This window comes from Patagioenas fasciata, chromosome 23, assembly GCF_037038585.1.
Source record: "Patagioenas fasciata isolate bPatFas1 chromosome 23, bPatFas1.hap1, whole genome shotgun sequence".
In the NCBI taxonomy this organism is placed as follows: Eukaryota; Metazoa; Chordata; class Aves; order Columbiformes; family Columbidae; genus Patagioenas; species Patagioenas fasciata.
This window is the reverse complement of record NC_092542.1, coordinates 3,100,120-3,155,648: the sequence shown is the minus strand read 5'-3', so window position 1 is coordinate 3,155,648 and position 55,529 is coordinate 3,100,120. Positions and strand designations below refer to the sequence as shown.

Below are 55,529 nucleotides of genomic sequence, written 5' to 3'. Positions count from 1 at the left end.
AGACTCTGCCATAACATAACACCACACTGGCTGGAAGCAACATTTTGATTAAACCTGGACAATTTCACCTGGTTGCTCGTTCTGAACACGAAGGAGTGTCCGCAGAGCCCTCTGGTGGCAGCACCACCCGGGAGCACAGAAAACTGCTCTTTCACCAGGTCACTGTTTCGCAGCTTCTGAAAACAACAAATGCTAAGGTGACAAAATTGCTCTTCCCTCCCCAAATCCGAGGTTAGCAGGGCCTTTGCTAGCCTAGCTAGGTGATCAAAAGCTTCATGGTTTTCTATTTTAGTAGGTGAGCAGTTCTCCAAGCAAAATATACTGTTTACCCTATTGCCAGCTGCATAGTGGGAGCAGCAAAATACACCAATACACTAACCTAATTGTCTTGCCCAGCTCATTAAGGACTCTGTTAACATGGGACTCCAGCTGGGTGTGTTGACTGGGCAGCCTGACCGTGCTCCAAGCTGCACGAGAAGCCTGTTTGCAAGAGGTTACTGCTCCAGAAATTTATGCCACCTGCTTCTGCATTAGCTAGAAACTTATTCTTGGAGCACAGTCCAGCCCGGTTTATATGTGTGGGCCAGAGGACGTTGTATACATTAACTGGAGCAATGCATACGCTAAATTTGCACGTTTTTTCTTAGCCTGAGACAGCCATCTACCTTCTAGGCTCAAGGATGCTTGTCGGTGCCCAGCAGAGAGCAGTGTAAGAGCAGCGTTGGAGGCACAGCCACCTCGGAGCAGGGAACAGTCGGGCACATAGAACGACAGGTTTTGTGGTTGTGCTCTGAGCGTATCAAAGCACCAGCAGAGTGGGCCAGATCTGGGAAAGCACTATGTTCCCGACACTGTTTTCATAGCATGTCGAGTATTTCTAGGGAATTTCATGAGGATAAATGTGCACAGAAACATTGTGACCTCCACAGATCAGACACCACAGGAGCCACATCAGGGGAAGTTCCTAAATTACTCCCTTCCCAGTACAGCATGAACCCAACCAGGAAAGGGTTGAGCTGGCTATTCTTGGGACTTGTTTTGTCTGGTGGCTTTATACAAACTGGAGCAAGGACTCACCAACTTATTCCACATCATTAGCAGCTGGCAGCTTCCCAACCATTACCAGCGTAGTCTGGATTTCACCCAGCAGCTTCGAGATGAAAGACATTGCAGCACCACTGCACTCACTGTTTCAGGTCCCAGTCCAGCTCCCACTGAAGCCAGTTACTCTTTTTCCACCCAGTGCAGCTGGAGCTGGGTCTGACGTTTCTGTAGCAGCTCTGTCTCAAGTCCTCAGCTAGCTGAACTATTGGTGAAATAGTCCAACACAACAGATTGATGCCTGCAACTCAGCTGTTTTCTGGCGTTCAAATTAAAGCCAGCAACACAGCCAAGCAAGAGCATGAGGAATTAGGTTTCTTTCCTGAAAACACTGAAAGTCTGAACTTAGGGCAGCCGTAGCACCTGATGAAAGGAATCTAGAAACCTGCATTAAGTGGATGTCTGTGAGGAGGGTGGTATGTGTGAAGCTCTGTTCTCTTTTCCAAAGTGCATCCCTTCCAAGAGCACCACTAAAGAAATCTCTCTGGCCACTGTTCCTAACATCTCGTCATTGCTAAAATAGGCTTCGTTCCACTTTCAGGGCCAAGACACCAAGAAGCAGCTACCATGTTAAATACCGTGTCAAGCAACCGCTGTAGGGCTGACCCAGCCGCAGGCTGTCAGCACAGGAACAAGAAGAGCATTCAAGGGAAAGAGAAACTGAATAAAATTAAAACTGGCAAACGAAAACATTTTTTTTCACACTAACATGGAACTGGACTCAGGAACTTGTGGTAAGAGGATGCCACTGAGGCCAGAATTTACAGTCTTTCATTTTTTTTCTCTAGAAGAATAGGGGATGCAATTAGTTGGAATAAGTGACTGAGAGTCCCGAGAGACCTTAGTTATTGGGAGACTGGGAAAACATCTACATGCAGCCCAGCTCCATACTGACCGAGAGATCCACCAGCCATTGACTGGGGGAAGAGGGAAGACCTGCTCTGCCTCTGCTGTGAACATCAGAGAATCCTGGTCGCTTTGCGCTGTGGGCAAGAATGACCTGAAGCATCACTGAAGTGCCATGGGTGAGCAGAGTTCCTCCACCCTCGGCAGTTCAGTGCAAATATATCCGACATAGCCCAATATAGGCAGGAAGAATCCTGATTTCTGGAGAATGAAAAGGGAAGCAATGGAAAAGAGTAGCAGCATCCCTCTCCGAGAACCCGCTTCCCTCCATCCCCACAGCAAGCTTCTCTGCGGGCAAGACTGGGATTAATATGGAACACATGGGAGGAGAGTCTGTGATTCAAGGCCCCAGGGTGAGTTGCTGGAGCGCTGAGGAGCTACCTGGACCCTGTTCAGGAGTGAGCTCAGGGACCGAACATCCCGTGAACGGGGAGTGCGCTGGGTGGGGAACTTCAAAGGTAGAGGCTCCAGTTTGGTGCTTCCCACCCTCCCAGGGCAACACTCCAGCCTGAGAGGAACATTCCAGCTCCAGCGCAACAAAGCAGGAGAGTCACTAACCATGCCCTGCATCTTCCACGCAACCTCTCCTTCCCTCCCTACACAAATCAAGTGGGGAAAACTTCCGAAGTGACAGTGATCTGAATAGCTTTGTTTCCTGTGTTTGTGTTTCTCTGCAGTTGAACTAGCAACATAGCGGTAAGAATGAAATGAAATATGGTTCGTCTCAACAATACTTCTCACCTCCCTGGATCTGCACATCATCACTTGGTTCAATCTTTCCCTTAAAAATAGACAGTGGCTTTTTAAAAGAGGAAAATATTAATTTAAGTAAGGGTAGAATGAACAGAAGAGATGAGCTCAGTAACCAAGTGCTCTGCTGTTTTATTAGCTAACATCAGTATAAAGTGCTTAGCAATATGGCTGCCCATCCCATCAGATTTATTGCCTTCCACATGTGCTTTTTTATTATCATTAGCTTAGCTTTAAACAATCCTTTCCTGTCTCTTGATTTTTGCTGTCCTCGCTCCAGAATTAAGTAACAACGTTGTAACCGAGCATTTTCCATGCCTTACCATACAAGATTAATTGGGTTATTTCAGGATTACTTCCTTTACCTCACCCCTGACATCCTGATTCTGCCATGAAGTCTGTGCACAGACCCCCTGAAATTAATGAGGCTGTAGCTGCAACATTGAAGCTCTGGGTGACCTCCAGATTTATTATCTCAGTAAACCTTTCTGTCCAACATGTCTTTAAAAATACTCGGTCTAATAGCCCAAGATTAGGATTAAGTTTTATAGAAACAAGAGCAATAATTGCTACAATTTGAACATATCTTTTCCGGGGTTTGTTTCTTATTCAGTGGATGCATTTCCTCCTGAAATGTGTCTCACTGACACTCTTTTTACTTTAAAGGAGTTCTTTTACTTCTCCTCAGTTGTGTGTATGTGCGTTTTAATCGCAACCATGGCTATTTTATTGCTCTTATAGTGTGACTTTGTCTTTTTGTCTCTGCAATTTTATTGTGGGGCTAGGCTGATTTTCCTTAATGACAAATGGTTTCATGAATGCTCTGTGGCTTCCCACTCTCTTCCCAACCTGTGTGCTTTTGCAGGAGGATGGTTATTTATAAAGAAAATGATGCACGCTGTTATTACAACCCCAGAGCTGTTGGAAGAGCTGGTGAACCAGCACAGACTGAAGTGCCGATAGCACAGAGACGTCACCTGGCTCCGTGTCTCATTTCTCATAAGCTAGAATAAATGGCATGGTAATAAAAGCGGTGGGATAGCCATTGACCACAGGCTTTGTGTAGGTAGATTTATGCTGTGACTGCAGGGCCTGGGTCTCGCCTGCTCTGCTTCTCTGCTGCATGTGAATAAGGAAAGAGCAAGAGAAGGAGAGAGGAAATGAACACAACAGAGAACTTGAAATAAAAGTGTTTTATATCATCTCCTATAAAACAACCAATAAATCCCTGCCCTTCTGCTCCACCCCTCACATGTTTTTCATTTTGCTGGCTGGCTGAAAAACAGAGAAGTGTAGGGTACAGAGCACATATTTGGGGTGGGAGAGGCTCCCCCCTTCCCTGCACACTTCCTACTCACACCTTGTCCCTGTGCCTACAGCTCAGCATTCTCTTCTGGTGAGTAATCAAAACACGGATGGATTCCGCATCTGTCCACCATTTGCATAGCTCCAGTTCCCCCAGTCAGGGCTCTCTGTCCCTCCAGCAGCAGCCCCAGCTGTGCCCAGCGCAGGGGGGGACGCGCTCACTTGGGCAGAGCTGGTGAGGAAAGGCAAAGGATGAGAGTTCAGAGGGAAGGGGAGGTAGCACAAGCAGATTTTAAAAGTAAGTTAGGCACTGCATTCAAGGCAAACAGCAGCCTGTTGATATATCCCACCCTAAGGGGACTGAAAAAGTGACCTCATGCTGCTTGTCAAATACAATCCCATCCCTCCCATGACTACCTAATGCTACAGCTCCATCTGTCTGGAACCGAGTTCCCACTGCACCAGGGCCAGCTTTGCCATAGAGACACAACAGTGCTAGTAATTCTTCATGACTGTGTATTATACAACCTAGCCTGGTCAAGGCATTTTCCAGTAAATCTAGGAGCAGCGAGCAAATACTAAATCCTGCGCTGTAACGTGTACGTGATGCAGAACGTTTATGTGCTTAGGTACAAGCTTATGTCGCGTTATACACACTGTGCAAAACCCCTTAACTCATCTTGATATTGCTGTTGTGCCTAAAGACCTCATCATGGACCTGGATCCTCAGTGCGCTCAGTGCTGTGCAACCAGACGAACAGGAGGATCTCTGCCCCAGTTTTGTTGTTCAGCCTGTGCGTAATGCCCTTAGGTAACACAATGAAGACAGGCAGGGCAAATTGCAGCAACCATCCCAGCAGCAGTTGGTGTGTCCTGTGCATCCGATGAGCGACGCAAGAACTGACCGCAGATTATTGCTTCAGTGGGGAGGGCAGAGCTCCAGAAAGTCTTGGTCCCTCTTACCCAGGAGCACAGGCACAGAAGGAAGAACATCTACCACTTTCTTCACAGGGTGCTGCTCTTTCCTCAGAGACCATAAGGAGTGTGCCAAGAGGCTGTGCTGCCTCAGGGATCCTTGGGAAACAGTTGTGTGTAAATCTTTCCCCTTGGATGTGTTTCACAGAGCCATCCAGAGCCACAGACGACACAGAGGGGTGGCAGGTGGCTGGATGTGGTGATGCAGGAGCCCACCTGAAAGCACCAGGGCACTGCAGTGCCCCTGGGAACAGTTTGTCAAGAGTTCTGAGCACAGATTGAGCTTCAGCCAATTTGGCTTGGACAAGTAGCTTCTCACTGAGGATTTTACAGGGCTCCCTGGAGCCACGGGCAGTGGCAGCCCCCTCCTCATCGCCCTGACGCTAAGTTATTTTACAATTATTATCTGAAGTCAGTGTTTAGCTGTTGCCCAGGTAACAGCTCAAACACGCCTCACCTCCTGGCCTCCTGGCAGCTCCGCGTGGCTGCCGGAGAGCTGGGAAGCAGACTCAGTGCCAGGCGCTGAGGAAATGAGCTCTGCAGCCTCCCCAGGACATCCCAGCGTGCTGGAGAGCTTGGAGGAGAAACATCCCCAGCCAGATTCCTGGGCAGGCACCTCATTCAGCACACAGCGTCCCATCCGCCCCTTGGTTTCTCCAAACACGTGCAAACCCGTGTGGCAAACGCAGTCCAGCTCACACCGCTCCCATAGGTACCGCTCCCCTGCCTGCACAGGCAGCCCCACGACATATCCCCTAGAAATATGCGTCCTCTGACACACACCGAGTACTTACAGCCAAACACATGGTCCTGCAGTGTGCATTCTGTCCTCCTGAGCCACAGCCTGAGCTGAGATACGTGAAGTCAACACACACAGCCTTTCAGTCCATGCAAGGGGTTAAGGAGCTGGAATGAAGGCCACAATATGTCAAGAGTGCTCTAAGCCTCCAAACAAAACCCAGAAGTGAGAAGGAGTTCATGTAGCCTCCCTTACATAGATACAGACAATCGGGCCTCAAGTGGTTCACTGTCCTCAGGCAAAATACACATTATCACTCACATGTTGCATGGGGAAATACATCAGCTCTGCTTGTGACTCCGTATTTACCAGCAGAGATTCCTGCTGCGGTGATATCAGCATGGCTTCAACAGGCAGCTAATGCTTACTTGCTCTTCGTTTCCAGCTCAATCTCACAGCAATTTGCTTCCCTCTCTCCCTGGTATCTCAATCTGCCCTGCCCAGCCTGAGCTTGGATCTGCCCAGGCTGGCGAAGGTGAGTCTGTGATGTTTCGGGCCTCTTGCACTCAATGGTGCATTGAAGCACATCAGGAAAGGGTAAGGTCAGGTATTTCCTTTGGGCTGGGTGCCCAGCAGCTTTGGAGCAGGGGAGGAAGGGAGTTTCCAAGGTCCCTTCAGAAAGTGGGGCCAGTGCTCCTCTGGCATGGTAGGAGGAGAGAAATCTCTTGCCAAGTCTCCTCTGGACCCCTGATCAAACACTTTGGGGCACCCTCTTTGTACTACTAGATGGAACTGCTCCTCTCGTGAAATTGGGTACCCAATGCCAAGTTTAGATACAGTCTAGACGCAGTAGCGTATTTATAACCTTGGCACATGACGTGGTAGGCAGTGGGGTATAAACAACATTCAAAAATGATGAGGCGCAAAGTTATTTATACATCAGGGTGCTGAGTGTAGGGGACCACAGCCCCAAGGGCAGAGGCCACAACTTACTGGGCATAGGAAAAGCTGCCGCATCAGTGGAGGTTTTGAAAATGGAGCACAACAGGAGTTAAGATCACTGTCTAGTCCCCTGTCTGAGCTCCAGAGAGACACCGAACTGACCGCATCTCATGGGTAATTCTGAACCGCAGCAGGTTTTTCTTCAATAATCAACTTGTTTTTACCACTTGCCACAAGAGATGAAGAGTGAGGAACAGCTGGAATGGCTCTGCCATTGCCTGAGACATAGGCAAATCTTCATTCAATCACAACACCAAAAACGTCCATATTCAGCAGGTAATATTTACAATGAAACTCTAACAACAGTTGAACACCAGAATGGGAGCAACTCTCTCACAAGTCTAAGAACTGACTAATTCATGACAGTAACAGAAGTCAGCATCTTAGATGTGACAGAAGATGAGTACAGTGAGCCTGCAGGCTGCTCAGGTTGTGAGGGAATAAGGCATTACTGGATATACAATCTCAGCAGATCCTTGTGATTAATTCAGTTTGATGTGCTATAGATACATACACTGCCATCAAGGTTTGGGTGGCATCGTCCTGAGTTAACACTGTCGGCTGAAGATCCAGTTGAGGAAACAAAAGAGTTACAGAAGATGTGTTCCAGAATCTTAGCCTGTTTATGGATGGAGAGTTATTGTCTACGGACATTGGGCTGAAATGGGACAGAAGCACAAAATGTTATTGTATTTGCCCAGGAGTCTGAACTTCCAGCCAGCTCTCTGGCTTCCTTGTGGCAACTCACAAGATGATTTTGATTCCATCGTGGCCTGGGTGCAGGATTGGGTCATTACCTGCTTACACCTCTCAGCAGACAGCAGCTCCCTGGTCTGTTATTGCAGCGTGGCTGTTATCGTCCCAAGCTCTCCCAACACAGACACCCAGGCAGTGACGGGATCAGTCAACCATAACAGGGTGAAGGAAGTCTCCATGTCAAATCTTCCTTCAGGGAAAGGAGTGTCACGTCAAGCACTGGACATGACTACTCTTCCCTCTCCTTTCTTCATCTTGCTACAAAGGGTTTTAGGTTACTGCCTCCAGGTGCAGAGAACCAGTTCTGCAGGTGATGGGGGGGAGCACAGGGGAAGAGTGAGGTTGGACAATAAAGTAAGGTTGGTGGCAATAAATACCCATCTGTGTCCTCTGTGTGACTTGCATGTCATGAAACACCTCAACCTTCCACCCGGAAAGAAACTTTTACAGACATGATTAGCTTTAATAACAGCTTGCACAAACACAGTACTTTCTCCTGAGAATCCCACGCACTGTGCAAATATCTGTCCCGCGAACCTCTGCCCAGAACACAGAGATGTCACTGTCACTCATAGGTAGAGGTGGATTATCAAAGCAGAAAGTACACTGCTCAAATGTTAGCTCATCCTAGAAGTCAGAGAAAGGTCAGGGTCGAATCCTCCAGTGCTTTCACTAGGAAAATATCCCTCCACCCTAGTGGGTTTTTAAGGAGGTTTTTTTCCTAATCCACAAGATTGGCCTTACTCAGTCTCTCTCTGTGCTCTACAACTCTTAGATAAACTGTGGTGCAAACTTCTCCCACTTAGAGCTGTAGGTTTGTATGTCACCTTTTGCAAGGGTTGGAAACAAGAGACCATCTTGCACTGTGTGCAACGGGAAGAGTTTCAGCAAAACACGATTCTCTCACGCTGCCAGAATAAGAACTTGCCATTTCCCCATGCTGAGTCCCACTTCGCACTGGTGCGGATCCCAGGGCTCTTTCCTTTCAAGTATCTGCTTCCTTTTCTGCAAAGTGAAGGGGGATATCAGCAGAGACTGATTTTGGAGTTTTTGGAGGGAGAGGGACAGCCAACACAGTCCAGAGACACTTGCAGATCTTGGCAGCTTTCTGAAGGGAGGCTTCATTATCAGTAATTAGTGCTATGATTTGTCAGAATGGCCTCTTGCCCATCTGACCTGTGAAAAATTGTGTCAGGCCAGGCACCTGAGCTGGACTGAGGCAGAGAAGGCAGCGGAACCGCTGCCCATCTCGGTGGGCCCAGTCCCTCATCTGACAGCCATAAACGCAGCTGTGAGGGGGACGTGTCAGGCGGGGGTGCTGAATCACCTCACCCACAGCCAGCGTTGACGGGTCATTCTGCGTGGAGTGGGGAGCTACACCACCATCCTTCCCGGCAGCTCGCTCACTGCCCCCTCCCAGCCGCAGAGACTCTCCCTTCTGCCGAAAAAACGCTTGCACCTCCTCAGGCTGCTACTGAGCACATGGTCCAAACACCTTCTGAATACCCCACAAGCTACACCCCATCTGCACTTTCACACGTGAAGGTGAGAAAAATATCATCTCTTTTATCTGAGCTGACCATCTGGGTAGCACAGACCCTTTTGGTTTTGACTTCTAGCATAATATTAACAAAGGTGTTAAGACTCTGCAGGTATGAAAAATAGGAAGGAGAAATGTGTGAGAGAAAGAACAAGGTAGGGAGACATTACAAAGATCAACCTGTCTCGTGCCTCCTCCTCTTCCTCCCCTCTCCCTTTTCTGTCCTTCTCAAGCAGCTGTCGGGCATTATTTGGTTTGTGCTGGACTGAGATGATGCTGCCAGGTCAGCAGGATATATTGTCCATTTAGACACAAGGAGTACTATTTAGTCTAGAGACTCTCAAAGGAAATATCTATTTGCACGTGAAAAATCTCTGGAATTCCATTTGCTCTCTCCTGTGTCCCTGTATCTCTGCAACCTCCAAAACGCAGTTGCTGCTTTCTCCGTTCTCTGCTGGCCCTGAACTTCAGCTGCTCTTTGTTCAGCTGAGCTCACTGTGAGTTTTTGCCTGCACCAGGCATGTTAAAGAGCAGGCTGGAAGTTTTTCTTATATCCCCAACAGATTTGCTCGGAGGTGATTTGCAAATGACTGGTTGAGAGTTTTCAAGCTTCTTTGGAAAGGAGATTTTGTGCTGCTCATCCAGGCCAGTATTGACCTTCTAGTGGAAGTTGCTGACACAGCATGGGGCCACAAGGCTGTAGAAACAGCCAGTGGATAGATGGGGGTGTGAGAGGAGGGATGTGTTGATGTTCTCTCAGTTTGAATTATGGAAATAAATTCACTTCTGGGTTGTCTACCTGTATTCCACTCTTGCTCTGTGTTCATCTCCTTCATTGCAAAAATAGCCTAAAACTATCTAAGGGAACGAACTGGACTGCAGTACCACTGCAATGGTCCTGGCCTGTGTTTGCTGCTCCCAGTCCCCAGCACTCGTCCTGGTGAGCAGATGAACCAAAACGTGAATCCGCAAGGAACGAGTAGGTTTATCCCGCTGTTCCTTCCCACTCCCCCAGCAGCAGGACAGCAACTGGCTTCAAGGCTTTAAAGATAATAGGAGTGACAAAAGTATCCGGCCCCTTTGTGTGGGGAGATGGATGGGGGACAGTCCTAGCAGCTGCAGCAAGAGCACGATGCCAAGTTCAGCTGGATTTCACAGAGCTCTGTGCTAAGCTCTACAGTCTCCATTCAGCTGTCCCTGCAGCTGTGTTTAGGTTTCTCTCATTCCCATCCAGGAATATCAATGACACAACCAGCTCTCTCTGGGCTGTTTTAAGTCCTTTTACCATGTACTGTGATGATCCACCCCAGCGTGGAGGATAATTAGCTGTCCTCCCTCCAGGGCCATCGCTCACCGGCACCAACCCCTTGGCTCCCGTGGCAGCCCCAGATGCCTAAAGCCGAAGGAGCGGCCCTGGCTTGCCTAAGAGCATCAGAGCCAGAACCTGGTTGTGTCCATGCACGCTCTCCCTTCATCCCCTCCCAAAGCCTCCAAACTTCCCCAGGCTTACTGCTGGAGATCTGTATCATTGTATTCCCTGTCTTATTATTAAGATTTATCTTTTAATTAGCTTAATGAGATCACTGTAGTGACGCACTTGCCCAGTGATGCCATCACCCTCAGTGCAGCTTCCAAGGCTTTTTTGAGTCACCCTCCTGCCGCACAAGCGGAGCTGTTTGGCTGACTAATAACACCTTCCCCTCCCGGAGCAGCAGACACGCAGGGGCTCACGTGCGCTCGTCTGGTCCTGGCACTGCCCAAGCCCGGTGGATCTGCAGCACCTCTTACCCACTCTGGGCTGGCAAAGCTCGACCAGGTTCATTCCTTCAGTCCCTGGCTGTAGTTCTAACCTGTCGTTCCCCATCTTTACCCTTATGATCAGGCCAAGTGCTTCTCCTATTTGAACAGGAGTCCGTGCTGATTTTAAAGACAATTACTTCCCCCTACTCTCTAAGTCTGGCAGAAGTGAGCAGGACTCTCCAGTTTCTCTGGTACCCCAGTGATGCCATCTTCTTCTCACCACTGGATCAGTCTGCATCCTTGTGATTACTCCCAACCTGCCTTCTTCTTACAGCTTGATTGCTGCCAGCTCTGGTCAAATTCAAACAGAGCCTAAACAATGCATTAAGCATAGAAATTATTTAATGTAAAGGCATTAGTTTCTTAACATGCCCATTTAATTAATAGTAGAGCACAGAAATAAAAAGGACAAAAGGGGAAAAAAAAAATTTCAATTCAAGCTTCAATCTTTTCCTGACTCAAAATGTAACAAATTTGGCTCTACTGGGCATTGTGATTCTCACTGCATTTCACACCGTGCCTGCCAGATAGCAGATTTCTCACCTCTGCGTGCTACAGTCCTGACAGCTGGGCAGGCTCCTCATTGACTGTTACCATCAGTAGATCATACACACACACACAAGGAAGACAGAGCTAATTCTGCTTTACACAACCATCTTTTGTCTCCTAAAAATTTTTCTAGGAAGATTCCATCTAAGCTTCGTACATTTCTCATTTTCGGTGCTGGTTATCTGGCATCATAGATAAACAGACAGTAAATTACACTGAACAGCAAGAACACCTTTTTACGCAATGGGCAAACTATCTATTTAGCCAGCTCTTGTGAACTTCAAACCACAGATGGTGATGACACACAACAGAACAGCAATGTCCCGATGAGACACGTGCTGGCTGCCTTCTCACCTTATGTGCTGCTCCAGCCTCACCAGGGAGTGCATCCCAAAAGGGGTAGTGTCATGGATCTGTGTGCTTCTGTTAAAAGCCATGACAGCTTGTATTTAATTCCTTTGATCTACACAGTCCGTGGGTAGCACAAGGGCCCTCTTTCTGATTCCGAGTACATGAATTCTGCTGAACCATGGCCTTACTCACAGAGAGTTCTTGGCAATTCACTTATTCCTGTTGCAAAAACACCACTTCTGACTTGGTTTCTCCCCTTGCTTGGTGCGCAGACACTGACCGTGGCCTCGTGATAAGGGAATCATTGTTGAGAAGTTATAAATAGCGATCAGACAGGGGTCACCAAGTCTGCGTTACTCACAGCAAACGTGTCAGCCAAAGTTCTTCCGTCAGGAAACTGCATTTCCCACCCTTGGTCTGCCTCACTCTCTCCTCCCTTCCTAGAGGTGTCTGCACCACAGGGTATTAACTCATATCTCTCCCAGCTCTTTTCCTCTCCATTCCCTTTCTTCTCTTCAGCGCGGCGGGGAGAGGTAACAGTGCTGCTCCCAAAGACAAAGCTGAGATTACAGAGAAATTAACATTTCACTATTGTCTTTTATAGAGACCCAGAGGCGGGTCAAAGAGAGGACAGGGCTCTTTTTTTATCCTCAAGTATCCATACTAGCTATTCTCAGAAGTTACGGAGCAGGACACTCATTGCATGAGTTCCTAATATAGTAAATTACATGGTCACGGGGCCATTTTAAAACACACCCTTGTGTCCACATGTCTAATGGTAAAGGTCTTCACTCTGTGGAAACTCTTCATACTAGAACTTGAACTGACTCAAGAGACCATTTATTTTGTGAGACTGCCCTTTAAGCAAAACACAAAGAAAAAAAGGGGGAAAAAACCCCCAAACTCTGAGCACTATTCACATTTATTGATGCCTTCAGTAAACTGCTTCCTGTGCAGACAGAGCAACATAAAAACAAGGCAACACCCAAACCCAGGAGCCCCATGTCCCTGTGAAGAGGCTCTGGGCTGGAATTCAAGAGACTGTGGCTCAATTCCTAATGCCACAGTGGCCTTGTGACTGGCACTCAATCAATCAATTGGTTGACCCGTGCCTCAGTTTCCCTACTTCTGTAACAGGCAGTGATACAGACATCCTGTGGGTCTGCTCCTGAACACTGCTAAGTGTTCGATATCCCTGCTAGTGGGCAGCCTAATCCAGTCTCAGCGTGGTCCCCGATTCTAATGCATTTACTAGACTTCGTTCTTTCTAAAAGAGCATGTACTTCAAACACTTCTGAGAATAAAAGGCAAAAATATATATATACTAATAAGTAAACAAACCACAGCTCCATCAGCCAGGAAGAAACGAATACAAATCCAGACAAAGACAGCGATTTGGCTAGGTGACATCCTGCCAGACAAACTGCTGCCTGCCCGAGAAGGATCTCGTGAATGGAGCCGCTTCTGTGTCTTCAAGCGAGGGTGTGTTCAATTTGGGGAGCAGAGGAAGGTGGAAACTGCACAGACAAGAACTCCGTTAGCTGGGGAGAAGGAGAAAGGCCACGTAAAGATGACTTTAACAAGGCCGTGCCAGGAGTCAGCCCTTTTTCAACAGCAGCCTCATGAAGACGCGGCGGAGGTTGTGCCCACCATAGCATCTGTCCCCTCTGGCACCGCGAGGTGTGTGGTTCCAAACCCTGTCTGTCTCTCAGTCCTACTGAGCAGCAGCAAAAGCCAACAGAGAGAGAAAGAAAAAGACACCACCTAAACCCACATCTCTTCAAAGGAAGTCAAAGGCCAGATGTTCCCTGCTTCTCGTCCGCTGCTGCCACCGTTGCCGTCGCCTGTGGTTGTGGTGAGTCTGTCTGGAGCTCAGAGGTGACAGACTGAAACTGGCTTTGCTGGGAACCCCCCCAGCTCTGTGGTTGATCATCTGCAGCAGCACCTGACAGCCCACGGCCTCGCAAACCAGGGTTTGTCTCCAAGCGCGAGGTTTGTTTCTGCTGGCTCACGTTGCTGTATTTCAGTAAAGGCATTCCTCCCTCCATAGCGAAGATACATCAGCCTGACATTATTCAAAAAGTGTGCATTAGAGTATTTTTAAAAGAAATATGGCACAAAACAGTTGCTATATTGCATCTAAAGCTTTGATATTACAACTCCTTCTATGATAGGGTCATTCTATGCTTTATGCAAGAGTGAAGATTAACCCTATAATCAAAATTAACCATTTTCGGGAGGAAAACGCTGGCAGAAATATCTGCTACAATTACAGTTCACACAATCAACTGCTTTCTGCCTCTGGAATTACAGACATTCTTCCTTGAGAACACTGATGATAGGATTTTTAAAATGACTAGATAGACACTCAATGGGTTTAAAGAATCCTTCTGGAGAGAAACCGAAACCAATCCCCACACCCTCCACAGCAACCTCCTTTCTGTCTTGGTTTGCTGTACACAAACATTCTCACTCCGTTCTGTGCTGCAGGTGAATGAAAGAACCACATTTCAGTAAAAGACAAGACAAGTGCGTATGTTTTCTTGTAGCATAGATGAATGAGGAGGTATTTCTCCCAACAGTTGGTGCAACGTCCTGTGCTAGGGAGCACTCCAGAAGCTGGCGGGATGTAGAGAGCCAGGCGTAAAACATTAGTGTATGTTTAGTAAACACCATTCTGTAGGATCATGCTTCTTCATATTGCTTTTCTGGCACTGGCTGCCTATGAATCAAACACAAGAAATAAATAAGTACAGTTGCTTCTACTACAGGAAATACATTGTAAGCAGGCAAAGCACAGAAAGCAAAGCAGACCAGCTGCATGGCATATTTTGGCCACCACTGAATAGCTGGAGTGTATAAGATGGTCCAGCACATATACACATTGCTAACAACTGCTCACAGGTCTCTGAGATCAGAGCACAGCCGGTAATCCAGAACAGCTTGGAGAGGCTGGATGAGACCGCAGTGAAGTGGAACTAGAAGCAGGACACAAACAATTTATCTAAAATATTGTCAAGGCCCTGATAAATCATATTCGTTCTTAGCCTGCATGTAGAAAACTTGAGATATACAGAGGGCAGCAATAACAGTCTTAGTGAAAATATGTGCAATGCCTGGAGGTATAAGAGCACTATAGAATATTATGGCAGTATTTCTCTTTGCAGACCAGGGCCTCAGGGACCTCATGGCTGTTATTTCCTTCCCTTACGTAGGGCATTCTCTCTGTCTTTTATTTAATTGCGGTGTAATCCTGATTAGTTACAGCCTGTTTCTTGCCATGTGTGCAGCCCCACTTGTCTGCCACGGTGCTCTGAAGCGGAGCCAGAGCGGGAGGAGTGACCCAGCGCACTGTCTGCTTCCCGCTCCGGCAGAAGGGCTCTGCTCCCGCCGGGGGCTCCGGGGCGGCTGCAGGAGGATCTCGTCCTCCCCACATGGGAGGGAAGCAGAGGAGTGCAGACCTGCACGGGGAGGAAGAGTATGGAGCGGGAAAGAACAGCACCAAAGAGCAAAACCCAGTGGGCAGAGCAGCAAGAAAAGTGAATCCAGCCACTGGTATAAATCGCTTTAGAAAGGCTGAGATGAACCAGCCTGAGGGTCTGGATCAATTCCATCTGTGGCATCAATCCACTGATGTCAGCAGACAGACATCCTGTGCAGTTGGATTCGATCACTTTGATGGGGCAAACTTTGTTCCTTTCAGAAGTACCTTCATCTGGCACAGCACAGTCCATGGGCTTGGACCTGCGCTGTGATTCTGTCTGCTGCCCACGTCCAGGCTCATTACTTAAGTACAATGCACAAAGCACGATTTGTTCACGCATCACACCTTATACCCGCTCCTACAGCTGGGCACAGGTGAGCGTAAGAGATTACTGAAGTCAGGGTCATCCATTATGCTAATTTCCACCAACATTTTAAATCACACCAGTGGATAAGACATAAGTAAATGTAATATATAGCCTCTTCTGCTGTCTTTATTTTCCTAGGGATCAATAGGCATGCACAGGGAACGGCAACAGAGACCCTGGCTCAAGAAAATGTGCATTTTCTCCAGTGTCACCTCTGCTCTTGGAAGGGCCCTTTTTGCATAAATGTAGAACAGCAGCTGCTACAGGGCTCCCAAGACAACACATCTCCATTGAGCTTCCTGCACATTCAGCTTCCTTCCAGCAACCTTGACCTCTACCCCTTCCTGTGGTTGTGTGTTGTACCTTATACCAGTTTGTCTGTGTGTCCTTAGGAAACTGATTTGCTAATTAAACATGACATTTTAAACCCATGAAGTCTGCTTAACCAGCATGAACTATTCTGCTTTCAAGTGGTTTTGGCTGCAAGTCACAATCATTAGGGGGATTTTCCATGCTTGTCCTTCCCTTTTTAAGCAAAGCTGATTTTTCTGCCTCTGATGCTTAGCTTGGGTGGCATTTGGCCACTGGCTATGTGCAGGAATCGTATGTACATCCAGTGATCTTAACCTGGCAGAAAGGAGCAAGGAGCAAATGCAGGGGTTTGAACCCTGCTGATTCTCCCCATCATTCAGCTCACTTCCCTGGTGGTTCATCTATACCAAAAAGGAGCCAGTTATACTTCTGTAATCACCAGGAAGGAACCGATAGCTTCATACCAGTGCAAATGAGAGCAGCACCGCATTCAAAATCTCCCTAGATAGTGCCTTAGATTATAGTCCTCTAACATGTTGAATCATGTATCCTTATAGTCACAAGAAAAGCAGCCAAATTCTTTGGGGTCTGTGTCTTTCGCAAACTTCCTACTCTGGCTGACTTGTGACCTGACTTGTCCCACACACAGCAAACCGGCTGTGCAGGGAAAAAACTCATCACGGACCTTTCCTCTTGCAGTGACAAATCCTGGCCAATTCCATGCCACTGGGAAGCAAAGAGTAACCCGAGGAGCCACTGCATGCAAGTAGTATTGTCACTTTTCACTGCCATCTACCTGGGGCAGAGTTGACACCCTAATATCTGGGACATGTATAGACTGAAATATTTTGCCTGGCCCAAAACCACCTAAGGAGCTAAGGCAAAAGCTCACTCTGCAGACAGGCCTCCCCAGCTTCATATCGCTTGTATCCAGGACTGACATGGAGTTTACTGATGATGAGACATCATCAGCCATTGCAATCAGCCATCACCACAACCAGTCCAGTCCTCCCACCCCTACCCAGATGTGCACATTGGGAAGAACATCCCCACCATGAACAAAAGCTGAATCAACCTGAGCAGGTTAAAGCACCAAGAAGGGAAGACAGCCCAGGTCAGGGTGGAGCTGAGACACTGTGTGTGCCCAGGAAAATCTTTTAGCTTCCCCATGCCTCAGTTTCCCCAGCTGCGAAATAGAGATGACAGCCCTTCCCTCCTACACAGGGGCATTGTGAGGCCGAGCCCATTAACATTTGCCAAGCTGCTTCAGAACCCTCTAACGGAAGTTGCTGCACAGCATGAGCACAAAGTTGTTGTTTTTTGGGGCTGTTTTTTTTTGGAAACACTAAAGAGATGAGCAATTGAAAGAGTAAGCAACATAGTTCACTGCCTCTTTAGAAATGCCTGGTGAAATCCCAGCCAGCAAGGGAAAAGGGTTTGCAAGAGAGATGAGAAGCGTGCTGACGCCAAGCCCAGTGAGAGAGTTCTGGCACAAGGAAGACGAAAGCATCCATCCCTTCTCACACTGGTCTGGTGAGGAGAAAAAGAACAGAGAAATAGGGAAAAAGAAGAAAAAAGAATGGAGGAAGAAAAGAGAGAGAAAGAAAGAGGGAGGGAACAGCAATCCAACATGGTTGGAATAACTCTGCTCACTGTAGCCTGTCCAACAACAGCCCTGGCGGATCATAAAACAGCCTCTCACATCCATGTGGTTTTTGCTGCTAGGAGACAAGGTACAAAACACACAACCTCACGCCAGGCTCTATAAAATCTTATATTCCCCTTCAGACCCAGAGTTCATCTGAAGAATTTGCATCACCTAATTAGAACCAAGCCAAGTGAAAAAAAATAAAAAAAAATAAAAAAAGGAAAAATAAAAAGCCCCTCTACATTCTCTGTCCCATTTTTGTGATTTCAGTTACCATCAAATTTGAAAAGTACCTTTCTGACCTCTTCCCAGGAGGGTTTCCATGCAGGAGCTTTGCTGGCAGGTCTCAGCTACGGAGCACATTTGGAGGCTGAAGTCGCTTCCTTGCAGTGGTGCTCAGAGGCAGGTGTACCTGGAGACAGGTGTACCTGGAGACAGGTGTACCTGGAGACAGGTGCACCCCAAACTCTGGAGACAGGTGTACCTGGAGACAGATGTACCTGGAGACAGGTGTACTCCAAACTCCTGGAGACAGGTGTACCTGGAGACAGATGTACCTGGAGACAGGTGTACCCCAAACTCCTGGAGACAGGTGTACCCAGAGACAGGTGTACCCAGAGACAGGTGCACCTGGAGACAGGTGTACCCCAAACTCCTGGAGACAGGTGTACCTGGAGACAGATGTACCTGGAGACAGGTGCACCTGGAGACAGGTGTACCCCAAACTCCTGCTGCCGCCGTGAGAATCGCTGGCTGCTCTCGTGAAGCACAGGACCTCGGCTGCTGTTGGCATTTGCAGGGTTGCTCTTCTGCAAAAAGAACGAGAAGCCAATCTCTGCTGTTACAGGCAGCATGATGATTTTTCTCTCTTATTTTCATTCTTTTTAAATCTTTATTTCTTTTTTTAGCTGTAAATCAGGATAAAGCATGCTGTGGCATGTGCTTAGGGTAGTGTAGCCCCTCCCTGTAACAAAGACCCTCACAACCTCCCTCAGGAACTTTACTGCCATGAATTTCCTTTGCGTGTGAAAGCACAGTCCCTGATACTCCGAATTTACTGTGCAGCTTTATCTACACATCCTCTTGCTGATCCTGCCCAGGGCCTCCTGTGGCTGCAGGGCACCACGCGTACGAAATGTCACGGCAATTCCGTGACTGGCTTGAGAAAACGAAGGCTTGGCAAGGGCGTGCTGAGCGGCACAGCCGGGTCACGGCCGCCCTCTGTCCCTCCTTGCACAATACCAACACAAGTTGAAATCTCCCAGCAGCGGCAGCCCAGTTGTTCCCTGCTATGTGGGACCTACAATGGTACACGAACACTGTGTGGGCAGCGGCAGATTTGCGGTGTGGATGCCATAAGGTTAAACACAATATCAGGACCCTTCTCAGAACTTGCCAGGCCAGAGCGAAGAGCAGAGCCTGAGCTTGCTTCTCCCCCATCTGCTCACACTTTATTGCTTCAGCTAGGATTTCGGCTGCGAGCAGGGGACATGCTGTAACTGTGGGTTCAGAGCACATTTTGATTACAGATGCTGTGAGCAATGCTCATTCCTAGCGGGTGCATCACGGCTATGGCTTCCGGAGAACGCAGCCAGTAGAACAGCAACAGCTCCCTGACAGGGAGCGCCGCATCCGCCGCAGCCTGTGCGCTCCAGAGGATGCAGCTGTATCCTCCACACCAGCCCTGCGCTTGCATTTTCCTTCACCAGGACTCAAGCAAGTGCTGCAACTCTTCTCCTTGCAGCCCCAGCGATAATTGACCTCCTAAGTGCACCTGCTCTGCACAAAGCGCTCAGGGGGTGGGTGAAAGGGAACTAAGTGTGTCTGCCCTCATGTAGCCACCATATCTATCAAAATCCTTGGGCTGTCTGCAGGAGGAGGCAGCTGGTTTAGAAGAGGAGTTACTATAACATAGCCTCTCCACCCTCACAATCGCTCAGCACCCATAGAGACACCAGCAAGGACCAAGCCCAGAGGCACCGATGTCAAGGAGCCCTGATGGACATCACATGCATCACTGTGCCACGTGAGAGGAAAAAGTCATCTCGGGGAGGGAGAGAAGAAAGAAACCCAGGACCCTGAGGATCACACACTTGGAGGATGAGAGGGGAAAGAGGTCAGTTCCTGACAAGCAGCTCGAAACAAACCCATTGTTCTGAGTGAGGCTCTGCCGTCCATTTTTCACCAGGTGTTACCTGGAAAATCCATCTGCCCGTTGCCCCTCCCTTCGCCGTTCCTCTGCCCCGGCCGCTAGCAAAATGGGGAAATTCAGGAGACAGCTGTAATGGCACCAGCTTCCTGGCCAGTCTGGCCTCACCTTCCTAGAGGAAGACGAACAGATGTGACCTGGTGCCTGGGGGAGGAAGCGTGCCCGGGCTGAGCTGGAGAGCCCTGGGGGACAGCTCTGCACCAGGCAGCCCTCACACAGGCTCTCTTTTTGGCAGAAGCACCACATCCCACGGTAGGACACTTATATTTCATTACTTCTGTGTTTTTTCCTGGCCTATATATATCTGCTCTGTGGGTTCACCAGCCAGACGGTGCCCTGTAGTAATGCACGCTGGTTTAGAAACCACACCAGCCCATAGAAATGCTGCTGTCTTTCCAACCTCTGTATTTTTTCCACTACCTGCTGTCACCATCTGGGAAGGCTAAAAGGGACCATTTCCTAGAAGAAAGAAAAACAAAAAACCCCAAAACAACCCAACAACAAAAAAAACAAACAACAAAACCAAACAGACCTTCCAGAGCTTTCTCTGTATGTGAGAAAGTAAGTCCAAATCTTTTCCCTGCCCCAACTCCAGCAACACCAGTGAAAAAAGCCCCTTCTGAATCTTCTCGCATATATTCCAGAGCTTATCCATAAGACGTTTCAGTCCAGAACAAAGCTCTAGTCCTGGGTGTTGCATCCTAATGAAGACCATAGCCTAGTAAAATGGTGCTAAAACACAGCTCTCTGTCATGTCCATCACTGCATTTGCATCACAGCACCACTTCCCCGAGTGGTGCCGGAGTAGGTTCCATGGGCACACATGGAGTACGTAAGATCCTCAAGATCCTAGTGCCAAGAAATGACCCTGCAGAGGGCAGTGGGGCATATGAAAAGAAAACATCACGCTCCCCAAAACGCTCTTGTGGGGAGCACCACAGAGAAGAAAGGAACTTCTTGTGATGGTTGAGTTGTGGTTGCTCTGGCTCAGAGCCAGCGTGGAATACCCCAAGCCTTTGGAGAACCCATGGAAAGGAAACACTGAGGAAGCTGCAGGTCCTCATGAAGAGTCAACTAAAAACGAAGGGCAGGTGTTATAAACATGGTGTGTGTACTCTAGTGAAAGACACTTCCTGCTGGGTTTTGGCATTGTGTCTAACACTGCTGGCCAGGAAGGCTGGCTGGGAGCAGGAATCTGGGGATTTCTTAAAAATGACAGTATTGGAAAAATGTTGACATTTCCCACAAAATGAGAGTTCCGAATTTCTTTTTGGTCAGGAACTGTCAAACTGTATGGTTTTGCTTCTTTTGAAGTAATAACCAGGTTCAATACAATTGTATGAGCATATTCCTTCTAATGGTTAAAAGGTAACATGAAAATGTTAACCCTGTTTTGCCCTGCAGTGCATGGCTGTACTTGCCAAGAGAAAAGCAAGCCACCAAAAGCTTTTCAAGCTTTGTCATTTTCCTTCTTTTTTCCGCACTAATCTCCCTTGGAGGACGTTGGCTTTGAACTGGTGGTGACAACAGGCGAAGTTAACTCCAGTGCTCTTCGCCGAGGTCACCTATGTGAGCGATTCAATTGCAGCAGGTGCTACAACCTGAACGTAGCACGTTCCTGAGCTGAGGCCAAAGGAAGGCAAATGCTGAGATCACTGGATCAAGCGTTGTCATGATCTCAATAGGATTTAGCATAAGCCCATTCCTAATGACAACTGTTACTAAAATCATAAGGCAAGTCCTTGTTTTTCTGATATCTGGGCACCGTTGTAAGCCATTCATCCCTTGTTGATGTGAGTGCACAGGTCCTTAACTATAGCCTTGCTCTGTTGCCAAGCAGCCAGAGAAGATAATTGTTTAATGTTGAACAGCTGAAAATGAACATGTACATGTGTTTGTAAAAGATATATCACATACATATAGGTTTTCTTGCCAGGAATCTGGGTTTGCTATATGAAACAAAGTATTATACCTTAATTTCCCACACTTTCTCTTTTTCCTTGTTCTGGCGAACAGTCCAGGACTCTTTGGTCCTACTCACCTCTTGTCAGAGGCTCTGAGGGTTTAGATCAGTCATTTCATTTGTTCTCTTCCAGTTTTTCTGCTCTTAGTAACCATCTTGTGAGACTGGGCAGTAAATCTGGAGAATAATTCTTTACTGTACTGCAACCTGCTCTGAAAAATCCCAGTGAAAGAAGCTGCTGGCAATTTCAGCAGGATGAATAAAGGGAGCAAGGTGCAAGCCAGGTGCATGGAAAAGGCTGACCAAAAGAAGCCATGGGAGGCATAAAACCCTTTCCAGCGCTTCTCTGTGAATCTGAGGAGATGTGCAATGTAATCATGAGTTCCAGCCCCTGGTTCCTTATCTGGAAACTATTTACATTTCTCAGACATCAGGCATCCCCTGGCACGGCCCCAGCCAGCTCCAGTCCCTCCAAGAGACTGCAAGGGAGGTGAGAAGGGTGCTGTGAGCTCTTCACACGCCAGCCCCTGCTGCCGCCTCTGACCGGGAGATATTCGACAAGAACAAAAACAACCACCCTCAAGACTCTTTTTATTTATGACCATGTCCACGGCCATTCTTTGTCTAGACAACTGGTATTAGTATCTGCAGCTGTCTTGGAATCTGAAATTTACATGGGGAATAAAAGCCCTGGATTAAACAGTTCATAAAAATAATCTGGGAAGTGACACAGCCCAAGAAGAGCAGAGGTACCAAGATGTAGAGCCCGCATCTTTGTTTAGCTTGGCTGTAGAGATGTTTTCTCAGAAAACAAAGCAACACAACTTCCCTCTCCCAGCCGCCCCCTCAAAACCATTTGGCTTCAGGAGAGCGCCTCCTTTTGCTTCCTCCCCTCCCACCTTTGTTCGGCTGCTTTAAACGTATCCCCCAACAAGGAAGTGTCCAAACAAACTGGTCACCCAATTGAAAAGTGTGACTGAAGGGCAGCTCTTACCCTTCCAGGAAAATCCTTGGAACTGGGAGCTGCCATATTTCAGTGTATAAAAAGCATTCGATGGAGTCACCCTATAATTTTACACAGCAGCTGCCAAACTTTAAAGACAAGCTACGCTAAGGTACGAGACCTTCCCCTTTTAGAAGCAGCCACTGGCTCCTTGCTGAAAGTTCATATTAAGTGAAGCACTAGATGTAATGCATAACCGCTTGGTCAGTGGAGCGCTCCAGTGCCCAGGCACAGGGACAGCGCAATCAATAAGGCAAGAGCTGCAGGAGAACACAGCAAAGTCATGTTGGCCATGGACCATCTTCGTGCAGTGTTGGCAGGAGCAAGAACTGGGCTAAGGATGATGGGCAGAAGTTCTGAGCAGCCTGAAAATAATTTGCCTGGGATGTCTATGAGGAGAGAAGCAACCCTGGGTTTTGTGATCCTCACATTGCTAGAACCTTCTATTTTACTTTGCTAGTGTCTAAGGCGGGTTATTCTCACGAGGCCATTCTGGCAGCCCCCAAACATGAATACAGAGCACGGGCCACATTTAGTGAAACTACCAATTACAGTCAGTAGTCTCATTTGAAAATAGAGCCTTCATATACAGCCTTGTGCAAATCACCTCTGTTGCCTGTGTTCTACAATTCAGCTATTAAACATGTTAGTTATGAAACTATTCCCTCTTTGTCTACTTTATTTAGAGGCAGATAACGTCTTTTACAGTGCAACGAGCACAAAAGACACAGAATAACGATCTGCTCCCTTTCTTCTTGCACACTCTCTGCAATCTCGGAAGCATCTGCTGCATCCCTGGGAGCGCCACTGCTGTGATGAGCAGCTGAGTTTTGGCTGCTGTGGCAAGACTCAGTTCACTGGACCGTGGTCATGACCCAAGGTGGCCAAACTTGCCACAGTATAGAGACACTGCTAACGAGTTCAGAGCCTGAAAAGATAAGTTCCAAAGAGAAAAAGGATGTTTTCTTTTCCGCTGGACAAAACACAACTTTTCTGGCAGGCACAAGTAGGACAGTCTGTCCACTTTGGCAATACCCTGCACTCCTGGACGTACACAAGTGTGTTTTTACATGCAACCCCGTTTGATTACACAATCTCTCTCCAAGAGCTTTTGGCAAGAAAGATATCTGAGAGACTTCGGAAATTGAGAGCAGTCTGCAGCGTGCTGCTTCTCTCACTATTTCTAGCATCATCTGGACCAGCTGATGACTGGGAAAACAACCAAAGAAAACCACCCTAACTGTTGATCAGGTACCCAGGATGCTATTTTGCAGGTTCAGCCTCAGTCACCAGTTTGTACCTACCAACCTTTATCAAGCAGTTGGGTCCATGATCAGAACAATGAACCAGCTCCTGGGCTGCATCTTTTCCTGCTCTTTGCTTTCCCAATAATGCTTCTGAACCTTTGGCAAACGCATCTGGTAAGAGATTAACACGCCAAAGGCTTTTCGTGAGCAACAATCTTCTTGCACCCTGGCTTCTTCTGAAGTTGGATCTTCTCTTTCAGTGTTCATCCCTTCCTGAAAACACCATTTAACACCCATCTGGAGTGACAGTAGTTAATATTGGTGCCTGATTCTCCTAGACTCCCAGTTAAACACTCTGGGAAACGCATCATAGCTTGTCTTGGCATCCTCATGCTTGTGTAGCTTTGCAGGTATTCTACCTGTATGACCATAATATTATTTGATTTGCATTTGCTGTTTGCAGAGAAACACACATGCCTTGTGCTTACTGAAATGTACTGTAGTTGGGATTAGTGCCAGTGCCAGGCAACATCAAAAGAGGAAAATGACTTTATTCTAGCAAAGCTCATGGTTAGTCTTGATTATGAAGTTTGAAGCACAGTTAGCAACCACAAACAAACCCTGCCTGCTCATTCTTCTAGGTTTTCCTTTACAAAACCAATTAAAAGCTTCATTTCTAGCATTCTGTAACCTAATTTTCATTGCTGTACTTTCCTACGGTGCAGCAGGTTTTCAGTCCGTTTCCATTTAACAGCATTTCAGAGATCACGAGTGATACATCAGTACAGCTTACTGCTTCAAGGGTTCACTGTGCCAATGTTGTTATCAAACACCACAGCCAACAACTTCCGAAAACCTGAAATCTGTGCGCTGCCTGTACGAGGTCAGAACGAAAACCATCAAAATGTCAACCTCAGCGATCACATTTCCGCACTTGTCTGCTTGATTCACTGTCTTCCCCTGGGTTTCCATATAGCTCATTAAACAAAACAACCCCAAACTCAGCCTTTATAGAAATAAGAAGTTTGACATGATTAAGTGGCTTTGCTGGTAATGTGTGCAACCCACCCAGGTGTCTAGACACTTTGAAAAATACGGATCGTGTTTTGGAGTAACAGCTGTTACTCCTCAAGTCTCTGTTGGACCTCAAATTAAGTAGGAACAGACCCCACCGATACGAGGTGGTCCCCTTCCAAAGGAAACATCCAGCGTGCTGCAGGAAATTAAGTTACTGATTCAGTAGGTGCCACTCACCTTTCAGATGGATGGACCACTTGCACAACCTGCGAGGAAGTTCTGCACTCCCAAAAGTAGAGAAGAGAGAAGGCTGAGAGCAAAGAGTTCAGAGCCTCAGTTGTGGGAAACCCTCTGTATTTTTTCATAAAAGGAAAAGAAAAAGCCCCACAGCACCTGTGTCCTGGCCAGATGCCAGTTCAAGCAGGTGTTTCTTGCCTGTCCATGTACCCTTTATAATAAGAAGCTGGCGAGCATGTTTGCTTAAGCAGGTTTTAGACAGTAACATTTTGTTAGGCCCTCCTAAATAATAGTTAGTGGCTTAACAAGAGGCTGTGGGAGGGAACAATGACAGACTCTGCCAGGAATGGGCATTTATGGGCCTCCTCAGGGCAAACAAGGTGCTATCCATGTTATCCAGAAGTAGCATCTGTCCCTTGGCCTGTGTCCCCCACATCACCAGAGCTTCCCTGGGCCATCGGCTGTTGAGAGCAGAGCAGTCACACAGCATGTTAGAGCAAAACGCAATGCCAGATGCCTAAGAAGTGTGGATCCAAGCATCATTATGAAAAAAATACAAGTCTGAGCTAAGTACAATACTGCAGATTGAACCCATTTAGCAAGGACTCTGCTTTAAGATGCTGTATTTGTACAGATGCCGTTCTTAGGATGCTGTGTTTATAGAGAAGTGTTTTTGCAGGAGCACAAGCAGTGCAGAAGCACAGAAAGCCAAGGACATTTGCCTCTAAACCTGTAGCATATCAGACTTCTACTCAAACAACGTGACTGGCTGGGAAGCTGCTGGAAATGGACAAACAAAGGAAACGTTGAGGTATCCCCGTGCAGCAGGTACATCATTCCATGAGGTTAACTTTGCCTCAGTTCCGAAAAACACACAGAGGTCTTTGCCCTGCTTCATTGTATTCGAGAATTTATTGCCCATCTTACTTCTAGGGAGCAACAAAAGATTTATAACTCAGCTAAGTTACAGCCAAAGAGGCTGCCCAAGCCGTGAACTGTGGGTGTTCAGCTAAGGTTATTTAGCCAGGCCTAAATTCAGGCCCTAAGTGCTTTTGTAAGACTGTAAATCACCTTAACATTTATGCACTGCGGCAACACGCGAGCAGAGGAATGCGGCTGGTCTGTGCTGGTCCCAGAAAAGGTCCCAGATGAGGCCAGCAGATCGGGTGGCAGACGTGCAACACCCAGACTTCGAGTAAAATACTCAGATTTGTATCTCCCTTGTCCTACGTGCGTTTGCGACCAGGGCAAAGGGGCAGGAAAGCAGCAGAGGTGCCACAGGAGCAGAACGCACAAGGGCGGCCCGAGCGCCCGATGGGACGAGCATTGCTAAGCAGTAAGCAAACCATAAAACACAAGTCAGACAAAACATCTGGCAGCTGCTTCAAATAGTTTTCTGTCTGAAGGGCAGACAAGCCTGCAATAATTTCAAATCAAAACATGTGCAAGGACAGGATCAGTGCTACAATGTGTTTTGTGCAAGCATTGAATGAGCTTTCTTCCCTTCGGCACTGTATTGTATGCCAAGAAAGGCTGTGCTTTGGGTTAGGTTTTTAATTTTAATTAACTTTACTAAATAAATCACTCTGTATTTCCTTCTCCAGTCAAATACAACTTAGTCTTTGGCATAAGATCAACAGCATTAGCTCTGCATAGGAAGCACATGGGAGAGAAGAAGTGGAGCACGCTAGGAAATGTTTCTCATAATCGTCCTACCTTATGCAGGAGAGATGTTGTGACGGCCAAAGTTCTTAAAAGTGTGATGCATATCCTTCTAAGTTTGCGCATCCCAGGGAAAGGGAACATTTGCCTTGTGCTGGTTCTGGCCATGGATTTGACAGGTACAGACTGGTGTCCGGGCTCCAACGGGGAGGCCGTTTGAGTTCAGAGACATAAATTATCCGTTTTTCCTGTCTCGAAATTGTCCCAGCTCTGACCAAGATCCACAGGAGGGGTGCAGGAGTGTAACCTGCACCCCAGACTTTCCCTTTGAAAATGATTGTGACAGGGCTGCTGAAACAGCACAACACGCTTACCAGCTACTGAACTCCACTGGAAACTTCTCCCCTTGCACCCTCTTCTAGACTCAAATCACTTCCACCAAAGCCTCAAACAAGAGCTGCCCCCCTGCTCATCTGGAGCACTGGGATGCCAGATCCTCTGGAGAACCAGCACACAACATCTATCTCACCAGCAAGGCAGCAGCAGGCAAACTATCAAGGCCAGAAGGCTCCTATAAAACACAGGAACAGCTCCATGTGCACAACGTGATTAGTCAGCAGGAAGGCTGGAAGATGAGAGAAGCTGGCCAGGGTAACAGGGTTGGTGTTCAAGGAGGCTCTGATACAAGCAGAACTCTTAGTTTTCAGTGCTATTCCAAAAGCAGCAGGCCTGCCAGTGCTTGGACACAGGCAAGAGCAGGGGAGGGAGCGAGAGCCACTGATTCATTAGGATTTGCTAATCTGTGATATCATTTGTTGATTCCAGCAGGTCCAAGCCCCATCTCATGACTTCCTCCACTGTTGCCATGGCACCGTACATAAACACTGCAAACTTCCAGCCCTGAGCAGGTCATTTGTTTCAAATATTCCATGCAGCTGGAACACAAGCCTGTTTGGGTGTCTGGAGCTGAGCATGAACTAATTTCTCAGTCTTCTGCACCCGCATGAGTTTATGCATCCTCCCCAGGCTGCTGCTCTCCCAGAACCCCTCCAGCAAAAAGGACCCACTGAAAGGTAAGGGACACTGGCTTTGTTCACATACAGGCAGAGAATAAGCGTTTCACTGAAGTCCTCCACTCCCTGCAGCAAAACAAAGTGAACATTATTGAATGTGCTGGATATTTGGGCAGTTGTCTTCTACATGTGGGGAAAAAAAACCTGAAGAAGATTAAAACATCCAAAATGGAAAAAGATGCTTGCTCTGACTGGAGACAAAAAACAAAAACCCACTTGGTTTTATGCTCTCCTCACCCAGAACCCTTACCATGTATAATACAAGACAGACTCTCCCAACACTCAGCTTAACCGGCCACAGCATCTGTAATGAACTGTGCTGTTCTACTGGCTGCAGATCCCTTTAGCCCTCACCATTTCATTTTGCTTTCTTCTATCCACCATCTCCCTTCCTAAGAAAAAGGACAGTCAAGCAGCAATATCAAATACTAGGTTAGTGGCTTGTTTGCATACGAGCTGCTTTTCTGGAAGAAAAAGCTGTCTGCTGTAATCCAGTGAAACTTGCACACCTGCACAATGCATCGAGTTTGACAAGATAACCCAAGTCCTGCTTGAATCTATTAGAAGAAAAGAGTATGGTGTAATAATTCAGTTGTAAACCACGTTAAATTAGCAAACAAAGGCTACCCCACCCTGTCACCCTGTATCAATAGCTGCAGCTTGTCCCCCACCTGCACACACCTTTTAGATCCCAGCTTTAAATTCTTATTCTTCCAAGCAGAGATGAGGCCACAACAGCCCTCGCTTTACCTGTTTGGTCTTGGCTTCTCTCATGTAGAAGCAAGATATAAAGAACTCCGATCACTCCATGCAAATAAAAACCAGCATCAAGCAATATTTATTAAAGTTTATTAGGTTACTGAGTATTATCTACAGTCATAAAATAGAAAGTGAGAATTTAAACCTGTACAAAGCAATGTACTGGTGAAGTGAGACGAGATGGAAACGAGGGAGCGCAAAGGGCATTGGAAGTAGGGAGAACACAGCTGCTTCCCTGCAGTGCTGGAAGACACTGGTTCCAACTGAAGGCAACCAAGCAGGGCTCCATACACACTGAATTTCCTTGTGTCCCACCCTGTAACAGAAACTAGTAAAAACCCCTATATTAAAAAAAATCATACAATATTAGATTAAAAAAGGTGCACATCGCACCCCACCCAGTCTTGGCACCAATTCTGTGCTTTACAAAATATACTATGCAAGTAGTTTATTTAAAAAAAGGTACCCTACAGCAGCTGTTTAAAACATATTCTTATACATACACCACAAACATATATATTAACATTTTCAACAACTAAACTCATTTGTACCTACATGGAACTGAAGGGATAACTCAAGAGCAAAACAAACCAACCACACAAACATTTTTCAAGACAAAGAAATGTGCAAAATAACCCCAGAAAGGCAGCATAGTAACCTGCGGGCAGGTCAAGAGAGCAGCTCCTGCTAGTAAAGGAGTGTCATCCTCTTTACGTGGCTACTGAGGTGATAATTGATTTGGGATATGCTGATTTTGCCTGAATTGCTCGTCCTGTTTATTGCAGTTCTCTCCTGCCCCCAGCTCTGGAAAGGTTCATTTTCTTCTCGAAGATCACCCCACTGATCTCTAAGTCTCACAAGTTGCATTCCACAGCAATCACCTTCTGGATTTCTCAGGCGCTGATGGTGCTTCTGCAGCCACACTGCTCCCACCTCCTCTGGGACAACCTCCACCCCCACGCAAGGAAGAGAGAACTATTCCTGCTGCATAGTTAAGTGGAGATTACACTGACAGTCTATGACAGAACACAGCCTGGGTTTGATGACTTTAAGCAGCTTATCTAAGAGAATTCCCTGGCAGAGCAATCAGAGAAGCACATTACTGTGTTCCTCTAAAGCCTTAGTATGGAACAGGCTATACAGAGAGCAGACCTAAACCAGCAGGACCTACAGCTGTGTAACAAGTCTCAGCTCATACAGCCCATCTTGCCCTATTGCACAAGAAGTTTGTCCCTTCCCTGTCCCCACATCAGCGAGGAAGCCCTGATCCTGGACTAAAACCTGTAGTTCTACGCCAAGCAGGCAGGTGAAGGCACGGTATGACTGCTCAATCAACTGAGTCCAACCCATTGAGAAGAGGCGGAACAGAGAATGGAGCCAGAGTACTGAGGAAGCAATGGTGATAAACAAGAAAGCGGGATTCACTGTCCAGGAAATCACATCAGAACATTGTGAGAAGTCCTGGCAGAGACACAAACATCAGCAACATAATGACTTCCTCCACATTAAGAAGTGTCCCCATGGAAGGCTTCTCTGTTTTCATGTTTCAGGGTTTGGGGGTGGTGTTGGTTTTTTTTGGTTTTTAAAAACTCAGCAATTAATTCTTCTGGTATTCCAGACTCTTCCCAACTCTGCTGGCCATTCCATGCCTTTCTATTGTAGGACCTGGTCTTAACATTTCCACTCCTAACGCCTTCCCTTCTCCCAAATTCTGGCCTTCCCTTGAGCTGGTGCAGAAAAATCATTCACTCCTAGGCTCTACAACCCAAAGGAGAAGCAGGGAAGCACAGAGCTTCTGTAAATTTGCAAGTGTGCTGTAAGTGACTTCCAAAGAACAAAACAGCTGTGAAACAAGGGTTCCTTGAGAGCTTGCCGGCAAGGGCACACGGAGACTTAAGCAGTGGCAGGAATACTTTGGCCGAGGAGTTCCAACAGCAGTGATGACAGGAGTGTGGAGAACCCATCGCCCAGGAGGCAGCTCCAATGCTTTCCCTTGGTTCCGACTCTCCGTCCATGAGCACAAGGGTCATTGGTAGAGCAGGTAACTCTTGAGGGAGGCCGGCAGCGGCAGCGCGGGGATCTCGCTCAGTCTTTCCTTGCCCAGAGCAAGCCTCACAGCTCGCCGGCACAAGTCCATCAGAGGCAGTGGTTCCGCTGGGAAAAAAAAGACCCAAGACATTAACAATCCCAACCCACAGGTTACACATTGATTTTTCTAGTTCTAAAAAATCTTGCCGAAAACACTGAGCAAGACAAAGCAAACGCTTGGCATGTTTGCAGGAGCCAAGCCATTCAACATCCACACATCAGCAACTTCAGCTCCTCAAATACACAGGCAGAACATGATATTTCTGTCGCGGTTATTTAAGCCATATATGTGTGTAAACAAAGAAAATCCCCTAATGGAAGTTTCCCCCTCTTCAACACCATTCAAGTCAGAACATCTTGCCTGTGTCTCTTATTGCAGTATGCAAGCAAAGCTCTGAAAAAGATTCACTGAAATAAAGACTGCAGCAAACAGTTGGATGGCATCATGTGGTATGGGTACCCAGAAAATACTGTGGTTTGTTTCTTATAGAGTAGGATAACAGCTGCCAACCGCTTCATTTGTACTACATATTTCCCATGAAAAACAAAGCCACCTGTCAGAGCTTCACATCACATCTTGTATTGTGACATTTCCCATTAGAGGATTCCCTCCTGTATCATAAGCTTGGGAGAGACAGAAGCCTTCAGCTATCATTTTTGCATCCTGTGCTTAGAAACACTGCACAAGATATTACCAGTTTTTCAGGAATGGCGTATGGGGCCCTTTGATGCTGAAGAGTCATTCACAACATGCAGGGGACTGAGGTCAAAGCCAGAGTTAACACATCACAGCTGCACAGGAAGACACCGATTAGTTTCTCAGAGCTTCTATTGCTGAATCTGTCAGAGTTCACCTTCACACAGCAAGCCGTGCGAGCCTAAGGGGTTTCTCCTCCTGAGAGCTAACACAAAGACATCCCAAATTAAGCAAATAACTGGACATCCTTCTAACAGCCCGAGGGCTCAGCATGCACCATTAGAAAGCTTCCTCTACAGACATCTTGGGCTGAACACAGACACCTAAAATCATCCACAGGAATGGAAAAGTTTGGCTGTGAAGCTCCAGTTTTCAGGAACCTTGATAGGTGCCAACAGCTCGAGCTTCCACTACTACAAGCCAAATTAATCTGACTGTTCATGCAGCTGCCTTAGAGCTGAGAGACAAGGAAAGCTTCGTTTGTCTAAGCATGGCCGTGTTGCTGCGTTTTTTACCATTATTAATTCCATTAATAAGATGGCTAGGAGTCCCTTCCAGGATCAAAGGTAGCAGCTGCCATTAAACACTCCAACAGAACAGTGTGGTCAGCAGCCTCTGATCAGGCCACTCCTGATTCCACTTTGGAAAAAGCAAACAGTCCTACTGCTCCACGGAGAAAACACTTCCAATGAAAAGTGGAGAAAGCTCACTTTGGTCTAGTTTTTGGCAAAGAGTCCGTGAGAAGGAGAGTTTGTTAGCAAGGAGAGACTTGGTAACAAAGTCAGGAAATACACACTTGAGCTGGTCTGTCTCCTCGAGTTCGCAGCCAGAGCTGAACTCGCGCCCGCTTCCCGCCTCTCCCTCCCTGCTCTGGATCACAAGCCATCACCTGCTCCGGGGAAGCTGCAGCAGAATGGTTTCTCTAGCAGCTCTCCAAAGTTCTCCCACTGCTTCAAGCATCAATTATTCCCACAGACTCACACCTCTATACGAACACCGGGTGAGGAGCAAACAGATCCGTCAGGGCAGCGCTGTTGCTTCCCAAGCCCCACCATTCACCACACACGTTCTGTGCCATAAGAGAGGCCGCGGCCGCGCTCAGCCCAAGGCACTGCTGGTGCTGCCTGCCCCCGACCTGCCGCAGCACCGCGCTGCCTCTTCCGCAGGGACAGCTCTGCACGCCTCGGCGCTGGCTGCGATACTGCTGGACAGAGAAGCCTATTCCTGGCAGCACTGCTTTGGCAGTTCCCAGTGTAGCTTATCTTTAAACCACTGGGGTAGAAATATGCTGCGTGCAGTGTCTGTCCCAATTCTTCCTGCTCTGGAGACGGCTGGGACAGAGCCATTGTCTAGCCAGCATCCCAGAGGACAAGGGGCCCCAACCTTCAAAGCCTATAGACATTAACGTAAGACATCCCCCTTTAATGGCCTTAAAAGGAGAGGATCTTCTTCCCACAGAGATTAAGAAGAACTCTGTCCTCATCTAGTCTGCACTGATAACCCAGTCTGACAGGAGACATCGAGACCAAAAGAGAAAGCACAGACACATCTGACCTCCTTCCATTCACGAGCACTACAGTCACTGGACAGTGTTGCTATTGAATGCTCAGCAGTGGTTAGAGCCAGACACCTTCTTTCTGTCTGTGCCAAAATAGCGTCCCGTCATTCCTGGCCTTGTGCCCACAATTCACTCCTGTGCCGAGAGCACGTTACAACCAAAGCAGTGCTGGAGGTGGCCGCTTCCTTGCTGAGCGCAGCTCTGTGCCAGCAGCTCCACAGACTCACTGGCTTGGAGGGGAGCTGCACATTTTGGCTTTGACCCTTCAGAAAAACCTGGTTACTGGGGCTGCTGCCATTCTGTAAGCTGTCATGGCAGAGTGAGCTCAGTTTCTTTCTGTTGGTGAGAAAGTGCTCTGCCAAGAGCCTTCTGCTTGGTGTTGCTGAGTTGAAGAGTATTTCTCAAAGCACTTGTGGATTTTGCTCCTATCTCTTTGCACAGCTTTCCTGGTTCTCCCCATCAGTTCAGTTTCTCTGGTGCCCAATGTCAGCTTTGTGCCCCATGTCACCAGTGCCAGGGGTTTGCCATTGCTGGCCCAGCATTAGAACATGTTGGAAGCACAAATAAAACAGCCCAGTATGTTAGAGCCTTTGGGCAGACACTGTTCTGGAATGCAGGGGAAACACTACTCTTTTCATATCAATACTGCCAAATTTATTTTGCTAAACATCATAAATCCAGATTTTAATCCACTTCCTTCACCTCTCTCCTCCACCCTACCCAGAGGACTGAGTCACAGTCTGGCCCAATGGGAACTTCTGACTATGAGAGATAACAGACTTTGGCACATTTGGACAGCCAAATTTATTACTAAGCTTAGCTAGAGATTGGTGTCCCTATTAGTAAAAGGCCTGGCATACAGGTTGGGCTGGCTACAATATCCAGACCTGCTCTAGAAATGCGCACTCTCTGCCCCAGAAGAAGCAGAGAAATAAGCTACTTTTTGAATATGAGACATTCCCACTTCCTTAAATAGGGACAGGTTTTCCTACTCCTGCACACAAGGGACTTTAAAAGTCCCTTCTTTAGACATTTAAGGAATGTGGTTGCCCCTCAGAGACTGTTTCCTGTAAAGAGACACCAGGATTACATTGCCAATAACACAACTGTCAGGAGGACATTCCTGCTGATACTTTGGTCGCTGCATAGAAAGGTTTGTCATCGCTAACTAGACAACTGGCATCACCTTCTCCCACCATTCTGCCTCCCCAAGCCCTCCAACTAACAGTACACACGGACAGCCAGACAAACTTTTCCTATTAGCCATCAAGGATTCAGAGCCGTCTCCAGCAATCCCACTGCTAACAAAACCCTCACCTCTTTAGTCAAACAAAAACCCTCCCCAGGATGGTCTAGTAAACCTGCACCTGAGTAGCACACAGATCTGTACTGCTAGAACAAATACGGGAGTTATACTCACGGTCAAGTCCATTCAAGTAGCGCATCCGTATTTCACAGTGTCCCCACACTGCGCTTACCACTGGATATAGCTTTTTCCCTTTGAGTCCCCGAAACGCAACACCCATGTATTGCCCATCTACAATGAAGCTCAGTGTCCCATCATCCATGTCCAGAACCACCAGGAAGGAGTCCGGCACAATGAATGTTTCATCCGGTTCTAAGAAGGCAGGGTAGGTTTTACTCGGCTGGTTCTTGCCATCGTGGTACAGTCTGTTGCGTCCAAGGTCCCACCCCCAGGATTCATGGTTGTTTCCCACCAGCGTCGTGTACCCTACTGAATGCAAAGGGGCATCTGCCGTTGCCACCCCGACCACAGCGTGCGTGCCCCGCTGCCGCATGGCCCAGGTGATCTGCCACACGTGCAGTCCTCGGGTATACCCCACTTTGCCTCTGATGGCATCTGTGCTCTGAGCCACCGGATGCCGGTGAAATATGAGTTTGTCTTCCTCTTTCACAAATACATTCAGCGAGCGATCGTCGTTGTTCCAAGAATGCATCAACTGGACTTCATACGATACCGGAGGCATGTCCAGCAGCACGTCCAGACGCGTGGGTTTGCTGTAGTCAAGCCCTTGGAGCTCCTGTTTCAGTGGTCTGTATACAGGGTCCCTCATATCCACAGTTTTTATCCCACCTGTGACCTTCTGACCCATCGTGTGTTCTGATTTCACCTATTTATAGGCTCCCAAGGAAAGCTCATCGATTCACCCGGCTGCTCCTGCTGTCATTCAGCCTTTCGGAGAAGGTTACCAGGAGACCTTGTCAAGATGTGCACCCGTCAGTATGGCCTAATGGACGGAAAGAAAAACAGAAAGGAGTTAAACATTAGCACATGCAGCCTTGTATGCAACATTTACAACGCAGTTTTAATCCATTTATCCTAACAACTTGTCCTTCCTTTCCACCAGGAAGGAAGGGTGATGCATACTACTAACGCAAACACAGAGATAGCATATAGATCAAATAGATAGGCACTAAGTTTCCAATGCCCCCTTCAGAAAAGCATTGGAATTTCTGCTTCTTTGTCTAAAGAAGGTATGGATTCAGCCAGAGCTCATCTTCTCTTTACAGTGAGTGCACTGCTCCTTATTACTGCACTACTAAACCTTCAGAGAACACATCTGTATTTGGGTTGCCTCCAGCTAACCCTGGTTTTACATCACAATCACTCATATGTTGTCCAGGCTGCAAAATGCAAGAAAATAGTTTATTCAATGCAGAAGACTCAGAACCCAGGACACAATAATGCTCCAGACTTACATTCTTCCCAATGGAACACAAACCATCTCACCATGACAGTCATCAAACAAGAAAAAAAGGGTTTCTCCATCTGGAGAGTTACAAACCTCTCAGAGATCAGCTGGCAACCATTGCTACAGGTTGGAGGAGAAAATGCTCTTCAACCACACTAAAGCTTTGCTAAGTACCTTGGAGGCCTGACTGCAAGTCCAAAGCAGCAGCTAAAACCGTCTGGGTCCAGCCTCAGCGTGCACCCATTGCAGCAGCTGCTGGTACCACTGGCCCCACTGAATTAGTCAGGAGAGCAGATAAACCTGCGGTAGGGTTTGTCTCAAAGGAGCAGCTGCAGTTTTCCTCTCCAAGAGGAAAAAAAAAATCCCCAGCTTCAGATGCAGAGTCCAGAGCGGGGGAAGCGAGATTCTTCTCACACTTTAGCAGTTTTCCATCCAAACTTCAGAGAAACCTCTCAAAAGTTGAAGCCAGCTTGGCTAGAGATACCAGCTCTCTTTGCGCACCTCTTCTCCAGCACTGCATCCTCTCAAGTGTCTCTGCTCTCTCTCGGCAACACAAACAACCCTCTGTAAGGCCACTGCCAAACTGGGGGCAGCTATTAGGAGAATTAGAAGCGGGAGAGGAGCAAACGAGCTTTCTAAGAAAAAAAAGTGTTATTTTAACATTTCCTGAAGTGAGGCAATCACCCAGAGCTCCTGCCAGCTACAGTCACAACACTTACTCACAACCAAGGACCTCATCTGGCATAGAAAACACAGTATGAATCAGATCTGGTTTAAAAATAAGGTTACTGGACATAAACAGCAAGGCTTCAGTTAGCAGGTGACAGGGACGGCTCATGTATGCTCTGGATTTGGGATCAGTTCACCAACTTCCTTACAGGTTTTTACTACTAGTCCGGGGTATGCCATTGGAACAGTAAGCTCAAACCTGGTAGTTCTTAAGTAAAGAGAAAACTACTTCTCCATCCTTCCCTCTTTTTTCCCCCCCTCCCCAAGTACGGAGCCTTCATGCTGTTGTGTACTCAAGTTATCATCTTTTACACCTCAAAGCTGACATCAATTCTGGTATGAAGATATTTGTGAAGACACTAACAGGTGTCTTCCCTGCAAAAAGCACATTAATGCAGACCACAAGAAATAATTTAAGGTTTCCATTAAAGTCATTTGCTCTGGCTGGGATAGAGCATGAGGATGCTGAGACCAAACTGAATCAGCTGGTGTTCTACAGAAAGAACCAGATGAACTACCTGGCATTCCCAAGGCTTATGGCGTATGGACAAGGCTGTCAGGAAAGCACACCTGGAAGGCTACAGGCAAATTCAGCTGTTGGAACTTGGATCAGGATAAAGGAACAAAACACAGGCAGAAGGAGGAGAGGCAGAGATTTCCTTGAGTACACGCGAGAACACTGCATAGGAAACAAGAACCAACACCAAGCAGACTGTAGGAGTATTGGTGCAGACTGCTTTGAAGCACAAAACGCTGGAGAGGAGACAATTCCCTTCATTAGCAAAACAATGCCTCATTCATTATGACTTTTGGCCTTTCACCAACATATGCTTCAGCACATCCCCATCAAGGCTGCACCAGAAAGGGAATCACCACGGTGAAAGGCAACAGGGACTTCAGAAGCGTGTGGCAGGACATCGCCTCCCTGCCTGCTCCAAAGAGAGCCGCCTTCCCTCAGCACCAGCTCCGCTCATCACTTGCGTTAGTTACGGCTTTTCCCAGGCACGCTATTAACACCATAGGAAGGACAATGAGCAGAATAAAGGGAGAAAGACAGGAAAAATAAAGGTTGGAACAAAGGGGTCGATCAGATGGAGAGCAGGCCAGATACTGAGCTCCACCTGCCAAGATTTAAGCGCCGCATGGCTCCTTACTAGGGCAAGGCAGCAAGTCCTGCTCAGAGCTGGCTCTGCTGGGCCTGGCACTAGTCTGGTCTAGAACTGCAGAGCAGCACTTTGCCCTACAGTCAGGAAGCAATTATGCCCTCATTTCTTAAAAGGAGAAGCCTCTTCATGCACAAGACAACACTGACGTCCCCCAGCAGGACAGAAACAGAAATGCTTACCCTCTTAAATTAAAGGATTAATGCCCTGGGCAGCTTGATATGAGACACAGCCAGCCATAAATGAAAAGATGCAGTAGGGAATTAGCTACTTCAGAACCTTTGATCTGTTACAGGTTTAGGTACAAATGTAAGCACTAAAAGGGCTTTTATCTATGATATCAACAGATCAGGCTTGCTGCAACCCCACTCTGCTTTATAAACACCAGCTCATCCCCACGATGCTCTGTTCTGCTCCCATACAATTTTCAGTTTCATTGTTAACCTTCTAGGCTTAAAAGCTTTAGAACAGAACTGCAAGAGTGTCCCTGAGAAAAATGTTTGCTGCTATTTCCAGTGAGAATTAGATCTCCCCTCCGTTTAGCTGTTCAGAGCAAGTAGGCAGTTTGCCATACTAGAAAAATACGCCAGATTTCAAAACAATTGCTTGCTGCAAATAGATCAAGACAGGAGACGAAGACATTTCAACAGAAGGTGACGAAGTCCCTGATGCCGAATGGGGAGAACAAACCTCTGCAAAGGAAAAAACCCCAAACCTACACGGCAGAGCAGAGCTGTTGTACAACTTCTGTTTAGGCACTGACATGAACCAGGCGAAATAACTGCCGAGCACAGACCTCTCCAGCTGGGGCAGCCAGCTTGGATTAGTTCACCAAAACACCACGTACAACAGAGCAGAGCCCATGGCCACATTTACCCCTTGAGCTGGCAGTGAACCTCAAAACACAGCCAAGAACCCAGCCAGGCAGATGCCATGGTCTCTAGAACATGCTTCAACACCAGAGGTCTTCTCCTTGCTCCCTCAATCGCATAGACATTCTGTAAAACTGAGATAAAAGCCAATGCCAAAAACATCCCAACCGAGGCGGAGAAAGAAGAACTCACATGCCTCAAATAGAATTCAAACTTTAACCCCAAAGAACCAGAACACTTAATTTTCCCTGGCATTAATTCTTGGCATCAAAAGTGTGCCCTTTACAAGACGCCTCGCCCAGCACTGATGCAATCACTGCAGCGAGTTCCTGGCTTTAAGCACCCTCCCCATCCCATTACATGCCGATCAAACCTGGGGGAAAAGCTCACCCATGCTGCTGAAGTTCCCCAGTGCTGTGTTGGCAGCAGCCAAGCAGCTACAGCACAGATGAGAGGAACAACTGCACCAACGACACGGTTCGAGGCAGTTTCGGAGTGTCGCAGTTTAGCTCGGATCAGGGCAGGGCAGACAACCCCGGCTGCCCAGCACGGGTTCTGCCGTGGCCCCGCAGATAAGGTTGCCACAGGGGCAGCTCGTCAGCCCCACCTCCCGAGAAAGCCTTTGGCTCAGCAGGTTCAGCTGCTGGCAGAGCTGCATGGCCTCCATAGAAAGTGAAACTGAGATCACTAGAGGTTGTGCAAGAAAGAATTAAGAAAGACGGCACGTGTTCCAGCAAAGAGGAAAAACCTCCAGCAGAGTGAGAGACCCTTGACAAGTAATGTGCTCAAGATATGCCGGGGATGGGGGGAACAAGACAATATTTGGAAATGTTTGATTTACCTAGACTACCAAGTTAACAAGCCGCCTTGCTAAGCCAACAGCCCCATCATCTACTAAGCAGACACCAAGAGCCCTGCTCTCCTGCTGGAGGCAGCAGCGTGCTCGCCCTGAGACACACCAGGAAAGGCTTCCGTCCAAGCAAGCCAAGAGCATATCATCTTACAACGCTACTAGGACTTGTAACCACCAAGAAGCAGCTTGTCTGTATGAACATGGCACTCTAGCATTCCTTTCCTTGGGATGATTCGGTTTCTGCAGAAGTTTTCAGTGTGATGAAGGCAGCGTGGCCTCTTGCACCATGCATGGAACGTCTGGTTCTCCAAACCAAAGCACTGACATTACTCAGAGCAGCACATCTGAGTAAACTAAAACCCCAAGTAACAACCACCCATCCTCAACTATGCCACTCCAAGGATGAGAAAAACCCACCTAGTCTAGCATAGATGCACCAGCTGCAGAAGTCAGAGGCTTTTCAGTTCTGATTTCTTCACATGCATTGGAGACAGTTGATCTGGGAAATAAAGCACACAGGTAGGAGGCAGGAAAGTCACACGCAACTTTTTCATCTTGTCCAGAGGTTGATGTTTTTTTACACCCTTGTACCTGTCCAACCCCCTTCAATTACTTTTCCTTATGTTATTGAGGCTTTGCACGTAAACAAGCTCTGCTTCCAGAGGAAGCCTCACATCCTTGTAAGGCTGAAACCTATGCTTGCCACACTGCAAACACACAAAACCCCACTTTTATAAACAAGCTGCACTTGAAAGACTCGTTTGCAGGGCTGAACCACCAAGTACACCGTCTAACAGCACTGGTCATACAACCTCCCTGTCCTTCAGCAGCCAGCTCTGTGCTGCTTCTCTACCACCACACTTTTTTAAAAATCAAAGAATAGCCCAACTTTTTGAAATTCTTCTAAAACCAAGGATTATACTGAGGCTTCTGCTCAGATGCCGTCTAGTATCACCCTTAGATAAATGCTCTTTCAGGGATGGAGCTGTCATTTTATCCGTACAAGGAGTGTAGTAACTCCAAGACAGCCAAGTGCTAATGCAGCCAGCATGGAAGCAGGTCCGATGAGCTCATCTCCAGGACCTGCAGGTTGGATGGCTACTCAGGACAAGTCCCAGGGTCTTCCAGGGCTCTACATGGTCCAGCCTCACAAAAAGTCGAGAGAAGACCCAGCATTTGGAAAGTCTGCCTTCGATCCAGCTCTTAAAACCTAAACTGCAAACCTACCAACAAAGGGCAGTGCAATCACACTGAAGACTGAGTTGGGGAACCAATCCAGGATTATATCATTCCCCAAGCTGTTTCCCTGCCCTGCGCTACAGACATTTGCCCACAGCTCACAAGAGGAGAAGAAAACAATGATTTTGACAGCTGTCTCCTCCAGAAGCCATTCGGCAGGTGGAGCAGTAAACTGCTCAGCATCCACAAGCCAGCACGTGGCCGAGCTGCTGTGCCTGCCTAATGCTTCTCCCTCCTTCCCTCCAGCGCTGGAGCCATAGCATCCTAAGGTAGGCTGCATTTAGAAAGGCATTTCCTCCACAATTAAGCCACTATAAATTCTAAATAGTAGATGTTTATGTTCAGAACCATTTGCATTAAAGCCACCCGCATAAAACATAATAAACCACCCTCTTGCACAAGAACTCCTTGCTTTTAGTTTTCCCCCTCCCCACTTACTGACTTGCAGCCCACACGGCTCACGGTCCATCCCTCATGTCCATCTAAGTATCTTGATTCATTAGTTTTGCCTGTAGGTGGGAAGGGGAGCAATGGGTGGAAGGAATGAAGCCTGATGTTTCTACTCCATCCAGAGTTTCCATTCCTGTATCAAAAGCACTTCGTTTTTTTTTGCTATGACTGCAAGATTAGCCAACAAAACAAGCTATCAGGACAAAGGTTTTGGTAACAAAGTGCTGTTTTCCCCTTGAAACAGCTAACAATGAATCACTGTGGTTTAACGCTGGCAGCAGCTGCATTAAAAGAAATCCATGTTTAAGTTCTCAGCAGTCACCAAAAGTCCCTTTCTGTCTCCTTCCTGGGTGACAGCAGGACAGTAACAGACATTCATACAGCTGCGGCTTGTACAGTCCTCTCCCATTTTGCAGCAGGTCACCCTCCTATTTTAGCTATCCCTTGGCTAGAAGTAGGTTTTTAGAAAGCCTTTCTTGTATGCTACATGCTTGAAGGAACAGGGGAAGCAATATGGTTGGGCTTGTTAGTCATAAGACTAAGACTATGGCATCCCAATTGTTTCAAGTGCTGGTTTAGAAGTCCCAGATTTTTCCAGGATAGCAGTTGTGCTGCTTTTCGTGAGCAAAATACAGCAAAGCACAGCACCTCCAGAAACACAGAGCCCACTGAGAGCTGAACGGTCACTCAGTACACACCAAGTATGAGAGCAGGAACTGAGCCCTTATTGTATTAAAGTCACATAGATTTGGGTGGTATAGACCTGAAAAGCAGCATTTGCTCAAAGAGATGGCTTGGAAATGTAAGGTGAGAATTTCAATCCCTGCTCCTAAAAGCAATACAGTATATTCTGTCAGGAGACATGTGGAGTCCAGCAGGATTCCTTTCTTCCAGAAAATAATTCGCAGTTTGAGCTACTCCGATATTAAGGTTGCCCAGTTACTGCCTCCTCCTTCCTCTTTTCATCTGAAGATGTCACAAGCACCACTAACAGCAAAGCAAAAATCCCCACAGCAATGCAGCTGCCAAGCACCACATTACTCAGCCTGTTGCCCTCAAACAGGTTTATTTTGTCTGAAGCTTCAGTATATGTATCTACATCAAATACATGCACTCCAGAGGGGAAGTTGTGCAAGCGGCTGGTACCGCTCACCAGCACTACAGAAAAAGAACAGTTGAAATCTGGGCCACATGGTAGAAATACATAATTCTTAGTCCATTACAACAGTGTCTCTTCTCCCTTCAGGTAGAGCATTAGATCCTTAAAGCATCACAAACAGAACACTGTTCTCTGCAAAAGAGCAGAGCACGTTCCATCACAGCAAATTCAGGGCCCTGTGGTGCAGAACTGAAGTTATGTCCCATCCCAGCTCCTTGTCCCTGGGGTTAAGCATCTTCCTCTCTGTTCAGGTCATTCCAGTTTCTTAATCAGCCCATCTCAGGTTGAATTTAGTGTTCGTCCTCATGTCAAATCCTAAACAAGTGACCATAGTCCAGCCTCTCTTTCTAGCTGTTAGTGCGTTCTTACTGCATAGTGAATTACTCTAAGCAATACAGACACAGATTTCATTCACGAGACTTTGTCTTACCTTGCCACATGGAAAAACTCAGCATTCATTACTACGTTCACGCAGATCTCTTCATCCTGGGCCAGTTAAGTGTTGAAAAAGAGGACTAAAGTCACATCCTCATGTGTAAAGACCCAGCAGATCTTTCACAGCTCGAACTACAGATTCAGGTTTTTCCTGTCCTGAGGTCTGTGGGGACTGAGGGTGTCACCAAACACAAAACCTCACAAGAGGAGACAGTTGAGTCACTGAGGAAGTTTTGTTTTTTCGCACTGTTTAGGAAACGATTCTGTTCCCGTAGCAAAAGGATGTTTTCAAGTCAGCACTCCTGCACATGCATCCAAAGCAGGAGCTCCATCATGATCGGTTCTTTAAAGCATATTTAGGCTTCCTACCCTGGAAGCCTGTCAGATTCTCCAATGCCTCCAGTGCCAGCAAAGCAGCCTTTTGTAGCCTCCCTCAGCAAGTCTGGTAGTTTCAGTAGGACCAGGCAGACACGACAAAACATTACGACTTCCAAAAAAATGCCTTTTGCAATTAATCTCCAAAAACATCTACCTTGTACCATTTTCTCAAGGTATTCCCCCAGCCCCTACTCTCAAATGAGATCTTAGACCCATAACCTGCACACCAGATGTGCCTCTGCTGCATCACATAGTTCTTATAACATGCTAAATGTCATACGTAACGTGTCCTTCCATGTCCTGACCACCGGCCAAGCCAGCCACAGCCTAAGTTTAGGAATTCTTCATTCCCCAAAATCACCTGTTACCTGGGCAATGCTGCAGCTCCACCTTATCCACCGGTCGCCATCCCTATGAGGGCAGACGTGCTTCAGCATCCCCCTTGCAAACAATTCTCCCAATGCACAGCTTCACCACACCACCCTTCAGAAATATTGCACCTCGCAGGAACGGGGCTCATCTTTTCAAGTGGAAAAGATGAAAGCCAGAAGCTGGACGTTCACACAAACCCCATGCTCAGTGCAAGTCTTTGAAGGCAGGAAGGCTGGGGAGGACGGGCTGGCCTGGGAACGACTGTCTGGCTGGAGGACACGGATCGCTTCACCGCCACAACGCGGTGTCTGAAGCCTCATGTTCTCCTCAGCTCCTTCCCCCCGCTGTGCTCCCCCTGGAGCTGCATGGTTGGAGCAATCCTGATAGCATCAGCCAAACACCGCACCCCATAATCAGCTGGAAGGAAAACAATCCGCAGGAACAACGCGCATCAACACCAGGGCCTGCCACCCGCTCCCCATGCACATCCTCACCTTCACCTCCCACCCAAAAGGAACAGTCACTCATGTTCCCAAGCAAGGAGGGATCTGCTTGTTAACCCTGAGCAAACTTCAGGAGCTTCCAACCCTCAGATTTGTTTCAAAGGAGGAACACTGAATTACCTTCAAAATAAAAACAGTTTTATTGTCAGTTAACTAGGTACTTTGCTTTGAAATACAGTTTCTTCCCCTGCATCAAAGGGCTGTTAATTTTAGTCTTGTAGCAAAAAAGTAGAAGAAAGGAAAGCAGCATCTGCTTGGAAGAGATGAATGCAAGATAAAAGGTGCCTGTGACAGAAAGCTGGCAGCAGCCTTATGTTTTCTATTCAAGTTTGATCTCGGAACAGCAACAACCCTTAAAACATAACAAAAGCTGTGGAAAAACCCTTTCCAAATTCAACAACATAGCCAGAAGATGCAATTCCTCTTCTCCAACTGCTGCAGCAGCCAGTTGAGGTGAAGAGTCCAGACAAATCCAGACTTGCTATCCCAGCGTAATCAAGCACCTTGGCTTGCTCAAGTCCACAACATCCCCCTCAGCTTCCAATTCCCTCTTCCCTCCCAAGCCTCCAGAGGAAAAGCAGTTTCCTAGGGATGTCCCTGAGCAGAAGGAAGCAGTCACACCACGGCTGAACACCTCCAGAACGTTTGGGCACAAGCAGCTTGCAACCCAGCCAGTAACAACAGGAAAAAAGTGTTGGCATTTCTCGTCTGCCTAGTACGGCCTGTTCTTTGCAGGGAGACAAGTCAGGATCATCATGAGGTGGTTATATAACGCAAGTTTTGAGACATGGTCAAGGCCAGCCCTGCGACAGCAACAGAAGCACTGACATTTGCCACACAAGTGTACCAAGGGTGGGTCGACCGTGCTCTGTTTTAAGTGGATTTACGAGCGCTTCACACACAAGGGCAGGGGATGGCAGCTTTTACAGCACTGGGAACATTGGAAGAGCAGCCATGCTGTGGTGTTCAGTGGGTTTCCACTGGAAATAAATCGAACAGGAAACGTACGTTCTGCAACACCACTTGCACCATCTAACCAGGGAGAAGAATATACATGCACCTTTCTCTTGTCTGCACCCCCTCACCTCCCAGTACCCCCAAGAGAAGTCCCTCAAGATACCTTTACTATGCAGACTCATTAGCTTTACTCTCCAGGTGTGCTTAGTAAGGTAAACCTTCTACATCCAGGAATACACACAACAACAAACCATCTCACACAGCCCGCAACAAAGTGCTGAACTAAGAGGATATTCCTGGCAGACAGATTACACAAGAGGCAGCTCCCACTGCCAGCTTTACTGGAAGGGACACGGCAGCTCCCCAAAGCTGAGCATTCTGGGATGATGCCTCACTAGATTTCTGACTTGTCATCAGCCAAAAAAGTCTAATGACATGGCTGGACTCTGTGTTTAAGTATAATTGTCCTGGGACATACCGTAATTAGGAAGAGAGACATTGTACATCTCGGTGAAGCCTACAGCTGGGCAGTCTCAGCATGATGCAATGTTTTGCTTTCACCATTACCTGAAAGGGTTCTTGCAAATTGCTGTGGTTGGTTGGGATAGGCAGGGTGACCAAAAACTTCATCTGGGTTCTTACATCACACAGCAAAAGGCTTCACATAGCACAGCACAATTTTAGAACCTCTTTCTAGCTGGACTGCTTAATTTTATCCCTGTACAAGTGCAACTAGACAAATCAGATTTGCAAGTGCAGAGCACGCCAAAATTAAACAGATTGAAGCACGTTACACAAACTGTGGCTGCAGGAATCCACATGGTGCCTTCAGAGGACATCTGCACTGTAGGGTGGCCAGATATCCGAGAGCAACTTTTTCCTGGAAAAAAGCTGTGGTAACACAGAACAAGTGTTTTTGCCAAAAAGCACAACCAAGACGTGCACCTACAGCACTGTTCAGTTGCTTCACTCCGGGTTAGTGCCCAGAGTGACTGGTTCAACTGGCAAGGAGCGGAATTTGTCCCTTAGTCTTACTGGGCACACTCAGAAATGCATTTCTAAGCAACAGTTTCACTGGCTTCAGCTCTGTTCATAAGGAAGGTTCTGGAACACCCCAAGCAGCTTTGAAAAGATCTTTAAATTAGGAAGAAGCACAGTGTCCTGCAAGGAAGGAAAGACATGGCCACTGCTCAGTGTCTGAGGTCTGTCTGGGGGTGAAAAGGGATGCTAAGATGGTTTTATCCCTTCTGTTTCCACCTTTCAAATGCCCCCACACCACCACAGAAGCCTGGGTAAGCGGAGTGGGAAGAACATGCATGTTCACCACCTCTTCCCTCCCCAGGGCTTCTCAGCAGACTAAACTGTGGGTTCCCTCTCTAAAACAGCAAAATTCCAGTACCTGTAATTAAGCTGACAGCTTTCTGCTGTGACATTGCCATGAGTCCTTTCCATTAAAGTTACCCATTCAAAAACCTCCGCAATGTAAGAGACAAGAAACAGCACAATGGTCGGTGATGGGACCAGTTCGCTCCATACGAGCGAGCCAGAGTTGTCTTATCTGGGCATTCACCAGCTGCCAGTACTTTCACAGTTCAAAGGCAAGACAAAAGCTGTACAGTCAACCTATCCTCCCAACACACTGCATTCCTCATAGGTCCTCATAAATCAACATGCCTTCTAAATAAGTGTTTAATATAAACATTTGTACAGTCACTTAATTCCTGGTGAACCAAGCTATTTGATGTGGGCCACAGAAAGCTCCCATGACATCAGTGGAAAGTTTCCAATTAGGAAACCAAGTTAGAAACACACTAATAGAACTTAAGAAATAGAGAGAGGAAGAAACCTTGTAAAAACAATCAAAAGATCTGTTCTTAAGAAAGATGCACTCAACATACTTAGCAACAAGCAGAAAATATAAAGCTGCCCTGCTTTTCCAGAGTTTAGCAAGCAAGAACTGTAGAGACGGAAGCACAGTTATGGCAGCTGCTTCCTTCGGTATCTAAGCTTTGGTCTTCTCTAAGGCTGGTCAGTCTCAGCCAACATATGTTGGGCTTCTTTTGGCTGCTACTGATGTCCCTACTCCTCCTTTTGAGGAGGCTGGATGGCTCTGCCAAGATTCACCATGTACAGGCATCAATTTGAAAGCAATGGGAAGGCCACTGCCACCCACCATTCAGTGCACCACAACCTCCAAAGCATGGAACAGACGTAAACCGCCTAGAATATCTAATGCTGGGAACATCCAACAAAGCCACCAGATCCAACAGTATTTTCCTCCCTTAAAAACCTCACATCAGAGGAAAAACAACAAAAAAAACCAACCCAAATTTAACCTGCAGTTTCCTTTCTACACTCAATTCATTACACTACTACTTCCAATATTCAATGAAAGTATAAGTCATCCTACACACCCATCCCCTATAGATAATCCCAATGCTTTGGTGATGCCATACTAAGATTGGAAACAGCTGGCACAGAGATATAACCACGGATAAACGCATCTGGGCATGTATTATCTGGACTGCCCAGCTTTTCTATCAGTCTTGCAAGCAGCAGGGTTGCACTGAGCAACCTGCAAAGCCACCTCGTTCCCTGCTGCCACCTGCCCTGTCCCCGCTGGCCGAGGGACAGGACCTGCACCTGGTACCTGCTCAGCACCACAGCCCTGGCTCGGACAGCCTTCCATGGCCCCCTTGTTTTGTGGGTGCCTTAGACACGCTAAAAGATTTCAGAGTACATTGAACACTGTACTAGCGCTAAAGGCACACCTCGAGTAAAATTACTGATGAGCTTTCTGCTGTACTGTTTTGCACCTTGAAACGGAGATTCCCCATTAGGCCAAGTGTCCTTTCAAGAACAGCCTAGACTGGGAAGGAACTGGCTGGCAATTTCTGGAAAGTTTGAAAACAGCCTAATCCAAACAACATCAAAGCACAAGCCTCCAAGCAAGCACTGGTTATAATACCCTATAACCTTCCTGTTCACCTTAATGAACATAAGCTTAACAATTAAAACAAAAAGTCATTCTCCTAACTCAAATATATAGCATCCCCTTACAACCACAACTCTACAACAAGGGACAAAGATTGAAGGCATGAGTCACAGCCAAATTCCTTTTTGGAAAAAAGGCAGAGAGCCCCTATAGGAAAAAATACCACCAAGTACATATGCAAGTACACCTAGCAGCAATGATTCTCCTCTTCCAAAATTAATAAGCTCAGTAAAGCAGCAGATTCACTGTAGTTCCTTGCAGGCAAACATCTGGACAGATGTGCCATCCTGGAGTGACACGGCACCCTTGGCGAGCTCGCCCCAGTAAGGCAGCGCATTGCCCTGGCTACGGCCGAGCAGGAGCGCCCTTGCACAATCACAGCCCGCCTGCAGATGTGGGTCTTGCTCCTTCCAAGCCCTCTCCAGTCAGCTGTCCCCTCCCACTTAAAGTGTTGACACACCAAGCTGTGCCTCCTGCAAATCCAGTTCAGCGTCCGCACACCAGGCTTTATCTGATTACTCAGGTGAAGACTCGGGTTTTAATGTTATTCATGCCAAAAGTGCAGATTTGGGGCTGAGTGGGCACAGAAGACCTGCCCCTTCAACTGTCTCACTGGAAGGCAACTTATCACAGGCACTTGGCTGTATCATACCCAGAGGAACACATGAGGAACACCAGTACCCCAACAGAACAGGAAAGATTTAGCTGGGGAATATGTAGAGTGAACCTTCCAGTAAAGATCTCAGTTCCTTCCAAAGCTGTTTCTTGCAAACACTGAGTTGAGAAAGTTAAACTATTTAGCAGCTGGTTGGTCCTTGAGTAGATCACCTCTGAGTCAATTACCTAAAGGAGATATCAAGAACAAACTACAGCATCCAAATTCCAGGATGAACCTCAGCCACTGAAATGAACCCATAGTAATAAACATCAATACACGCTTTGCCCTTTCCTCCCTCTACCCCAACAAGCAGCAATGCAAACCCACAACGTGGAAAACCAGTAGCATATTACCATGGCACTCTGCCTTCATTCTCTGCGTTTTCACCATTACCCAAGCTCACAGACTCTTCACAGCAGATTATCTGCCCCTTTTTAACTTCAACACAGCAGCTGCACACAGGCAGGCCAGCATGCCACATACCTAACCTCACAGCAATATCCTGCTGGAATCAGCGCCATGTATGCAGCTCTCCTGCCCTTTCCTCTTAGGCTGCAAACCAAGCCGTGCTAGCAACATCTAAGAGATGCATGTGACCGAATCAATACCAGAGGCAAATCGGGGGCTGAAACCACTTATAACTGCCTGTCTGATCCTCGTTGCAAGAGGCACACACGGCACTCCAAAAGAGCCGCGAGGTAACTGGAAAGAAAGCAGTGCCCTGGCTCACAAAAACACCAAAACGTTCGCTAGATTGATTCACTCCCACCCCCAGCTCCGTTTTGTTCCAGCTGGAAGTGCACAACGTGCCATATGGAAAACCCCAGCACATCAGTGGTGAAACTGAGTGGGCCACGAGGCGCAGAAGCCAAGTGCTCCAGCCAGCAGCGCTGAACCGTGGCAGCAAGCTGGAGGGTAACAGTCCAGCCTGTCACACAACCCCAGAACACAAAGTCCGAGCAACCGCATTTCCTGCCCACAGGAGCCCAGCCAGGTACTTTCTGGACTCACAGAGGCCCCAAACCTCTTTTCAGCAAATGTGTCAACAGGTTCCTTCTGCAGCTGTTCAGCAGTTCATAGGAACCTGGACATAAATGGTAATTCTCCCAGTTCAGCTCACCCCTCACCAGCTGCTCCACAAAGTTTTGGGTATTCATTTACATGGGCATGAATTGAAACTGGTTCCAAATGTACTAGTGCCTTGGGATTCGTATGGAACAAACCAATCCCTTCCCCATTGTCCAAGTTCAATAATATGACCAGTTTAGCCTTTAAATAGCATGGGGAGACCAGCTATCAAAGAGACAGTCCCCATGTAGAACTGCTGACAACACAGCGCCAACTCCATCCATTCCACATACAGAATGTCCCAATGCCTCCATAGCATGGACCAAGGACTGTTTGGAAGCATTTTCAGGATGATTTGTCTCTTCTCACAGAGAAGCAATGCTGCTTTCCCCACAGCACAGCTCACGGGGCTACAGCACTACAGACCCAGGGCTCCTGAAGCACAACATGACAACAAATTAGGGTATCCAGGCAAGAACCACGCTCGGGCAAATCCAAGACTTCCCTCAAGCCTCCAGACACTGCAGTTGGAATGCAGGCGTTTTTCACATCTCTAGTGCAGAGTTTAACTTTCAAAAGGCCATTGAAACCAGAATTTATCCACAGTCAAGTTTAGACTTAGAGTTTCTAAGCATCTGACACCAACGTAGCCTTTTCATGTAAAGAACAGCTTGGCCTTACCCCTTGCTTGCTTTTCTTGGCTGTTTACCATGTGTGGCTCATGTTCTTTAAAACCAAGTTGTTTCTGCAGTTTTTGTGCAACCGAGTGCCTTTGTACATTTATGGTGTCAAGGCCCCATCTGGGATCTCCTCAGGACAGATTCCTGACTTGATAACATACCAGCTATCCAAAGAAAGCAGTCTGAAACCAACATCTACACAGCTGCTCCAGCTTACAAGCTTGATCAAATTCCCCTCCCAGGCTATAAGAAAAAGCCCATGTTTGGTAACTCCCTTCAGACATTACCACCTTCTGCCCCACAGCTCTCCAGTCAAACATTGCTCCTCTCACTTTGAGATCAGGCAGATGGTGGTGGGGTTTGATTTTATTAAGCAAAAACCCTTCTCCCAGGGAAGGGTTTGCTGGTTAAAAGCCTTACTATTATACAATAGCATCTGCTCATCCCAGTGGTCCAGGCACAGAGCTCAGATGTAGTTAACATGCTAAGAAATTGTTCTTCCCTTTGTACTCTTCACAAAGAAGGGGTAAGTTTTACTCAATTCCAGCTCAACAGGAGGACATTATTCACGGTTCAGCTGACTGTTCTGTCAGGACCCTTACTCACTGCCTTTGCATCCTGGGGGCGGACCTCAATACAGCATCCAGCTCACACCAAATCTATTTTACTAGGGAGGGGTCTAAAAGACATAGAGATGAGGCTCTAAGGGACATGGTTTAGAGCTAGATTTAGGTTATGGTTGGACTTGATGATCTTAAGGGTCTCCTCCAACCAAAATGATCCCATGCTTCTACAAAACTAGTACTTTTAAGATAGTTTTCTCCCACTCACACTGTGTAGCACATGTTCCATCCTTGCTAAGGACAACTGCACTCATTTCCCCCAACCATCATTATTGAAACAGCAGCAGCTGTAGCAGTTACTTACATGGAGTAATCAAAGGAAGATTTTATCTCTTTTTTTGCTGCTCAGAGCGGTGTAACAACTGGAATGAGTCAACACCGTGACATCCAACCATTCTATGATGACCACCAGCAAAGCGGTCCAGTGACTGCAGTTCAGTAACCTTGGTTCTCAGACACTTACTCACTTTTATTCTGCAGGCATTACACAGCTTCGTCTGGAAGCGACTGGTGTCTAACCTGCATCTTGCACCAGCAGCTTCACTTGCTAAGTCACATCACATGCGTGCAAGAACAAAGGAGGGCAGCAAGCTTTATACACCAGCCTTTGGTAGAATCGAAGTTGGGGAAACTCATAGCAAAATAGAGCCTATTAGTACAACCTATGCAGGTCTAATAAGCTGTTTCTCCATGGCTATAAAGCCACATCACTCTACTAGTTAATACAAGTACAAGCCTTCTTCCACAGGACATGAAGGTAAGTACAGCCCAGCTGAGGTCATCTCACTGATGCTCCCTGCCAGCACCAGTTAATCCTCACTCCCCATGTCAACACAAGCCCTCAGCAACTCCAGACTCCATCAGTACGTGTGTCCTACAGCCCAAAACTATGACCACGACTTGCACTGGCCTGTCAGAGCCTGGTTGAAATAGGTACCAGGTGCCAATTCCAGCATACCCAGTGGCACCAGCCACAGGAATCTGACCGAGACACGAACCTCAGACACAGCACACTCCCTTCCATATCTTCAAAAACTACATCGTGACCTGGAAGATGAACTGTCAGCATGGTCTGCTCTCATTCACAAAGCCTGGCATGCACGGTGTCCTAACTGGCTCACCAGCTACAGATTTTTAATTCCAGTAAGTTCATGAATTCTTAACTAGCCCTTGCAAGACAGATTTGAGAAGGCGAGCAGTCCTTGCAGACTGCTTTCACTTTTTCTGAGGAAAGGAAATGTAGGAGACCAGGGGAAAAAAAATAAATGAACAAAATAAAGACAGAGAAGAGCAGTAAGCAGAGCACATTTTCTACATCCAGGATCTCGCAGCAGCGAGCTGGCTCCACACAAACACAGCACATGGCGAGCCAGTTCCTGGAACACAAACCCGCATCGCAGAAGTGCCTAACAGAAGTTTACAAACAAACTCCAACCACGTTATAACGTACTTCAGTAACCTCTAAAGCAGAGGAGAGAGGCTGCAAAAGCCTGCAGCTGACGTACTGCAATAATTTGATGCCCCCCCAGAGGAATACACTGCTGAAGCTCACCCCTTCTCTTAAGAACTAAGAGGGAGAAGAATAAATTGCTGCTTTATGCATCCATCAACACAACTAGCGAGAGGCAGGACAAGGCCAGTGGTCGGGCACACTGACAGCAGAGCAGCCACTGGCCCAGCGGAAGATGCTCCAACACAAGCCAGCTAAGTGCTTCCCCGCATCACCATCCACTGTGTAAACAGTAGCACAGCTCCATCGCATTCCCAGTGTTTCCCTTATCAACTCAGCATGGAAACATCCTTCTTCCTGGAATAGCCACTTTGACCCCATCCATCCTATAGCCAGGTCTCTTTTACTGCAAGTCACTGGAAACTCCATGTAGTTTGGTCTTGGTGGCTTAGCAGTCAACTTGCACCCAGCAAGACTAAGCTGCCTACACTGCTGTGCTTTGCAACACACAATCTGGTGTAGAAATCAGATATCAGAGGGGTGGGAATGGCGAAGATTGCTTTGGGGACAAAAGGTTCATCTATTCATCCCACATTGCTATCAGGAAAAAAAATCCCTCATCTTTCTCCAAGGCTGCAACTCCCATTTTTACAATCATTTTGTAAACTTCCTTATCTTGAGCAACTGCTCAGACAATTCATAGGTTTCTGATCAGGCACGGCCACCACCAACCATCAGCCACACTGACTGCCCACTCCTCGGGTAAAAAGGAGAGCACACGGCACATTTCAACACAACGCTGCAGCAAGATTAATTCCTAGCATAGGTTTATGTAACATCAAAACACATGTATTAGTTAGGCCTTGTAAGGTGTGCTCCAGAGAGCACCATTGTAACCACAGACACTGAACAATCAGCTCGGTTTCCTTAAAGAGCCGAACATCTCCAAACTGACATTATCAGTGTTTGCTTTTCAAATCCACACGCAGCTCCGCCAGCTGGCAGCCACCCACCCACCCACGGCATCCCACGGCTCCGGGAGCCTCCGAGCGCTGCGAGTCCTTCGGGCCCCGATGCCTCCGTGGGCAACAGGTGTCCCGTTACCGCAGCGGTCCCCGTGTCCCCCCGCTCCCAGGGCCGGCCACACTCGCATGCAGCAATCACAGCGCCCGAGCTCCCGCGGTTTGCAAACGCGTCGGAGCAGCTCAGCGGGGTCAGAGCGCTCAGCCTCACCCCAGCCTGCCGTTCGTTGTTGTTTTTAAGTTGGTACCGATTCTAGGCAGCCTGCAGGTAGAGACTCGCTCCGCTGGGCACGGAGGCGCCTCCGCGGACGGAGGCGGAGGCCGCGGCATCCCCGGCCCGGCCGCCGCTCCCGAGGAGCCCCCCGGCACCCACCCCGCACCGCGCCGCGCCCGGCCCCGCCGGCTCCTACCGTTCGGACCATGGCAGCGGCCGGGCCGGGCCCCGCCGGAGGCTGCTCCCGCGGCCGCGCTGCGCAGCGGAGAGCAGCGAGGGCAGCGCCCGCCTCTCCTCCGCCACGGCGGGGAGGCTGCAGCCGCAGCTCCTCCCGGCGCCAGGCGCGGCAAGCGGGGCCCGGCCCGTCACATGGCCCAAATAGCGCCCGGCGGCGGCCCCGCTCCGCCCCCGGCCTGGCCCGGGGCGCGGCCCGGCCCGCTCCGCCCCGCGGGGGCAGCCCAGGGCGGGCAGGGGCGGGGGAAGCGGCGGGGCCGGGGGGCGGCACCGGCGGGGCGGGCACGGACCGCGGGGCGACTCGTTCGGCTTGGGGGGGCACAATATCGGTTCGGGTCGGACACACGAGCCCCGTCCCAAGCAGAACCGCGGGTGACCCGGGTGGAGACCAGCGCTCAACAGCCGGCAGTATTTCCCCATTAAATCAGGCTCCTGTAATTCTTCACTGGCTCCAGGAATGCCTAAAAATAGCAGGGAGTTTCAGGCTTAACACTGTTTATTTCTTTTATGGACGATCCAGTCGCTTTTTAATGAATTGCATCCTCGGGCTCCTTATACATTGGCACAATGTTGCGATATTTGCATTGCAAACACTCTAGGGAGCGTGTGTTTGCTATTTTTAAACTGATTTGTTTACAAAAACAAACCAGGGAAACACAAATCTGTTCATTTCAGTCTTGTTTTCAAAAACCAGCTTTCTGGACAAATCTGACCCAGTAATGTCTCTCTGAGATGATTCATTGTTCATTTTTCCCAGACAAAAAGAGTCTGTTTGTAACAATACTGCTTGGAGCTATAAACCAGGGGATTGTCATAAATTAAGCAAGCCATATTGCATGGGATACCTCCAAGGACCACCTAAGAGCTTCAGGAAGCGGTGTGAATGATTCAGGAGGTGGCAGCCTGCCATCTGAGTCAGACAGAACCAATGCCACTGCATGCTGCTGAAGCTATTGTGTTTTGGGGCCTGGACATTAACATTGGGCCTCGACTAGTCCTTATTGCTAATGGTCTTGAGGCACATGAGAAAAAAAATAGCATAATTAATTTGTGTGTCCTCATTTTTATGTCCCCGCTTCCAGAAGGTTTTGCCTTTATGTCATGGCCTTAATTCAAATAAGGTTCAACCATAAGTGTGCAAGCGTGTTCTCCTTACCTACCTTTTAATTAGGCAGGATACTCAGCCATCCTTCTCCTGGCCCTGTGCCTCTCAGGGGTGTGGAGATGAATAGTTAGGAAGGCGATTCCTGGTTGTACATGTGTGCTGATCTCTGGGGAGGCTGGCAGAAGGGGGAATGCTCTGCTGAGAGCCGAACCGGCTCTTTGTCACATCTCATGGAGCATGCATGAACGTACAACTTAGTTACACCAGCGCTTCAAAGGAAAACAACCCTGCAGCTGCACACGGGATGAAAGGAGCCCAAGATCTCACTTGTGGAGACTCCAAAGCAGGTTCTCCTTGGCCTGCCCAGCCACAGCTCCCCAGGGGCAGCCCAGCACCGGCACCAGAGACAGACATGTCACCACCGATCCGGGCGGGTTGTGACTGACGTCTGAGAACCGCGCAGTTTGCCTGTGAATCCTGCTGCTCTGCTGACTCCACCACAGTCGCGTTGCCTCCCTCCCAACGCGGGCCAGCACCGTGGCCTGTTCTCTCTCCCTG

General features: G+C 47.8%; 1 protein-coding gene across 3 annotated transcripts; it reads right to left on the bottom strand.

The window, feature by feature from the left end:
• Positions 1-28,828: 28,828 nt before the first annotated feature.
• On the bottom strand, positions 28,829-53,985 carry SPSB1 (splA/ryanodine receptor domain and SOCS box containing 1). Of its 3 annotated transcripts, XM_065855295.2 has the most exons (4): positions 53,829-53,985; positions 39,847-39,928; positions 34,519-35,347; positions 28,829-30,909 (listed from the first exon to the last, which is right to left on the bottom strand). In XM_065855295.2, the coding sequence occupies exons 3-4, from the start codon at positions 35,210-35,212 to the stop codon at positions 30,782-30,784; spliced, it is 822 nt and encodes a 273-aa protein (XP_065711367.1). In that variant the 5' UTR covers positions 35,213-35,347; positions 39,847-39,928; positions 53,829-53,985; the 3' UTR covers positions 28,829-30,781. The 3 variants fall into 3 exon arrangements, with proteins under 3 accessions (XP_065711367.1, XP_065711366.1, XP_071654429.1); XM_065855294.2 differs by lacking the exon at positions 39,847-39,928; XM_071798328.1 differs by lacking the exons at positions 39,847-39,928; positions 53,829-53,985 and adding an exon at positions 53,630-53,678.
• Positions 53,986-55,529: the final 1,544 nt, after the last annotated feature.

What these genes read in the sequence shown, in the direction of transcription:
- SPSB1 (XM_065855295.2), bottom strand. Translation starts at nt 35,212, where the DNA reads ATGGGTCAGAAGGTCACAGGTGGGATAAAAACTGTGGATATGAGGGAC. An exon ending in CTACTTGAATGGACTTGACC is followed by an intron (nt 30,910 to 34,518) that starts GTGAGTATAACT and finishes TTTTTTTCCCAG; the next exon opens with CGGAACCACTGCCTCTGATG.